The 72,089-nt window shown below is 38.7% G+C and overlaps 2 pseudogenes; both read right to left on the minus strand.

The window, feature by feature from the left end:
• Positions 1 to 18,993: 18,993 nt before the first annotated feature.
• LOC148553990 (small nucleolar RNA R71) lies at positions 18,994 to 19,095 on the minus strand (annotated as a pseudogene).
• A 6,095-nt stretch (positions 19,096 to 25,190) lies between these two features.
• On the minus strand, positions 25,191 to 56,524 carry LOC148553991 (uncharacterized; annotated as a pseudogene).
• Positions 56,525 to 72,089: the final 15,565 nt, after the last annotated feature.

Raw genomic sequence — 72,089 nt, forward strand, 5'->3', positions numbered from 1 at the left:
AATTATTTTCATTAATGATAATTAATCCTTCATTCCATTGTTTATTCTACCACGCACTGATTTAAGCTTGAGAAAGCACAAAAATCATGCCCGGCCTAGATAGTCAGCAAGATGAAGCGACAAGCTCCAAATTAGTGTACGAAGTTATATAAGAAGATTGTGGCCTATCCTCATTAAGCTACTCAAAAGAAAGTTAGTAAAAGAGATAAGCCTAAAACTAATCGCAGATATAACTTGATAAAATCGACTACCAAAAGTCGGTACTTAACTAATAGAATTTCCTGACTAGGGAAACACATAGTCTCAACCCCGTAAAAGAATGATCCAACAAAGTCTCTGACCTCCACCAACTGACACCTCCAAAACAAGTTATTCGACCTCATAAAACAACTTGACCAAATCGGATTCAAAAGAGAGTCACCAGTAACTTGTCAAAATTTTCACTAAGTTACAAAGCTACGAAAACTCAAAAGTAGCTGCAATAAACAAATTCAAAGAAAAATATTGAGAAGATATTTGTCAATTCGCATAAAAGCTGCCACAAATTAAATGGTGGAAAAAGGTTTTAAAAAGCCCAAGTCATAAAGCAAAATATTCAACTACAGCTATTACAAAATAAATTGTTTAAAGACCCACAAATTGGGCCAGAAAACACCAAATAGTTCATAAAAATAAACAAAAAAATCATTAATCACCAGTGATCAGGTCGGCAACACCTTCATCTTGAGTCACGGGGAGTGTCTCGGCAGGAAATGTCTCGACAGGAGGATTTTTAGAAGAGGGAAGATCTCCATCCATTCGAGTCAGGAAGCTTTGAAAGGTTTCTTCAGTTCGGACACCCGATGTCCTTGGATTTCCAGAAGGGTTGTCATCATCCATGGGGGATAGACAATCTTCCCATCTACCACAACCTTATCAAGGTCGATAGGAGAGAAATTCACTTCGGGAGCCAGAACCAAGAACTGAGTCTTTAGGTTGTCGGTAATCTCATCCATACCTCGGGCAACCAACTCTTCTATATTTTCATACTCCTCCTTCAATCTGGCGACCTCATCCTTCAAATCTAGCTTCTCCCTGAAGACTCGAGTATAACTTTCCATAGCCTTCTTCTTCTTCAGACACTCTGCCATGACACATGCGGCTTTAGCTTGCTTTGCCCTTTCCCAAAACTTTGAAAGATCGAAAATGAAAGTCTCCTTTTTCTTCCATTCCTGCTTGGCCTCCCATAAAGATGCCACCTTAGCCTTCAGGTCAATCAAAGTTCGCTGGGTGGCACCAAGGGGAGCCTCCTCGAGCTATTTTAGTAAAGCATAACAAACCCCAGCTGTCATAATCCCACCTCGGGACAACACTTGGAGATAATTTTTTTATGAAAACATTATCCATACTTATAAAGCTGTGGGAGAGGATGTGTTTTTCACAAAAGGCCACAACATCAAAATCTTGGTCATATATACTGCCAGAATCAGAAGTCTTACACTTTTTTTTAACTCGGCTAGGGAAAAGGGGGCATGGGAAAAATAGTTTGAATTTTGGATCCAACAGGGGGAGTAAAAGGAGGAGGTGAAGGATCAGAAAGAACCCTAGCTGAAGGACTCGAGTCCGACTTAGAGGAAGAGGAGAGATCACCCGACTTACTGGCCTCTTTTAATTAGATAGCTCGGGCGGCAGCATTTTTCTTGGCTTGACGTAAACCCTTCAAAGCGTCCGAACCACTATTCATCCTTGCCACAAGACCAAACATAACATCTAGGTTATACAAGCATAATAAATACCAATAAGATGATATCTACAAACTACAAAGAAGTACTACCAAGCTCGGTACGGATATAGCTCGGCTTTCCTAGTACAAATTTCTTGGTGTCAAGGTTAGGAGCTCAACCCCAACACTCTTGGAATAGGACTACTATGTAACGACCCAATTTCTGGTACGTCATGATCATACTAGAAACGGAGCACTACCAACTTGTCTTCCTAATTATTATCTATTATTTATTATATGATCCTGATTCGTTGTTAAAAGCGTAGTTATTTTGCGAGGTACTTTTTTTTGAAAACGTTTGGATTAATAAACAGAATTATTCATAATTAATTCACAAATAATAACAGATAAAACAGTTATAAACAACCACACTTAAATACATTTTCAAGCAGTTATCAACATTCAGTTGTCAAACCTTTATCAGAGTATAGACTTTTAGTTAAAACACCCCTGGATATAGCTAGATAATAACTATATACATATATATACATACAACATCCTGGGCCCTGACCTGTTCAAGAAGTCCCTAAGCTGGCGCCCAGGCTAGCCTAAACTCTATACTCACCTAGTCCTTCTAAACTATTAAAAAGAGGAAAGGTACGTTCTAGGTCTTCAAAACTCGAGTCGGATGAAACATCATCAAAAGGTGGAACATCATCTACTACTCCTTTGCACGATCAGACATTGCCATATAACATCTCTCTGGTACCTCATCAAGTAGCCACATAACAAGAGTCTCGTACACAGGATTTAAATTAAAGTTCACGTACAAACGGGGTGCAGACGTTGGCTGGTCTCACAGTATATACATATAAATAGAAAACGAGATTCACCTTAGACTCAGAAGACTACCTAGAGTGGAATCCTTTTTGTGAATGTTCGTCAGCAAACTATGGAAGGGTACTCGTGCTTCCATCTGAAGGGGGAAGGGAGAAAGAAGAGGTAAGAACTGGGGAGTTCTTAGTAGGGCCGGGGTTATTAGTTACGTTCATTAATTCTGTGTTGTTTAGCAAACAAATAGAAGAATACAGAAAGCAGTAAATAGAAGATACAGATAAATAGAGAAGATAGAGAAAACAGATAGCAGAACACAAATAGAAGAATACAAGAAATAACACAAACACAGAGAATAGAATACAAACAAGGAAAGCATACATTCATACAACAATCATAACAGAGGAAATGAACAACCAAGTATGATGCATGTCTCGGCCTAGTGCAGGTAATGAGCTCATTTGTTAGTTACATGCTGGCTCCCGACGTTACCGGGAGTCCTTTGACCAGGTAAGGCTTCCCTGTTGGCAATGCCCCTCGCAAGTGTCCTTTGACTTGTGAGACAAACCACTGCAAGAGTCCTTCGACTTGCATGGTGGAGCTAGTTAACTTATATCTGCCCAACACACTCGCTGAAAGATTCCTTTGACTTACAGGAGCACACACACACACACTCACTGTAAGAGTCCTTTGACTTACAGGAGTATATGCTAGTTGTGTTTTCTCGATACTTCTGTAAGAGTCCTCTGACTTACAGAATACCATTATAGCTAAGTATCTCAGGGAAGCGCTCTCAGTAGTCGTACCACCATCTATCTGACTGCCTCTCTGCAGCAGATTCTTACATAATCATTCTCATTATCATCATTCATTATCATTCTCATTATTCATCATCACTTTCACATTCTTATGCAGTACCTCTTTCTTTCTCTGTTCAATCATACTATATAAACTTTACTGCTTTTAATTTTACAACATCTTAACTCAAACCATTTCTCTTTATTAGATTACTCTTTTCTCTTTATCTTTTTACTCTGATCTGATTGCTCTTTTCTCTTGATCTCTTTACTCTACTCTGGTTACTCTGTTCTCTGTATCTCTTTATTCTACTCTGATTACTCTTTTCTCTGTATATCTTTACTCTGCTCTGGTTACTCTTTTCTCTGCTTAACGTATGTATTGAAAGCTTATGTAAATTTTGGTATGAATAGTTAGCCTGTCCCAAGTATAGGTTCATTAAGTCTATATTGAAACAGTTTAACTTTTCATATTATACCTAACCCTAGGCGCAACTCAAGAACTAACTATGTTGCTCCTAGTTCGTTCATTAATCTCTATCTGTTTTCTGTCATTAAAACTTTACAGACCATTTCTTCAATTTTTATCTCTTCTTTAACTTTTTATCTTTACTTTGTCTTTGCCTCACTAATATGTTGTTACCACTCGCTAAGTGTTTTATGAAGGTAATTATAAAATTCTGCGCTTAAAGTTGTCTTTCTAAAACTTTTACGAAAAACTGTCTTTTCTGTATTATTTTATTATTTTTATTAAAATATTATTATTTAATATTTTATTATTATTTCTTATTTTGTTATTAAATTTTTGAAAATTACCCCTTTTTAATTTTTAACCTTTAGAATTCACTTTTTACCACCCGTAACTTTTAATATTTCTACTTTAACCACCCTAACATTTGGAAATTACAAAATAATCCCCAAACATCAAAATAATTACTTCCTTGCCCTTTTTAAGATCTAAAGCATGTTCTTCATTGTTCTTCACCACACTCAAAGTGTTCTTCGTGTTCTTCATAAATTCTTCAGATTCTTTCTTTGTTTTCACCCGTTTTTCAATCTTTTCAGTAACCGATTTTTACCAAAATTCATAATAAATTAGCAGCCACTAAAACCCCATCTTTTCCACTTGATTTCAAAACTAAATCAACCCCAATTTAAGTCCTAGGGTTCGTTTTTCCAGCTGCACTCAAGAACATGTTTCATAGCTTGAATATCATCAAATTTCATCAAAATTTTAACAAAATTTCAACAAGAATAACTCATATAAATAATCAATTTCAAGCATAACCAAATAATATCATAATCACACATATCAAACACAATTAATCAAGATTAATTTTACCAAATCCTACCTTGATTTGCTGCTCCAAATCTGGTCACTCTTTGAAGTGTTCTTAAAGCACTTTTTCCTCCTAAAACACATCGAGAACAACTTTAAATCCATAAAACCTCAACTAACCAAACCTTAATCAACATGTTAGGAAGGGATTCCTCACCTTATACGTGCTGGGAATTGAAGATCTTTGCCCCACAAGTCAAGCTAAGCAAGAACATCAAGAAAATACATGTTCATGCATGTTTCCTTGAAAACCAAATTCAAAGGGGAAAAGAACAGTCATCTCACCTTATTTCCATCCTTGATAAGTTACATGGTTATGTAGAGGAAGAAGAGAGGATCATTTTGGTGAAATCAGAGTTTTGATTTGAGTTTTAGTTTAGAAGAAAACAAGCTTTGAAGATTTATGAACCAAGAACTTTCTCTCCTTTTTCTCTTTATAATTTTCGTCCACAATGAGAAAATGAGGCAGCCTTGGAGGTCTTGAGGGTGAGGGGAGAGCTGTGATTGGTTGGCTTGGGAGGTGGTTAAAATAATACTAAAATATCTCAGGTGTATAACTACTAAAACTAGATGTATTAGAACATACACTTAACAACACTTCTAGAGATTAATATCTCAGCTACTAGTATAAATGATACTAGTAACATGATTAAAATAAGAATAAAAGATATATGATGAGGTATTAGCTTTGCTAAAGTCATCAGAAAGTGTTGGTGTTAAGCTGCACCAGTAAACTGTGAACCCGGTTAAACCGATCTCCTATTTTTAACTAAAACAAATCAAGTAATATTATAATATTATTCAAGCATCTCTAATATTAATATAATAATAATAATAATATCATATTACTATTCTCTTCTCTCATGAATCTAGTCCGGTTCGTCAAACAGAGACTATTTACGAAAACTAGAATTAAAACTCCTAACCGATACGGTTCAAAAATTAGGTTCTTCGTGATTGCATTATCGAGCTTGCCTTAGAAGAGGTTCTAGCTTAAGGATGATATAATGACAATAAGGATTGAGATGATTGATGATACAGTAGAGCTGTTCCCTTCACTAATCTTCTGGAGAAATCCGTGCCTTCAGAAAAGATCTCGCGTACTCGAAAAACGGGGTTGTGACATACTACATACCCCTCTACCTTGTCTAAATCTTCAAGATTATATTTAATAATAGTGGGAAACTCCTCCCAGTACAGACTAAAAATAGAATCATCTTTTTCATCAAGAAAGAAAGGTCAGGCATCCTCCACAGATCGGATTTTGAAACAATCATTTTTGAAATCATAGAAAGAATCATCAAAAATGGAGAAAACTTTTCTTCCCTGAACAACTCAAAAAGAAATCTAACCTTGTTTTTTGGAACTAAAAGGCTTGGTAAGTTGGAAAAGATAAAAGAAGACTTTGGAGGATAATAGAAGATCAAGCTCTCGACTTATTAATTGTTAAATTTTCATAAAACCCCAAGAATTGGAGTGGAGTTAGGAAGGCACAACTTTACAGAGACGAAGAATTTCAGATTCAAAATCAGAAAAATGAACACACACTCCCAGCTTAGTAAAAAAGGCACTCATATACATACATGAAATGACGTTCCAACTTGTTAAGTCGGAAAAAACACACTCTTTCCTCAGGATTAGCAACCACAATCTCATATTTATCCTCATTCCCCCGATCTTTAAATATCCTGTGTTGTCTATGGAAATTTTTTACGTATTTGTTATCGATTACAGGGATAGCGGAAAGAACAGTAACATCTACTCAGTCTAAGTCGGATGAAACCTTAGAAGACATGTTGAGTATTACTGAGCGAGACATAGAAAGCTATACCTACAAAATAGGAAAAGAAAAATTATCACTACAAGTCAGACTAGGCAATACATACATTCAACCAAGTCCGCAAGAGGTCGGGTCATCTTCAACAAAAGAACTTCATAGTTCCAAAACCCTCTTGCGAATACAGCAATCAAACTACATTACTAGAGCTTGAAATGTCACTGTTTTCAGAAGCAAAAATGGCACCATTTGGAGGCACAAAGCAAAACCCTGCATTTAATACATAAATTCATAGCAGAGGAATAAATGTCAAAGAAAGAAAAGAATGCAGAAGATACATTTTCAAAGGAACATTGATAACTACCACTAAGAAACTATTTTTTCACACAAACATCAATAACAACAACATCAGAAGCACATTATCCAGCAAGAAATATGGGTACAGAAACAAAATAAGAAAGGCGAGACCAACCTTGATGGAGAAACAAATGAAGGAATGCACATGATAGCACAACACGAACATTTCGGAAGCCTTCGAAGCAAACACGAGTGAAAATTCGAAGTAGAAATCCAAGATAGAGAAAAACTTGAAAAGAAAATGGGAATGGGGTTACGGTGAAATCAAAGCCTTGAGAAAGAATAAAGAAAGAAGTTTCAGAAGGAGAAGTAAAAAGAAGAAAGAAAAAAGGGGTTGAGTATTTATAAGACACTAAAGGCAGAATAGTAAATTTGTCTACCCCCATTTATGACGTGCATGGTTACCAAAGTAACCATAAGACACGTGTGGAGGATTATGAAAAGATACAATGTTTCAAATTTGCGAACACGTTAAGTACCTGACCTAACCCCTCGAAAGGCGATTTTCATACGTGATAACTGACACCGCAATAAGATAGCCTGACTTTGTAATGCTTGAGTCCGATCTAATGGAGTTCGGTCTCAAGCAGGGCACTGTTCATACCCGGGCCCACTACTTAGCTAGGCCCAAAATAAGAAAAGTCCAACCAACAGACATTAGCTGGATCGATACCTTCCCGACCTCATAGAGGTCGGGCGCGACAATTTTATACAATCCCTACTTGCTCGAATTAGTAATTAAGTCCAACTATCTCTCTTACTCATCTAGAAAGGAGACCTCAACAACTTCCCTAACAAAAGGGAGCGGTTATCTACCATCAAAAGTGGAACTACTTTAAAAGGAGATTATCGACTCTACATCTACAATTATAACTACCTTGACACCCTCAGGTATACTGCGAACCCAATCTACTAAAAACCTACTTAAACCCTTGCTAACTTAAGTATCGGAGTTCCTTGTAGGTACCACTCCTACCTCCTCACGAGTAATTCAGACAGCGGCACCTCAATGCCAATGGATGTCAGACACTGCCCCAAAAGGAGTCTGGACCTTGTGGTCAGACCAAAAGCAACCCTGTTTTAGGTAATCTCCGCAACAAGTATTACTGATTATTAGTTAAAATATCTCAATTATTTTAATGCTAATGAATGAATCAAATAAATTAGTTGATATAAATAATTAGTACATTTGATTTGGTTTAATGAATAAACAAAAATAAATTAAGAAATACCTTCTTCTTATAAATTAATCAAATCAATTAACAGATATAATTAATTATGATTGATATAATATATTATAGTTAATTAATTGGTATAAATTATAAGATATTTAGATATCTCTACAAATTAATTAATTAATATTATTAATTAGCTATTATTAATTTGATTAAATGAATTAGAAGAAATAAATCGAAAAACACTCTTAGAAGTATTACGTCAATTCTATTATTAAGTACATGATGCCAAGGAATCTTAGGCTAGTTTCACAAGCCTTTTTCATCTGTTTTCATTAGGTTTCATTCACTTTCTTGAGCAATAAGTAAGTAATTGGATGAGAATTTCATGCATGTCTTGATTCAATCAAACATGGTTAAATTGATGCATTTTCATGAGATTTATGCTAGATTTGCTTGATGAAATGAATGATGCAAAAATCTTGTGATTATAGCAAGACTTTGATGCACTTGTTTGGTTGATGATAGGTGGAAAGTGGCAGAGGAATGGCAAGGAAGAGGCAAGGAAAGAAACGTTGGTGGCCAAAGTTGGCTCACCAATTTTGCTAGGCAACGTTCTAAACGCTGGTAGACAAAGTTGGCTTACCAACGTTGCTGGCAATGTTCTTACAAAAAGGGGTGCAACGTTGGAGGGAACGTTGGCTCACCAACGTTACCTCCAACGTCTTCGATGAGACTCAAAGTTGGAGCTGAGAAAATTGCCTTGTGTGCGTACGCACGGCATTGTGTGCGTACTCACAAGAAGAAAAAGTTCAAGTGTGCGCACGCACAAGGCAGTGTGCGTACGCATAAGTGTGTAACGTTGGAGGTAACGTTGGTGAACCAACGTTGGGTCCAACGCTTGCGATAAAATTTCAAATCGGGAGTTGAAAAATTTGCTGTGACGCGTACGCATCGATGACGTGTACACGTGAATGTGAATTTTAACCAATCTCGAGAACGCGTGGATGAACGAACGTTGGTGCACCAACGTTAAGTCAAACGTTAGTGGCAACGCTCAATCCTTTTTCAAAAGAACGTTTGACTCAACGTTTTCCTGTAAACATTGATCACCAACGTTGATGCCAGCTTTATTACAATTGGGCACCTATGCAGAGTATGAACGTTAGTTTGCCAACGTCCCTTCTCAACATCATTAAGAGCCACTTTAATTGCTTCAACAAAGGCTAAATCCCAGTCCAAAGACTTGAAGACTGAAGGAAAAAAGTGTATAAATAGCAGAGAGTTTAAGTTAGAAAGGAGATTGGGAACCTGGGGATCCAGGATTGTAAACACTCTCTGTAAATTCAGTTTACTTTTGCAATGCACTTTTTAATTTCAATTTCCATTCCTAGAACTATGAACAACTAAACCCATCTTCATTGGGTTAGGGAGCTCTGTTGTAATTCAATGGATCAATAATAGATTTTATTTTTCTTCCTCTTTCTTCTCTCTTGATTTTGCTTGAAAGCTTTCGATCTCCATCCAATTGAACAATTGTCTCGAAAGAGAAATTGTTCATACTTGGATTTTCTCGGAACCTTGAAAGAGGAATGAGGAAATCATGCTAGAAATGCTTTTTCATGTTGGATTGGGTTGGGGGTTGGATGGATCTAGTGACATGTAATCCTACTAATACTTTGATCTAGAAAAACATGTGGTATAATCAGTGATCGTACTCCATCTCTTCCCATGAGCAATTAGATCAAGACATTAGGCAATTGTTCAAGCTTAGAGAGATTGGATTGCCAAGACATTGGGATCCAATCACCTAAGATTGCCAAGAAGATTAATGAATGCATTGATTGAGGAAGAGTTGAGAATGAACTTGATCCGGAGAATACAACATCTCCTAAGCCCAATGAACCTCCCCATTATGATCTCTCACATTCTTTAATTTCTGCTGTTTACATATATGCTCAACCATCCCCATTCCTATTTAAGTTTCTGCAATTTTTTCTCCTTACATTCTGTAATTTATTTTCAGTTATTTACATTTCTTGCTATTTACGTTTTCCTCCGTTTAAATTTTCTGCAATTCTCAATTCAATTTTACTTAGTTCAACAAGAACACTCCTTTAATTAAAGTTGCTCAACCAATCAATCCCTGTGGGATTCGACCTCACTCTATTGTAAGTTTTTACTTGATGACAATTCGGTATACTTGCCGAGGGAAATTTGTAGCGATACAGATTTTTGTGCATCAAGTTTATGGCGTCGTTGCCGGAGATTGATTTTGCATTGACAATGATTAAATTAGAGGATAACTAGATTGAACACTTTTCTTTTCTTTTGATCAGTTTTAATTTCAGTTGTTTACTGCCATTCTCTGCAATTTAAGTTGTTTTTCTTTGTTCATTTACTTTCTAGCACACTAATCCAATAACTGTTTGATCAGTTGCACTAACCACTCTAACCATAACTCTCAACAAAAGTTACTTCTCCACTTGCTGTTTGCTTTTTTTTTTGCTGAGTGTATGACAGGTAGAAGAGGAGGAACCTCAATTTCTTTTGATAGTGAACCTGAGAGGATCTTCTTTAGACTAAAGAGGGAAGCAAGAGGTAAAGGCATCATTAGTGAAGAAGAGTTGGAAGAAGATCTAGATGTTACTATGGAGGAAGAAGTTCATAATCATGCTAGAGAAGGTGCTGGTAACCATGTTGGGCAGGAGAGAAGAGTTCTAGGCTCTTACATCAACCCAAATCCTGGGAATTATGGGAGTAGCATTCTAAAACAAACCATTCATGCTAATAACTTTGAGTTAAAGCTACAGCTCATCACCCTTGTTCAAAATAATTTCTCATTTGGAGGAAGTGCCCAAGAAGACTGATAAACCCCATTTTTAGGGTTTATCTTGTGTTGAATTTAGAGGGTTTTGTCAATTTTTCTCCCATTTATTCACTAAAATAGCATGGTTTTGTAAATTCTCCTTTAATTGTGCTTAAGAGTGAAAACATACTTTTTAGGTCTTAAAATAGATAGATTTAATTCACCTTGATTCCATTAGATGCCTTGATATGTTTGTTAAGTGATTTCAGGTTTAGGAGGCAAAGATTGGATTGAGAGAATGAAGAAAAAGCATGTAGAAATGGAGAACTCATTAAGAAATGAAGGAATCGCAAAGCTGTCAATCCTGACCTCTTTACACTTAATCGATCATAACTTGACCTACAGAGGTCCAACTGAGGCGGTTCAAGTTGCGTTAGAAAGCTAACATCTGGAGCTTCAAAATGATATAAAATTTGCCATAGTTTCCTGGCGTTTAGAGATGCATACGTGTGATGTATGCATACGCGTGGGAAGCTACACGTGACTCATCACTAAAGGCAACTCATGGCCAGCGATTTCTGAAGCTATTTGGGCCCAATCAAACTTATTTCTGATGCTATTTAACTCAAGGATTAAAGAGGGATGAACCAATTAGTGAGTTAGTTAGTTTTAGTTTAGTTTTCAAGAGGCTTTAGTTAGTTTCTAGAGAGAGAAGCTCTCTCTTCTCTCTAGAATTAGGATTAGGTTTAGATCTAGATCTACTTCCTCTTCTCTTGCTTAATTTCCTTTTTCATCTTTAATTGTTCCCTTGTAGTTGTAGCATTCTACTTCTCTTCTAGTTTCTTTGTATTGTTAGTTGTAGTTTATATATTCTTTTGTAGATCTACATTTCTTCTTCAATGCAATTGGTAAGTTCTTTGTTGTTTCATAATTGTTTTGCCTCTCTATTGTTAATCTCTTGCTTTTGTAGTTGTAGATTCCTTTAATTCTTACAATTAATAATGTTTGCCTTTATTGCCTTCTATGTGTTTGTTAAAATGTTTCTTCTAGTTATGAGGTAGATTTTGTTCCTCTTGGCTTTGGTTGAGTAATTGGTGACTCTTGAGTTATCTAATTTCTTTGTTGATTGATAATTGGAAGTTGCTAATTGACTTGAATGTCACTAAAATTAGTCTTTCATCTAGATTTGGCTAGGACTTATGATATCAAGTTAATTCCTCCACTTGACTTTCCTTCATAGTTAGAGGTTAACTAAGTGGGAGCAATACACAATTCTCATCTCAATTGATGATGATAACTAGGATAGGACTTCTAGTTCTCATACTTTGCCAAGAGCTTTCTTAGTTGTTAGTTTATTTCCTTTGCAATTTATATTTCTTGTTCATTATCTCAAAAACCCCAAACATACTTCATAACCAATAACAAGAATACTTTATTACAATTCCTAGGGAGAACGACTTGAGGTTTGAATACTTCGGTTATTTTATAGGGGTTTGTGACTTGTGACAACCAAATTTTTGTATGAAAGGATTATTGTTGGTTTAGAAACTATACTTGCAACGAGATTTCATTTGATAAATTCTACACCGGCATAAAATCGCTCATCAAAATGGCACCATTACCGAGAAATTGTAATTGTGTGCCTTGTTATTGGTTATTGTATATATGTGAATATTGTGATTATGTTTGTCTTTTGCCCGGTTGTTAGTTCTGATTAGCTTTAGGACTTAGTTAGTTTTATTTTTACTTCCACTATGAATTCTCACCCTTTTTGGCTATGAGTTTTGTTCTCATTGTGTTGTAGGAAATGTGAACTTCAATGACCACATGTATCAAGGATGGAACCAACAAAGATGGGAGAAGCCTCAAGGAATTGATCACTCCTATTGGCAACAACCTCCGGATACTTATAGGTATAATCACCATCCTAATGCATGTCAATTTAATGGCTATGGTGAATCTTTTTGTGCCAATCAATTACCACCATCATATGCCTATCAATCATATCCTCAACATGAACCTCAACCATACTCTAAAGCCTCTCTCTACCAAACACCTTCATATGACCCGTATCCATCATATGACCAATCACCCATACCATATCCTTGTGACCATTATGAGCAAGAACCTTTAGAACCGCCACAATCCCATCATGATTACCACTAAGAACCACCTCAATACATACCATCTCCATACCCTCACCAAGAAGAACCACCTTCCTACTATGAACCCTTTCTCCAAAGTGATGAACCCTCTTATCCACCCCAAGCCCCAATAGATGATTCTCTCACTTTGCTACTTTAAGGACAAGTGGAACTGCAAAGGAACACCCTAGAGTTTGTGACTAACTTGACCAAGGTAGTGCATATCTTAGCCTACCAATGCTTGAATACTCAAGAAAATTCCGTAGCTGCATGTGAAGGTTCCAAAGAAGTGCAAAGCATAAAGGAGAGATTGGAAAGTCCGGTGGAGAAGGAGGAGTTGTGTTTTGTATTGGAATAATTAGAGGAACCTACGATTATTGAAGAAAAGGAAGACGTGGTTGAAGATTTCGGAAATGCGGAACCACCATGGGAGTCTCAACAACCTCTGGCACATATCCAAATTGAAGAATATGAAGAGGTTGATCAAGAGATGGATTCAATCATCAATGACTTTTTATCAAAAATTGAATCACCTCCCATTAGACAAGAAATTGAAGTTATTGAAGACAACTCCAAGCCAAGTAATATTGGTGTCCTTGTTGACAACTCTTCCATTGAATGTGAAGCTAATATTAGAGTGGACTTCACACAACCTCCAAAGCTTGATTTGATTGATGATGGGGAGGATTTGGAAGAAGTTGACAAGCAAGAGGAAGTTGAAGGAAGTTGTCAAAAGATGGAAATCATCAAGGAGGAGCCAAAGGAAGTGGAGCCTACAATGTCAAGACCATTGGATATCTTCCTTGCTAAGTCACCATCCGAATTACAAATTGAGTGGGTAATAATTTTATCCTTTAATTTCCTTTGCCCATATCAATATGCATTGTTAGAAACGGATGGTCAACTTAGAACAATTTATGGGTTAGAAAGTAGAAAAGAATTGGATGTTGGTTGGCAACAAGAATCAAGGTACATAGTGGGTAGAAACTCAAACTTTGGGATTCAAAGGTGGAGTGGAACTTAAGTCAATGGAATTAGGATGATGAGTAGGAGTTACAAAGAGAATTCAATAAGTTTATCACCCTATTGGAAGCATGAAGATCAAGAAGAAAGGGGGTTGACAAACAAAGTATGGGACCCCAGAATATACATAGACAATCATCAACTTTGGGGCCTTGTCACTTGCTTACGCTTCCTTGAAGGCCTTCTACGCCTAATTTGGGATCCCGGAGGCTATTGGAAGTGCAAACATTTGTGGGGATTCAAGAAAGAATTCAAGCATAAACCACCATAGCAAGGACCCCATCAATTGTCCAACTTAAGGACAATAAATAAAAGTGCTAGGTTGGAGACACCCCACCATGGTAAACTCTTTCCATTCTCTTGTAGATATAATCAGTGAATGAATTGAGTTGCCATTTTTAGGTAGTTTCATTCTTTTCATACTTTTGCATATCTTGATTTGATTTCTAGGTTGCTTATTAGATTTATGTTTTGATTAGAATGGTTGTTTTTGAATTGCCTTGAGGTGCAAGTTTTGTTTATTTTGTCTTTGAAAATGTTTCAAAAAACTTAAAGATTTTTGTTAAATTTGAATTTTGGTTGCTTTATAATGTTTATAGGTTAGGAGAGTGTTAAATTCTGTTTTTATGCTTCTAAAAAAATTCTTAAAAAAAAATTTCAATCCACGCTTAAGCACGCATGACACTTACGCGTGGATTGCACTTTCGCAACTCCTGGTACAAAAACCTGAGAGTTGTGCGAGATTTATGCTGGAATTGAGCTGGGAGCACAATCTCAATCCACGCATAAGCACGCATGACTCTTACGCGTGGATTGTCCCTGCTGCATCCATGCATAAGCACGCATGACGCTTATGCGTGGATTCGCACCCTGTTTTTCTCCTTTCTCCTTCTTTCTTCTTTTCTTCTTCTTTCTTTCTACCTTTCCTCTTCTTCCTCTCTTGAAAAAAAATTTAAATAAAATAAAAAATAAATAAATAATAATAAATAAATAAAATACTAAAAAAAAAAATTCTTTTCTCCCATTCCCTTTTATTGCATTTGCTTATTTTCATTCATTGCATTTTAATTTTGTTTTTATAACTTGTTCTTATTTTATTTTCTAAGTTTCTCATTTTAATAATGGTGTTGAATTCTCTTACTCAATTGTTTAGAATTTCTTGCATTGTTTTGCTGCTTCGTGTCTTGTCTAGCATTAATGGTCATTTTTGTTCCACACACAAGATTAGTGGTTTAGTCCTTCCTAATTCATTATTCTTTGCTTTTGAACTTTATTATCATTGAGTTAGGATCGGACCAAATACTTTCATGCTTATCACTAATCTTGTTCATGTCAATTCTTGTTTGAACTTGATGCTCAATATGCTCCTCATGCTTTGATTTTACTCTTGCATCAAGTATTAGTTGATATGCTCTTTGCCTATATTACTTTCTCACTTACATGCGTAGCTACCATGTAGATGAGAACCCTAATCTTATTTGGCATTAGCCCCCGCCTATGTTCTATTTGCTTTGATATCTTTGTTATAGGCTTAATTTTCTTTCTTTTTTTTCTCTCCTTTCAGGATGGCCACCAAAAAGGGAGGAAGGAAAAAGGAAAAGTTTCTAAATGGGGCAACAAACAAGTCATTCACACAACCTTTTGAAGAAAGCTCATCAGTTGTTTTAACCCGTCCACCTTGCTCTTCTTTGCATGCACCGAGGACGGTGTAATCTTCAAGTGTGGGGAGGTTCGGTCGATGACCGATCTCCACTGGTAACAATTTCTTTTTTCAACACCAATGTTAGTTAGTGTTTGCATTGCATGATAGGTTGCATGTTAGTTAGAATTTGTACATATTTTTACCACTTCTTTCTTATTAGGACTACATGGTTAGGGTGATGATTTCTTTTCCAAGAAACTGTTTTAGGGCAGCCTACCAATTTGAAAAATTTTTGTGTTAAACTTGCTTGAGGAATGTATTTTGGAACATGGTTTTTGAGCTAAGAACACAAGCTTGTGAGTTTTGAGCCTAATTGTGTGCTTACATTATATAACCACTTATTTTCCTTCATGTGTGCATTATTCTCTTTCTATGAGTGTGATCTTTGATTTGTTTGATTCTTTATGTCTATTATTTTGTGTATTCATGCATTTATATGATTGAGGCCATCATTTCATGTAGCTCACTTACCCAAATAGACTTACCTTTTATCCTCCATTGTTAGCCAACTTTGAGCCTACGATTAACCCATTTGTTCATAATTTTAGCACATTACAAGCCTTAAAGCGAAAAATAATAAATGTCCTTTACTTAGATCTTTGATTAGCTTAGGCTAGTGAGTGTGAGTATCATTCAAGTGTGGAAAAACTTGGGACATTGGTTGGGATAAAAGGGTGTTTTGTATTTCTATCAGGAATTTAGGAAATTGGGTACATGCTCATGTGTTAATTAAATGTAAAACCATATGCATTGATACTTTTGTATATACTTTATTGCAAAAAAGAAAAAAAATGAGAAAATAAAAAGAAAGAAAAAAATATATGTAGATATCAAAAGAAAAAGGAAAAAAATAGAAAAAAAAGAAAAAAAAAAGTAATAAAAAGGGGACAAAATACCCCAAGTGAAGCTCAATAATAATCAATGCATATGTGTTGTGATCAAGGAAAAAAATACATGAGTATGTGAAAAAGTGAAGAACGGGTAGTTAGGTTTGTTTAGAACTGTATAGGTTGCTATATACGTTAGGTGGGAAGTTTAAGGTAATCAAAGATTCAAATTTCAAGTCCACTTGACAAAATATGCATCCTTACCTTGACCCTAGCCCCATTACAACCTATGAAAAGTCCTCATGATAGTTGTATGCATGCATGAAATAAATGTTGATTGTTAGATGAAAAACAAATCTTAGAAAGCATGATTAGGGGAGAATTGAGTGAATTGACCCTACACACCAAGCAATTATAGTGCAAACACTTCCGGTGAGGGTTTGATGCTCAATTCCTTGTTCCCGGCTTTCATGAGCTTTCTTCTTGCAAGTCTACTTGAACTTCATTTTGATATTTGAATTGGTAGGATTCATGAATCGTTATATGATCTTGGCCCTACTTGTGTATGTATGTATTGGAGATTGATTTACTTTTAACTAAGTAGGTAGAATCATTTTGCATTTAGTAACATTCATTTAGATAGGATGCATATAGTTTCTTTGCATTGAATAAATGTTCATACCCCTTTTCTTGTCCTTCTCGGTTCAGCATGAGGACATGCTATTGTTTAAGTATGGGGAGGTTGATAAACCCCATTTTTAGAGTTTATCTTGTGTTGAATTTAGAGGGTTTTGTCAACTTTTCTCCTATTTATTCACTAAAATAGCATGGTTTTGTAAATTCTCCTTTAATTGTGCTTAAGAGTGAAAACATGCTTTTTAGGTCTTAAAATAGCTAGATTTAATTCACCTTGATTCCATTAGATGTCTTGATATATTTGTTAAGTGATTTCAGGTTTAGGAGGCAAAGATTGGATTGAGGGAATGAAGAAAAAGCATGTAGAAATGGAGAACTCATGAAGAAATGAATGAATCACAAAGCTGTCAATCCTGACCTCTTTGCACTTAATCGATCATAACATGAGCTATAGAAGTCCAAATGAGGCAGTTTCAGTTGCGTTGGAAAGCTAACATCTGGGGCTTCAAAATAATATTAAATTTGCCATAGTTTCCTAGCGTTTAAGGATGCGTACGTGTGATGTACGCGTACGCGTGGGAAGCTGCACGTGACTCACTAAAGGCAACTCGTGGCCAGCGATTTCTGAAGCATTTTGGGCCCAATCCAACTCATTTCTGATGCTATTTAACTCAAGGATTGAAGAGGGATGAACCAATTAGTGAGTTAGTTAGTTTTAGTTTAGTTTTCAAGAGGCTTTAGTTAGTTTCTAGAGAGAGAAGCTCTCTCTTCTCTCTAGAATTAGGATTAGGTTTAGATCTAGATTTACTTCCTCTTCTCTTGCTTAATTTCCTTTTTCATCTTTAATTGTTCCCTTGAATTTGTAGCATTCTACTTCTCTTGTAGTTTCTTTGTATTTTTATTTGTAGTTTATATATTCTTTTGTAGATCTACATTTCTTCTTCAATGCAATTGGTAAGTTCTTTGTTGTTTCATAATTGTTTTGCCTCTCTATTGTTAATCTCTTACTTTTGTAGTTTTAGATTCCTTTAATTCTTGCAATTAATAATGTTTGCCTTTATTGCCTTCTATGTGTTTGTTAAAATGTTTCTTCTAGTTATGCGGTATATTTTGTTCCTCTTGGCTTTGGTTGAGTAATTGGTAACTCTTGAGTTATCTAATTCCTTTGTTGATTGATAATTTGAAGTTGCTATTTGACTTGAATGTCACTAAAATTAGTCTTTCACCTAGATTTGGCTAGGACTTGTGATATCAAGCTAATTCCTCTACTTGACTTTCCTTCGTAGTTAGAGGTTAACTAAGTGGGAGCAATACACAATTCTCTTCTCAATTGATGATGATAACTAGGATATGACTTCTAGTTCTCATACCTTGCCAAGAGCTTTCTTAGTTGTTAGTTTATTTCCTTTGCAATTTATATTTCTTGTTCATTATCTTAAAAACCCCAAACATACTTCATAACCAATAACAAGAACACTTTAGTGCAATTCCTAGGGAGAACGACCCGAAGTTTGAATACTTCGGTTATTTTATAGGGGTTTGTTACTTTTGACAACCAAATTTTTGTATGAAATGATTATTGTTGGTTTAGAAACTATACTTGCAACGAGATTTCATTTGATAAATTCTACACCGGCATAAAATCACTCATCAAAGACCCCAACCAACATCTAACCACATTCTTGAGAATATGTGATACTGTGAAGTCCAATGGTGTTCATCCTAACACTTATAGATTGCTTTTGTTTCCCTTTTCTCTTAGGGATAAAGCTTCAAAGTGGCTAGAATCCTTTCCAAAGGAGAGTTTGAGAACTTGAGAAGATGTGGTGAAGAAGTTCTTGGCAAGATTTTACCCTCCCCAAAGAGTTAACAGATTGAGGAATGAGGTACAAACATTTAGACAACAAGATCGTGAAACTTTCTATGATGCATGTGAGAGATACAAGGAATTGACAAGAAAGTGCCCTTCAGATATGTTCAATGAATGGGTACAGCTGCACATTTTCTATGAAGGATTGTCACAAGAATCAAAGAAGGCCTTAGATCACTTCAGGAGGATCTCTCAACAAGAAAAAGACAATTAAAGAGGCCATCGATGTCATAGAAACTGTAGCCAATAATGAATACTTCTATGCCTCTTATAGAAGCACCAATAGAGGGGTGATAGATCTGAATCACATGGATGCATTGCTAGCTCAAAATAAGCTAATCACTAAGCAATTGACAGACCTCACCAAGCAGATGGAGAGGAATCAAGTTGCAACAGTCAATACTCAACCACCAGCTCAAGACGAGTTCAATGCAGAGGAAGGAGGTGATTGGGAGCAAGTCAATTATGTTGGAAACTCATCAAGACAAACCTATGATCCACACTCCAAAACCTATAACCCTGGTTGGAAGAACCACCCAAATTTTGGGTGAGAAAACCAGCAAACCCAGAACCAAGATCATAGACCTTACAACTCCACCTACCAATAAACTAACCAAAGACCATACCAAGCCCCACACAACAACTCTTTTCAGCCTCCATATCAAGCCTAAAATAGCCATTCTCAGCCTCCCAATTCCAACATACCACCACCATCTGAGGATAGACTATCCCGGATTGAGGCCATACTTGGAGAACTTTGTAAAGAGTCTAAAGACATGCAAGATTTGAAGGAGGAGGTGAGATCCAATATGCAAAACCAAAATGTTGCCATCAAGAAACTTGAAGTACAGATTGGATACCTGTCCAAGCAAGTCCCTAGCCATAATCCCTGTAGTGCCACAAAGACAAACTCAAGGGAGGAATGCAAGGCTATCACACTCAAGAGTGGAAAGGAACTGAAAGAGACCTCAAAGGAAACCCAAGGGAGGGAAGTAGATGAAAGCCTAAGTGACAAGGAAGAAGCACGAATAGCTGCTTCCAATTTACCAGAAGAAAAAGAAGTCTTGAGGCCATATGTTCCAAAAGCTCCTTACCCTCAGCGATTAAAGAAGAATGAAAAGGACAACCAGTTCTCCAGATTCTTGAAAGTTTTTAAGAGACTCCAAATCAATATCCCTTTTGCTGAATCATTAGAACAAATGCCAATCTATACCAAGTTTTTGAAGGAGTTAATGACCAAGAAGAGGAGCTGGAGAAATGATGAAACTGTGGTGTTAACCGAGGAGTGTAGTGCTATTATTCAACATAAGCTACCCCAAAAACTGAAGGACCCTGGGAGCTTCCAAATCCCATGTATCATAGGAGAAATCACAGTGGAAAAAGCTTTATGTGACTTGGGAGCTAGCATAAATCTGATGTCCTTAGCAATGATGAAGAGAATGAAGATTGAGGAAGCCAAACCAACAAGAATGGCACTTCAATTAGCAGACCGATCATTTAAATTTCCTCATGGAGTAGTGGAAGATTTGCTGGTGAAGGTGGGAGACTTCATCTTCCTAGCAGACTTTGTGGTGTTGGATGTGAAAGAAGAAACAAGGCTTCAATCATTCAGGGAAGACCATTCCTAGCAACAGTTGGAGCTATCATCGATGTCCAAAAAGGAAAACTGGTTCTTAGATTACATGATGAGAAAATGGTATTCAATGTGTTCAAAGCCATGAGTTACCCACAGGAATCACTGGGAGAATGCATGAGGTTGGATGCAGTGGAGGCTTTGGTACAAGAAACTCTTGAAAAAGAAGAACTTGAGGAAGTGCCTGATGAAGAACCTCTATCAACCAATGAAGCTGCATCAATCCAACCAACTGAAGTACCCATTCCAAGCACATCAGAGGAAAAGAGGGAAGGGAATGAAGCCCCAAAACTTGAACTGAAAGCACTTCCCCCCACCCTCAAGTATGCATACATGAAAAGTGATGAAAGTTACCTAGTGATCATTAATTCTGCTCTCAGTCAAGAACAAGAGAAGGAGCTAATCAAGGTGCTGCAAATGCACCAAAATGCCATTGGATGGACCCTTGCTGATTTAAAAGGGATAAGCCCCTCCATGTGTATGCATAAGATTCTGTTGGAAGATGATTCCAAGCCCTCCATTCAACCCCAAAGAAGGTTGAATCTGGTCATGAAAGAAGTGGTACAAAAGGAGGTCATGAAGCTATGGCAGGCAGGGGTAATTTACCCCATTTCAGATAGCCCATGGGTGAACCATGTCCAAGTGGTCCCCAAGAAAGGAGGCATCACTGTGATGCCTAATAAAAGGAATGAATTCATCCCTACAAGAACCGTCACGGGATGAAGAATGTGTATTGATTACAGAAAGCTCAATGAGGCCACAAGAAAGGACCATTTTCCACTACCCTTCATGAACCAGATGCTGGAGAGGCTTGCAGGTCATGCATACTACTGCTTCCTGGATAGTTACTCAGGCTATAACCAGATTGTAGTTGACCCAAAAGACCAGGAGAAAACATCTTTCACTTGCCCATATGGGGTCTTTGCTTATAGACGCATGCCCTTTGGATTGTGCAATGCACCTGCCACTTTCCAAAGATGCATGTTGTCCATCTTCTCAAACATGATTGAAAAATTTATTGAAATCTTTATGGATGAATTTTCAGTGTTTGGTGATTCCTTCCCAAACTGCTTGTATCACCTTGCCTTGTTGCTAAAGAGATGCCAAGATACTAACCTAGTCTTAAACTGGGAGAAATGCCATTTTATGGTAACAGAAGGGATAGTCCTTGGCCACAAAATCTCTAATAAAGGCATAGAGGTGGAAGTAATTGAGAAATTACCTCCACCTAGTAATGTCAAAGCAATTAGGAGTTTCTTGGGACATGCTGGATTCTACAGAAGGTTTATTAAAGAATTTTCAAAAATTGCCAAACCTTTGAATAACTTACTTGTCTCTGAAGCACCTTTTGTGTTTGATCAAGAATGCCTGCTTGCTTTTGAAAATCTAAAAAGAAAACTTTCCTCAACACCTATCATTGCCCCACCTAACTGGGATCTACCTTTCGAGCTGATGTGTGATGCATCATATTTTGCTATTGGGGCAGTGTTAGTACAAAGAAAAGACAATTTGGTGCATGTTATATACTATGCCAGCAAGATCCTCAATGAGACCCAAAGGAATTACACCACCACTAAAAAGGAATTACTAGCAATAGTATTTGCATTTGATAAATTTAGATCATATCTCATTAGCTCTAAAGTGATTATTTTTACTGATCATGTAGCACTGAAGTATCTACTTGCCAAACAAGAGTCGAAACCAAGATTGATAACGTGGATACTACTGCTTCAGGAGTTCAATATTGAGATTAAAGATCGGAAGGGAGTAGAGAACAAGGTAGCAGATCATTTGTCAAGAATCCCTTGTGAAGAAGGCAACACACATGATCTGTGTGTGAATGAATATTTTCCTGTTGAACAATTGATGTTGGTTCAAAAGGCACCCTGGTTTGCGGACATTGCAAATTTTAAGGCCATTGGGAGTTCCCTTTGGAGATCAACAAACATCAGAAGAGAAAGCTCATCAATGATGCCAGGTATTTCATCTGGGATGAACCATACCTCTTCAAGAAATGTTCAGATGGAATACTTAGAAGATGCATCTCAGAGGAAGAAGGACAGGAAGTCTTATGAAATTGTCATGGTTCTTGCTATGGAGGACACTTTAGAGGAGAAAGGACTACAGCCAAAGTGTTACAGTGTGGATTCTTTTGGCTCACTATCTTCAAGGATGCAAAAGAACTAGTGAAGAGTTGTAATGAATGCCAGAGAGCTGGAAACTTGCCCAAAAGAAATGAGATGCCATAACACTTCATCCTAGAGCTTGAACTATTTGACGTATGGGGGATTGATTTCATGGGACCATTCCCAACCTCATACTCAAACAAGTATATTTTGGTAGCAGTAGACTATGTATCCAAGTGGGTGGAGGCCATTGCAACTCCAACAAACGATAACAAAGTAGTGATGAACTTTCTCAGGAAGAATATCTTCAGCCGGTTTGGAGTTCTTAGAGCTCTAATCAGTGATGGAGGAAGCCATTTTTGTAATAGACCACTAGAGACTCTCCTCTTGAGATAAGGAGTTAAGCATAAGGTTGCCACACCTTATCACTCCCAAACAAGTGGGCAGACAGAGATATCCAACAGAGAACTGAAAAGAATTCTTGAAAAAACTGTGGGAACTTCAAGAAAAGACTGGTCGAAGAAGTTGGATGATGCTCTTTGGGCATATAGGACAGCTTTCAAGACACCCATTGGACTGTCTCCGTTCCAATTGGCGTATGGAAAGGCTTGTTATCTATAAGTGGAGCTGGAACACAAAGCATTCTGGGTTCTCAAGCTACTGAACTTTGACAACAATGCTGCTGGTGAAAGAAGGATCCTACAACTACAAGAATTGGAAGAATTCAGGTCCCAAGCCTATGAAAGTGCCAAAATTTATAAGGAAAGGGTAAAGAAAAAGCATGACCTCAATTTGGCACCAAGAAACTTTGAAGAGGGACAGAGAGTCCTCCTCTACAACTCCAAGCTAAAGCTTTTCCTGGAAAGCTAAAGTCAAGGTGGTCAGGACCCTTTCTTATCACCAAGGTCTCACCTTATGGACACATAGAAATTATGGAAGAAATTTCACAGGAAACCTTTACTGTGAATGGACAAAGGCTCAAATACTATCTGGGCAATATGGGTGAAAGCCCCAAGATGAAGTACAAGCTCAACTGATAAGATAACTGTCAAGCTAGTGACATTAAAAGAGCGCTTGTTGGGAGGCAACCCAACCAGAGGTAATTTCCTTTTCTTGAGTTATTTCAATAAAAGAGTTAAATAGATTTCTCTGTATTGCAAGGAGCTAAGTTTGGTGTTGCCACCAAAATAATTCAAGGGTGAATATGGGATGCTAAGTTTGGTGTTCCACCAAAGATTTCATTAAGAACACATTGCAACCCTCAACATGATTAGTCACTAGCTCCAAACAATCAGAGAGACTGCTTAACAACTGCTTAATTTCTAGATTCATAGTTTATTTTCTTAATAAAAGCACTTGAAGTTTCTATATTTACTCAATTTGCTGCATAAGGCAAGGAACTAAGTTTGGTGTTCACATACCAATCTATGTTCAGAAGCCTACAAGCATACATGCATGCCAACAATCTCTCAAGTGCTTGGGGAGCAAGCAACTTTCAATATCATTGCAGGAAGTCATTCAGCTTCTGGGAAGGACTGTGCATCACCATCAAGGAGAATGCAATAGTTAAGGAGGATGACGCAAAATTAAGCAAGAAGATACCAAGAGGTTGTGTTGTTACTTAACTGTTTCTACTTTGAAGAGTTTTAATTGGAAGTTAAATGTGTCGTGTTGATTAGCTTACCTTCATTTGAATTCTGTTGTTTGCATCTTTAATTTTTATATAAGTGTTCTAACCTAAGTGCCTATTTCAATTTCATCCTGCTTGAATGTATGTCTTGTTCCCTTTGCCTTTCGATTGAATAAAAGAAAATGTTTGACACAGAAGGAGTAATTGTTCAAGTTGGTAGGAAATATAATAAGGTTAAATGGTGGTACATGTTTGATTGTTTAGCTAGTTCACTAATAAGGATGAAAGGTAGAATGTCCCTTTTAAGCATGAATATTAGTTGCTGTGTGTGAAGCCTTAGTGAATAATTATCCTTGGAAGAAAGAAATAACAAGAAAGAAAAGAAGAAAAGCCAACGTTGGTGGCAAAGTTGGGCCACCAACGGCCAGCACCAACGTTGGCAACAAAAAGAAAAGAAACAAGTAAATAAGCTAGTCACCAATAACTTGAACCTTAAGACACATGCCTGTGATGTTTCTGTACTAGGATCTGCTTGGATGATTAGGTTCTAAGGAGTGTTTTAACACTTGGTAACTTGGGTTAACTAATCCGAGATTATCAACCAAAAGTCCACTATCAATAGCACCCTAGTTACAAGGCATTTAGTGACCCAAAGAGGTGCTGGGCATCAATGTCTTTAGGATGAATTGTGAGCCAAGTGCCTATGGTTTGCATGTGTAGAGGAGAGGCTTGAGTTAGTAAGTCTGAAGGGTGCTTCATCACCCAACACCTTGAGCCAACTGGGTCGGGAGTGTTGACTGAAAACTTATCTAAAAGGCTGCCTCAACATAGAACACTGAGCTGCAAATAAGGAATAAGTTTCTAAGCAAAAGAAAAGCAAAAAAAAAAAAAAAAAATCAAACACCAAGGATCAATGAATAACAAGGCTCCATAACAGCACCTTAGTTAGCACTTAGAATGACATCTCACACTTGGAAACTAATAAAAGTTGAGCTGCAAATATATCCTGCATAAAACCCCATGAACCAAGATCTATTGCTTCCCAATAAGGACTTATATTCCTCTCTGTTTTCAATTATTCATCTTATGTTTTACTGCTTGCTTGGGAACAAGTAAGATTTAAGTTTGGTGTTGTGATGCCAAGGCATCTTAGGCTAGTTTCACAAGCCTTTTTCATCTGTTTTCATTAGGTTTCATGCACTTTCTTAAGCAATAAGTAAGTAATTGGATGAGAATTTCATGCATGTCTTGATTCAATCAAACATGGTTAAATTGATGCATTTTCATGAGATTTATGCTAGATTTGCTTGATGATAGGTGGAAAGAACCAGAGGAACGGCAAGGAAGAGGCAAGGGAAGCAACGTTGCCTCAAACGTTAAGGAAGAGGGTCATGCAACGTTGGTGGCCAAAGTTGGCTCACCAACATTGCTAGGCAACGTTCTAAATGGGTATAAAGTGCAATGTTGGTGGCCAAAGTTGGCTCGCCAACGTTGCTGGCAACGTTCTTACAAAAAGGGGTGCAACGTTGGAGGGAACGTTGGCTCACCAAGATTACCTCCAACATCTTCGATGAGACTCAAAGTTGGAGTTGAGAAAATTGCATTGTGTGCGTACGCACGGCATTGTGTGCATACGCACAAGAAGAAAAAGTTCAAGTGTGCGCATGCACAAGGCAGTGTGCATACGCACAAGTGTGCAACGTTGGAGGTAACGTTGGTGAACCAATGTTGGGTCCAACGCCTGCGATAAAAATTTCAAATCTGGAGTTCAAAAATTTGCTGTGACGCGTACGCGTCGATGATGCGTAGGCGTGAACGTGAATTTTAACCAATCACGCGAACGCGTGAGCAACGCATAAGCGCAAAATGCTGTTTTGACACGTACACGTGGGCGACGTGCACGCGTGGATGAACGAACGTTGGTGCACCAACATTGAGTCAAATGTTAGTGGCAACGCTCAATCCTTTTTCAAAAGAATGTTTGACTCAACGTTTTCTTGTAAACGTTGATCACCAATGTTGATGCCAGCTTTATTACAATTGGGCACCCATGCAGAGTATGAACGTTAGTTTGCCAACGTCCCTTCTTAACGTCATTGAGAGCCACTTTAACTGCTTCAACAAAGGTTAAAGCCCAGTCCAAAGACTTGAAGACTGAAGGAAGAAAGTGTATAAATAGCAGAGAGTTTGAGTTAGAAAGGAGATTGGAAACCTAGGGATCTAGGATTGTAAACACTCTCTGTAAATTTAGTTTACTTTTGCAATACACTTTTCAATTTCAATTTCCATTCCCAGAGCTTTGAACAACTAAACCCCTCTTCATTGGGTTAGGGAGCTCTGTTGTAATTCAATGGATCAATAATAGTTTTTATTTTTCTTTCTCTTTCTTTTTTCTTGATTTTGCTTGAAAGCTTTCAATCTCCATCCAATTGAACAATTGTCTCGAAAGAGAAATTGTTCATACTTGGATTTTCTCGGAACCTTGAAAGAGGAATGAGGAAATCATGCTAGAAATGCTTTCTCATGTTGGACTGGGTTGGGGGTTGGATGGATATATTGACATGTAATCCTACCAATACTTTGATCTAGAAAAAGATGTGGTCTAATCAGTGATCGTACTTCATCTCTTCCCATGAGCAATTAAATCAAGACATTGGGTAATTGTTCAAGCTTAGAAAGACTGGATTGCTAAGACATTGGGATCCAATCACCTAAGATTGCCAAGAATATCGATGAATGCATTGATTGAGGAAGTGATGAGAATGAACTTGATCCGGAGAATGCAATATCTCCTAAGCCCAATGAACCTCCCCATTCTGATCTCTCCCATTCTTTAATTTTTGATGTTTACATTTATGCTCAATCATCCCCATTCCCATTTAAGTTTCTGCAATTTAATTTCTGCTCCTTACATTCTGCAATTTATTTTCAGTTATTTACATTCCTTGCTATTTACGTTTTCCGCCATTTAAATTTTTTGCAATTCTCAATTCAATTTTGCTTAGTTCAACTAGAACACTCTTCTAATTAAAGTTGCTCAACCAATCAATCCCTGTGGGATTTGACCTCACTCTATTCTGAGTTTTTACTTGACAACAATTCGGTATACTTGTCGAGGGAAATTTTTAGCGATACAGATTTTCGTGCATCAGTACAGAAATTCAATTGTAATATAATATAATAGATATTCAAATTTTCATTCCCTTCCAGTATGAAATAAGTAGGGACGAAAAAAAACTCGCATCCACATATATCCACGGAAATTACCCACGAGGGAGAGCTAATAGGGATCCACAAAATCTCCATGGGTCAGGGACCCGAACCCGCAAATAAATGGAGACGGGGCGGGGATTGAGATACCCATCCCACGGGGATTTATAACATTCCCACAAAAAATTACTTAAATATCTTTATGTAAGTGTATGTTTAATAGTTTTTTTAATGATGTGTATAATATTTAAATCTGCAATAACTAATTATTCAAGTTTGTGTCCATTACCAAGGTTTTGAAAACCGAACCAGTCATCAAACCGTTCTAGTTACTAGTTCACTAATTTACTAGTCTAATTGGTTCAACCGTAGTTCAACCAGAAAAACTGTTTATAATAAAATAATGAATAAAATATAAATAAGCATACTAAAATATAACTATAGTTTAATATAAATCTTAAAATATCACTCAAATTTAAAATACTATATCAATATAAGGCTTATGATCTTATCTTAATACAAATTCAAAAGTCAAATAACAAAAAACTGATATCCAAAGACTAACAAGTTTTAACAAAGTTTCAGCATAATTTTAACAAAGATTAATAGTGAGCAATATCAATGAGCATAATTTCAACATAATTTTCAGCATACTTTGAAAGAGAAAATAAAGACTGCTAATACTAAGTAATATAGAACAACAAGAATAAGTGATAATGAAAACAAGAACTAGTAGCGGGAAAAAGAAAAGGAAATCCTGATGAACTAATGGAGTATTTTTGTTTAAGTAAGAAACGTTTTACAAAATAAAAAGAATCACAAAGGTCTAACAAACTAATCCCTATTTATACATATACCCTTGTTAACTATTCTTGAGGTATTAAGACAACATTCCAGACTTTTTAGTTTGAGTTGCTGCTAACCATTATTAGTTAAAGTAGTTTTACTACGCTCAATAACTTTCAACATAATTTTAACAAAGATTAACAATGAGCAGAAACAATAAGCATAATTTTCAACATAATTTCAACATAATTTTAACGAAGACTAATAAGATTTTTCAAAGATTAACAATGAGCATAATTTCAGCTAAATTATTTTTAGCACAACACAAAACAAAGGCAACAAAACAGCGTACAATACTGCACAGTAGTAATGAACATAGCTAATCATTCAATAATTCAATCTGCACAGCACTAACAGCAGTAGAATCCTAAATTGAAGAACAAAGAACCAAGAACGAAAAATTCAAACAAAAACAAATAAACCAATCTAAGTAGCACTAGCAGAATTATAAACCTTTGTTCTAACTTCTGAGCAAAGGGACAAAAGTGCACCAGAGACAGAGGCCAGGCGACGAGCATGACAGTGGTGGGTTAGAAGAAGCAGCGACTGACAAAAGAAAAGCAGACTCCAAGACACCGAGCTCAAGGAATTATGATTGTGTTAATTTTTTCAATTTTTTTGAAGCTTAATATCCATGGATATCCACCGGTATCTGCCTTCCTCGCGAAAAAAATAAATGGGAACCTGTGTTGAAGATAGACAGAAATGAGGGACGTTTTACTAAATAGGGACAGGGATGGAAAAGGGGTCCCCGCCCCATAGAGCCCTATTGCCACTGTAGAAATAAGTAATAATTTATTAACACTTTTTGTTTAAAAATAATTATTTATCTCAAAAAGTTGCACAAATTATTTTTTATATTGCTTTCGTTATGGTGATTTGCAGGTCAGTGAGCCGAGGAGGTGATGAACCAATGGATGGTGAGCCAATGTTTCTCGCTGTAAGCGAGAATCTGACACTAGCAACTTGATAAATCACAATTTTATGGTTTATCTTGTGTTGAATTTGGTGGATTTTATCAACTTTTCTCACATTTATTCAATGAAATAGCATGGTTTTGTGAATTTCACCTAAATTTTGCTTAAAAGTAAAAACATACTTTTTAGGCCCTAAAATTGCTAAATTTTATTACTTTAATTCTATTCGATATCTTGATGTATTTGTTAAGTGCTTTCAAGTTTAGAAGGCAAAGATTGGATTGAAGAAATGAAGAAAAAGCATGTAAAAAAGTGGAGAATTCATGAAGAAATAAAGTTTTGGAAGTCTTCCCAGTCACACATACGGGTGACCCACGCGTACGCATGACCAGAGGTTTGTCAAGCGACTTGTACGCGTAACCCATGTATACACGTGACACTTGTCACGTGACTTCATTAAAGAAACACGTTGGGGGCAATTTCTGAGCTCATTGAGGCCCAGATCAACTCATTTCTGATGCTGTTGAACCGAAGAATTGAAGGGGGATGAAGGAAGTAGTCATAGTTTAGGTTTTTACCATGTTTTAGATTAGAATTCTAGAGAGAGAAGCTCTCTCTTCTCTCTAGAATTAGGGTAGATTTAGGTTAGATTTCTCTTAGGTTAAGATTTTAATTGTTGCTTTGATTTAGTTCCCTTGCAATTTATTGTTCTTACATCTTTGTTCTTTTATTTTTATTTGCTATTTCCTTTATTTTGTTACTTTTATGTTCATGACTCTTGTTGGATTTCCATTTTCTATTAATGCAATTTGATGTTTCTTTGTTTATTAATGCTTAATTAAGTTGTTATTATTGTTTTCTTGCATTGGGTAGTTTAGATTTTATTATTTCTTGCTAATTTACTATGCTTTCCTTTTATGCCTTCCAAGTGTTTGATAAAATGCTTGGTTGGATTTTAGAGTTGAATTTTGTATTCTTGACTTGGGTTGAGTAATTGGAGACTCTTGAGTTATCAAATTCTTTTGTTGATTGGTGATTGAGAATTTCTAGTTAGCTTAAATTCCACTAAAGTTAATCTTTGATTAGGACTTGTGAACTAGAGTTAACTTTGCTCACTTGACTTTCTTTCAATTGTTAGAGGATAACTAAGTGAGAGAAAAAGACAACTACCATCACAATTGAGGATGATAATGAGGATAGGAATTCCAATTCTCACCTCTTGCCAAGACCTTTCTTAGTTGATAGCTTATTTTCTTATTATTTACGTTTCTTGCTCATCATTCCAAAATCCAAAAAATACCTCATAACTAATAATATGCACACTTCCCTGCAATTTCTTAAGAGACTACCCGAAGTTTAAATACTCTCAGTTTTTATTAGGTTTGACTTAAGTGACAAACAAATTTAACTTTGATTGTAGGTTAATTGTTGGTTTGGAACTATACTATCAACGGAAGTATTTTGTGAAATTTCCTAACCGATTTTGGCACCGTTATCGGAGAATTGCAAATGTGTGCCTTGTTATTGGTTATTGTATATATGTTAATATTGTGAATAGCTTGATTTTTGGATTGATTGTTAGTTTTGCTAGTTTTAGGACTTTGTTTGCTTATTTCTTATTAGTGTTCATTTTTATTTTCTATTCCTACTATGAATTCTCACCATTTTAGCTATGAGTTTGGTTCTAACTATGTTGTAGGAAATGGAAATTACAATAAGAGCATGCATCAAGGATGAAAAAATCAAAGGTGGAGGAGTCTCAAGAATATGACCAATCTTCATGGAAACAACATCCTCCAATGTACTATGAGCATGAGCCATTCTATGATGCATACCAATTTAATGGTTATGGTGGACCTCCTTGTGGTTATCAACCACAACCACCATATACCTATGAACCCCCTCTTCAATATAGCCCTCAACCACCATACTCACAAGTCTCATACCATCAAACACCTCCATATGATCCTAACCCATATCCATTATACCAACAACCATATGAGCCATATGAACCATACATAGAACCACAACAATTCCAACATAATTACCCCCAAGAACCACCTCCATATACACAATCTCCATGCCTTTACCAAGATGAATCACTTTTCTATTATGAACCATTTCTCCCAAATAATGAACCCTCATATCCACTTCAAACACTCATGAATGACACTCTCATTTCATATATCTAAGAGCTAAGAGAATGTCGCACCATTGTTTAAGAGAGACTTGAAGCTCTAAGGAGGCAAGATGAATCCATGGCTACCTTGACCAAGGTAGCAAGCAACTTAATCTCACAACTCTTAGACACTTAAAGCACTCCCATGGTCACATGTGAAGAATCAAATGAAGAGTGGAGCATGAAAAAGAGGTTAGAAACTCCGGTGAAAAATGAGGAATGAGACTTTGTATTGGAACAATTAGAGGAAGCTGTAATTGTTGAAGAGGAAGAAGTGGCTGAAGACTTAGGAGATATTGAAAGTCCATGGGAACCAAAAGTTATAGATCCCCTTTCTGAGAAGCTCGAAATTGATGTTGAGGAGGCTAGTGTACTGGTGCACGAATTGTGAATCACACTTTTCACAACTCGTACCACTAACCAGCAAGTGCACTGGGTCATCCAAGTAATACCTTACGTGAGTAAGGGTCGAATCCCATGGAGATTGTTGGTTTGAAGCAATTTATGGTTATTTTGCAATTCTTAGTCAGGAAGTCAATTATATTTATCAGTTGAATTGCGAATGAACAAGAGAGCATGGGTTAAAAGTTACTTGTTATGCAGTAATGGAGAATATGTTGGAGTTTTGGAGATGCTTTGTCTTCTGAATCTCTGCTTTTCTTTTTTCTCTGATTCATGCACGCACGTCCTTCTATGGCAAGCTGTGTGTTGGGGCATCACCGTTGTCAATGGTTACATCCCCTCCTCTTGTGAAAATGGTCCAAATGCTCTGTCACAGCACGGCTAATCATCTGAGGTTCCCGATCATGCTGGAATAGGATTCACCCTCCTTTTGCGTCTGTCACTACGCCCAGCACTCACGAGTTTGAAGCTCGTCATAGTCATTCAATCCCTGAATCCTACTCAGAATACCACAGACAAGGTTTAAACTTTCCGGATTCTCATGAATGCCGCCATCAATCTAGCTTATACCATGGAGATTCTGATTAAGGAATCTAAAAGATATTCATTCAATTTGATGTAGAACGGAGGTGATTGTCAGACACACGTTCATGGATTGAGGAAGGTGATGAGTGTCACTGATCATCACCTTCTCCATAGTTAGGCGTGAATGGATATCTTAGATAGGAACACGCATGTTTGAATGGAAAACAGAAATACTTGCATTAATTCATCGAGACACAGCAGAGCTCCTCACCCCCAACAATGGGGTTTAGAGACTCATGCCGTCAAAGAGTACAAAGTTTTGATCTAAATGTCATGAGATACAAAATAAGTCTCTAAAAGTTGTTTAAATACTAAACTAGTAGCCTAGGTTTACAGAAAAATGAGTAAACTATAGCAGATAGTATAGAGATCCACTTCTGGGGCCCACTTGGTGTGTGCTGGGGCTGAGACTTAAGCAATTCACGTGCATAAGGCCATTTTGGGCGTTCAATGCCAGGTTTGGATCCATTTCTGGCGTTGAACTCCAAATTTTAATCCTTTTCTGGCGCTGGACGCCAGAATTGGGCAGAGAACTGGCGTTGAATGCCAATTTACGTCATCTATCCTTGAGCAAAGTATGGATTATTATATATTTCTGGAAAGCCCTGGATGTCTACTTTCCAACGCAATTGAAAGCACGCCATTTCGAGTTCTGTAGCTCCAGAAAATTCACTTTGAGTGAAGGGAGGTCAGAATCCAACAACATCAGCAGTCCTTTTTCAGCCTGAATCAGATTTTTGCTCAGCTCCCTCAATTTCAGCCAGAAAAATACCTGAAATTACAGAAAAACATACAACTCATAGTAAAGTCCAGAAATATGAATTTTTCCTAAAAACTAATGAAAATAAACTAAAAACTAACTAAAACATACTAAAAACTATATGAAATTAACCCCAAAAAGCGTATAAAATATCCGCTCATCACAACACCAAACTTAAACTGTTGCTTGTCCTCAAGCAACTAGACAAATAAAATAGAAGACTAATAGTTTGAGAAGCAATAATATCTCAGAGTTTTTGAGTGAAGCTCAGATTCTAATTAGATGAGCGGGACTAGTAGCTTTTTGCTTCCGAACATTTTTGGCATCTCACTTTATCCATTGAAGCTCAGAGTGATTGGCATCTATAAGAACTTAGAATTTAGATAGTGTTATTGATTCTCCTATTTTAGTATGATGATTCTTGAACACAGCTATTTCATGAGTCTTGGCCGTGGCCCTAAGCACTTTGTTTTCCAGTATTACCACCGGATACATAAATGCCACAGACACATAATTGGGTGAACCCTTTGGATTGTGACTCAGCTTTGCTAAAGTCCCCAATTAGAGGTGTCCAGAGTTCTTAAGCACACTCTTCTTTCTGCTTTGGACCTTGACTTTAACCGCTCAGTCTCAAGTTTTCACTTGACACCTTCACGCCACAAGCACATGGTTAGGGACAGCTTGATTTAGCCGCTTAGGCCAGGATTTTATTCCCTTAGGCCCTCCTATCCACTGATGCTCAAAGCCTTGGGATCCTTTTTTATTACCCTTGCCTTTTGATTTTAAGGGCTATTGGCTTTTTCTGCTTTTCTCTTTTTTTTTTTGCTGCTTTTTCTTGCTTCAAGAATCATTTTTATGATTTTTCAGATTATCAATAACATGTCTCATGTTCACCATTCTTTCAAGAGCCAACATATTTAACAGTCTTAAACAACAAATTCAAAAGACATATGCACGGTTCAAGCATTCATTCAGAAGACAGAAAGTATTGCCACCACATGTAACTAATTAGAATTTCCCTTATTAAAACTCGAAATTTTATTGCCTCTTATTCAAAAGATCTACTATTTTATTCATGTTTGCTGATGATGAGAAAAATAAACTATGGCTTAATTGGAGATAAAATCAAAATAGATACTAATTACTACTATATGACTCCTAAGGTGAACTTCTATAACGACACTATCACAGAGTTAAAGCAGAAATTGGAATTTAACAACCTTAGTTCTGGGAAACGGGTGTTCCTCTGATCTTTGGGGTGCTTGGTCCTTCAAGAGATAACTTCTGGCGCTTCAAGTCCCTCAAGTCACGCCCTTGCTCCTCTTGTTCTTTAAACATATAGGTGAGAATTTGACTGTGCTCCTTCTGTTCTTTCATTATTTGTTCCATAGCTTCCCGTATCTTGGTAACAGACGTCTCAAGATACTCCCAGTATTCAGATTGAGGGATTTCTGGGAGAGATTACTGTGTTTTCTTCTTGGTAGGATCATCCTGCGCTTGTTATTTTTCCATTGATACTTTGGTGATTGGTTTCTCAACTGAGATATACTCAGTTATTCCCATCCTTACCCCAGCGTCCTTGCAGAGCAGAGAAATCACGTTTGGATAAGCCAACCTGGCTTCTTTAGAATTTTTGTTAGCAATTTTGTAGAGTTCAGCTGAGATAGCTTTAAGATCTCTCTGATCTTGTCAAGATTGGTATGAACAATCTTTCCTCTGACCATGGTCCGATATTTATAGAAAACAGTTCCAAATAGTTTTTGCTTGTCAGTCTGCCACATATTAGCATAGAACTCCTGGATCATATTCCTTCCCACTTTCGTTTCAGGATTAGCTAGGACTTCCCAGTTCCTGATTTGAATTTGCTCCTGGATCTCCAGATATTCATCTTCTTTCAGATCGAATCTAACTTCCGGGATCACTGATCTCAGACCCATTATTTTATTATAATGGTCTGAATGTTCTTTAGATAAGAACTTCCCTTGATTCCAAAGTGGTTTTGGAACGCTCTCTTTCTTGCCTCTTGGAGTGGGTTGTTTTCCTTTAGGAGCCATGATATTAGTGATCACGGATAAACACACCAAACTTAGAGGTTTGCTTGTCCTTAAGCAAAAGAAAAGAAAGGAGAGGGAAAGAAGGAGAGCTAGGTGCAATTGTTGATGGGAGGGGAGGGAGGCCGAACTCAAATTTAAAGGGAGGGAGGGTGGGTTTTCGAAAAAAGAGATAAAGATATGATAAAAAGATTGATTTGGAAAAGATAAGATAGAAGATATGATAAGAGAGGATATAGTTTAAAATTAAAAAGATATGAAAGATTTTTGAAAAAGATAAATCTAGATTTTGAAAAAGATAATGTGGAGATTTGAAAAAGATATTAGTTGGAAAAAATTAGATTTGTTTTGAAAATAGGATTTGAAAAGAGTTGGATTGAATTTGCAAAGAGACTTGGTGCTTATGGATTAAGATACATTTGATATTTTTAAAGTAGGATTTTTAGAAATTAGGGATTTTAGAAATCAGGGTTCTTAACATGTTTATGCAAGAAATCATGAATTGAAGTATGAAAATCAAGATTAGAATGAAAAAATATGAAGAAAGATGAGTTTGCCTCCTCCCTGCCATCCTGGCGTTTGAACGCCCAAACACTGCCTGTTTTGGGCGTTCAACGCTCAAATGCTGATCTCCTGGCCCAGTTGTTGCCCTTTTCTGGCGTTGAACGCCAGATTGCTACCCTTACTGGCGTTCAGCACCCACTGGCTGCCCCTTTTGGGCGCTGAACGCCCAAAATAGGCTCTTACTGGCGTTTTCTTGCCAGTGAGCTCTTTTTCTCTGTTTTGTGTGCAGATTCCTTCTGTAACCCTGTGAACTTATGCAATTGATTCTTTACCTTGTCATCAATGAACTCTATATAAACAAATAAAAATAAAAATAGAAATAGGGAAAAATTCTTAGAGGATTGATGCCCCATGGCTGGGTTGCCTCCCAGCAAGCGCTTCTTTATTGTCTTTAGCTGGACCTTGCTGAGCTTTTAGTCTAGCTTCAGCCTTGAGCACTCTTGCTCAATGCTGCCTTCAAGATAGTGTTTGATTCTCTGTCCATTGACAATGAACCTCTTATTAGAATCGATATCTTGAAGCTCCACATAACCATATGGTGATACACTTGTAATCACGTATGGTCCCCTCCACCGGGATTTCAATTTCCCGGGGAATAGCCTGAGTCTAGAGTTGAACAGCAGAACCTTCTGTCCTGGCTCAAAGATTCTAGATGACAGCTTTCTGTCATGCCACTTTTTTTATTTCTCTTTATAAAGCTTAGCATTTTCGAAAGCTGTGAATTTGAATTCCTCTAGCTCATTTAGCTGGAGCAATTTTTTTTCTCCTACTAATTTGGCATCAAAGTTTAGGAATCTGGTTGCCCAGTAGGCTTTATGTTCCAGTTCCACGGGCAGGTGACATGCCTTACCATACATAAGTTGGTATGGAGAGGTCCCTATAGGGGTCTTGAATGCTGTTCTGTAAGCCCACAGAGCATCATCGAAGCTCCATGCCCAATCCTTTCTACGGGTACTTACTGTCCATTCTAGGATTCTCTTTAATTCTCTGTTAGAGACTTCAGCTTGCCCATTAGTTTGTGGATGATATGGAGTAGCCACCTTATGGCGAATTCCATACCGAACCATGGCAGAGTAAAGCTGTTTATTGCAGAAGTGAGTGCCCCATCACTGATGAGTACTTTAGGGACACCAAACCTGCTAAAGATATGTTTCTAGAGGAACTTCAGCACTATTTTAGTATCATTGGTGGGTGTGGCAATGGCCTCAACCCATTTTGATACATAGTCAACTGCCACCAGAATATAAGTTTTTGAGTATGATGGTGGGAAAGGTCCCATAAAGTCAATTCCCCATACGTCAAACAACTCAATTTCCAAGATTCCTTGTTGAGGCATGGCGTAACCATGGGGCAGATTACCAGCTCTTTGGCAACTGTCACAGTTACGTACAAACTCTTGGGAATCTTTATAGAGTGTGGGCCAATAGAAGCCACATTGGAGGACCTTGGTGGCTGTTCGCTCACCTCCGAAATGGCCTCCATATTGAGATCCGTGGCAATGCCACAGGATCCTCTGTGCTTCTTCTCTAGGCACACACCTACGAATTATTCCGTCTGCACATCTCTTAAAGAGATAAGGTTCATCCCACAAGTAGTACTTTGCATCAGTAATTAATTTTTTCTTTTGTATCCTGTTGTACTCCTTGGGTATGAACCTTGAAGCTTTATAGTTTGCAATATCGGCAAACCATGGTGTTTCCTGAATGGCAAATAAATGCTCATCCGGAAAAGTCTCAGAGATCTCAAGAGAGGGGAGGGGTGTCCCTTCTACTGGCTCTATCCGGGACAGATGATCAGCCACTTGGTTTTCTGTCCCTTTTCTGTCTCTTATTTCTATATCAAACTCTTGCAGAAACAACACCCATCTGATGAGCCTGGGTTTTGAATCCTGCTTTGTGAGTAGATATTTAAGGGTAGCATGATCAGTATACACAATCACTTTTGATCCTACTAAGTATGATCTGAACTTGTCAATGGCGTAAACCACTGCAAGTAATTCTTTTTCTGTGGTTGTGTAATTTTTCTGGGCATCATTTAGAATGCGACTAGCGTAATAAATAACGTGCTGAAGCTTGTCATGCCTCTGTCCCAACACTGCACCAATGGTGTGATCACTGGCATCACACATTAGCTCAAATGGTAATGTCCAGTCTGGTGCAGAAATAACTGGTGCTGTGACCAGCTTAGATTTCAGTGTTTCAAACGCCTGCAGGCACTCTGTGTCAAACACAAATGGCGTATCAGCAGCTAGCAGATTGCTTAGAGGTTTTGCGATTTTTGAAAAATCCTTTATAAACCTCCTATAGAATCCTGCATGCCCCAAAAAGCTTCTGATTGCCTTAACATTGGCAGGTGGTGGTAATTTTTCAATTACCTCTATTTTTGCTTGATCCACCTCTATTCCCTTGTTTGAGATTTTATGCCCAAGAACAATCCCTTCAGTCACCATGAAGTGACATTTTTCCCAGTTTAAAACTAGGTTGGTCTCTTGGCATCTTTTTAGAACAAGTTTCAGGTGATCAAGACAGGAGCTGAATGAGTCTCCATATACTGAGAAGTCATCCATGAAGACTTCCAGAAATTTTTCCACCATATCAGAGAAAATAGAGAGCATGCATCTCTGGAAGGTTGCAGGCGCATTACACAGCCCAAATGGCATCCTTCTATAAGCAAACACTCCAGATGGACATGTGAATGTTGTTTTCTCTTGATCCTGAGGATCTACTGCAATCTGGTTATAGCCTGAGTAGCCATCTAAAAAGCAGTAATAATCATGACCTGCTAGTCTTTCTAGCATCTGGTCTATGAATGGTAAAGGAAAATGATCCTTTCTGGTGGCTGTATTGAGCCTTCTGTAGTCAATACACATGCGCCACCCTGTAACTGTTCTTGTGGGAACCAGTTCATTTTTTTCATTATGAATCACTGTCATGCCTCCCTTTTTTGGGACGACTTGGACAGGGCTCACCCAGGGGCTATCAGAAATAGGATAAATAATCCCAGCCTCTAGTAATTTGGTGACCTCTTTCTGCACCACTTCCTTCATGGCTGGATTTAGCCGTCTCTGTGGTTGAACCACTGGTTTAGCATTATCCTCCAATAAGATTTTGTGCATGCATCTAGCTGGGCTTATGCCCTTAAGGTCACCTATGGACCACCCAAGAGCTGTCTTGTGTGTCCTTAGCACTTGAATAAGTGCTTCCTCTTCCTGTGAATTTAAAGCAGAGCTTATGATCACTGGAAAAGTGTCACCTTCTCCCAGAAATGCATATTTCAAGGATGGTGGTAATGGCTTGAGCTCGGGTTTAGGAGGTTTTTCCTCTTCCAGAAGAGATTTCAGAGGCTCTTTCATGTCCTCTGAATCCTCCAAATCAGGCTGAACATCTTTAAAGATGTCTTCCAACTCTGATTCGAGACTCTCAGCCATGTTGATCTCTTCTACCAAGGAGTCAATAAGATCAACTTTCATGCAGTCTGTTGATGTGTCTGGATGCTGCATGGCTTTGACAGCGTTCAACTTAAACTCATCATCATTGACTCTCAGGGTTATTTCCCCCTGTTGGACGTCAATGAGGGATCGTCCAGTCGCTAGGAAGGGTCTTCCTAGAATGAGAGTAGCACTCTTGTGCTCCTCCATTTCTAGCACAACGAAGTCAGTGGGAAAGGCGAATGGCCCAACCCTGACAATCATGTCTTCAATCACGCCTGATGGGTATTTAGTGGAGCCATCAGCAAGTTGGAGACATATCCGGGTTGGTTTAACTTCTTCAGTTAAACCAAGCTTTCTGATAGTGGATGCAGGTATTAGGTTGATGCTTGCCCCAAGATCGCATAAAGCTGTCTTGGTGCAATTACCTTCTAATATGCATGGTATCAGAAAACTCCCAGGGTCTTTAAGCTTTTCAGGAAAGCTCTTTAGAATGACTGCACTGCATTCTTCAGTGAGGAGAACTCTTTCTATTTCTCTCCAATCCTTTTTATGACTCAAGATCTCTTTCATGAACTTGGCATAAGAAGGTATTTGCTCAAGTGCTTCTGCAAATGGAATCTTTATTTCAAGAGTCCTGAGGTAATCTGCAAAGCGAGCAAATTGCTTATCCTGCTCCTCTTTCTGGAGTTTTTGAGGATAAGGTATCTTTGCTTTATATTCCTCAACCTTAGTTGCTGTAGGTTTATTGCCTACAGAAGTGGTTGAAGAGGCCTTCTTAGAGGGGTTGTTATCAGCATTTGTGTGTGTCTGATCCCTTACTGGCAATTGAATGCCAGGGTTAAAAGCTGGAGTGAAATTGGACGCCAGCTCCTTGTCTGTTCCTGGCGTCTGAACGCCAGAATTGTGCCCATTTTGGGCGTTCAGCGCCAAATCTTGCCCATTTTGGGCGTTCAACGCCAGATCCTTGCCTATTTCTGGCGTTGAACGCCAGTCCTGCCTTGTTTCTGGCATTGAACGCCAGTCCTGAGCATGGTCTGGGCGTTCAGCGCCAGCCTTCCACCAAATTTCTGGCGTTTTGGTTCCAAAATTACTTTTCCCTGGGCTCTTACTGTCCTCAGGTGAATGTTGGGTGGTTTGCTCATTTCTTAGCTTTTTGCTTCCTTGAGGTGGGGTATTTAATGTTTTCCCACTTCTTAATTGAACTGCTTGGCATTCTTCTATTATTTGCCTTGACAGCTGCTGCTTTGTTTGCTTAAACTGTTCTTCCATATGTATATTAGACATCCTTGTCTCTTGTAGTCTATCTTTGAATTCGGCTAACTGCTTTGTTAGAAAGTCCAGTTGCTGATTAAATTCAGCAGCTTGTTTTACAGGATTGAGTTCAGCAGTTGCTGTTTTAACCTCTTCTTTCATGGAAGGGTCACTGCTTAGGTACAGATGCTGATTCTTGGCAACTGTATCAATGAGCTCTTGAGCCTCTTCAATTGTCTTTCTCATGTGGATAGATCCACCAGCTGAGTAATCTAGAGACATCTGAGCTCCTTCAGCAAGCCCATAATAGAAGATGTCTAACTGAACCCACTCTGAAAATATTTCAGAAGGGCATTTTCGTAGCATCTCTCTGTATCTCTCCCAGGCATCATAAAGAGATTCACTATCTCCTTGTTTAAAGCCTTGGATGTCCAGCCTTAGCTGTGTCATTCGTTTTGGGGGAAAGTATTGATTCAGGAATTTTTCTGTCAGCTGTTTCCATGTCCTTATGCTGGCCTTAGGTTGGTTATTCAACCACCTCTTAGCTTGATCTTTTACAGCAAATGGAAACAGTAATAGTCTGTAGACATCCTGATCTATTTCTTTATCATGTACTGTGTCAGCAATCTGTAGAAACTGTGCCAGAAACTCTGTAGGTTCTTCCTGTGAAAGACCGGAATACTGGCAACTTTGCTGCACCATGATAATGAGTTGAGGATTCAACTCAAAGCTACTGACTCCAATGGAGGGTATGCAGATGCTACTCCCATATGAAGTAGTAGAGGGGTTAGAATATGACCCCAGAGTCCTCCTGGACTGTTCATTTCTGCTTAGGTCCATGATGGAGAAAGGGAGATGATGTAAAATAGAGAAAATATTTTTATTTATTTATTTATTTATTTATTTATTTTTGAAAATAAGATAAAGATAAATAAAAATGGTGAAGATTTTCGAAAAATTGAGGAGAGAGGAAGTGGTTAGGAAATATTATTTTGAAAAAGATATGATTTGAAAAAGATTTTAAATTTTGAAAAAAAAATCTGAATTTTAGAAATAAATTTCGAAAATTTGTTTTAGAAATAGAGAGAAAAGATATTTTTGAATTTAGTGAGGAAAGAGAAAAACAATAAAATAGCACAAGATTTAAAATTTTTAGATCTAATGCTCCTAGTTTTCGAAAATTTTGGAGGGAAAACACCAAGGAACACCAAACTTAAAAATTTTAAGATCAAGACACAAGGAAAACTCAAGAACACTTCGAAGACTCACAAGAACACAAGAACATGAAGGAAGAACACCAAACTTAAAATTTTTAGAAAACCAAACTAAAATTTTTGAAAAACACAGAAAAATCAACAAGAAAACACCAAACTTAAAGTTTGGCACAGGATTTAATAGAAAAATTTTTTTTGAAAAAGATTTTAAAAAAGAAAATAAGGATTCTAAAATTTTAACACGACAATAATAAGAGACTCTAAACTAAAAAGGGAAATTTTTCCTAATCTAAGCAACAAAATAAACCGTTAGTTGTCCAAACACGAACAATCCCCGGCAACGGCGCCAAAAACTTGGTGCGCAGAAATTGTGATTACACTTTGATTATGTAAAATTCATTGCTCTTTCTTTCCCCGGCAGCGGCGCCAAAAACTTGGTGTACGAATTGTGAATCACACTTTTCACAACTCGTACCACTAACCAGCAAGTGTACTGGGTCGTCCAAGTAATACCTTACGTGAGTAAGGGTCGAATCCCACGGAGATTGTTGGTTTGAAGCAATCTATGGTTATTTTGCAATTCTTAGTCAGGAAGTCAATTATATTTATCAATTGAATTGCGAATGAACAAGAGAGCATGGGTTAAAAGTTACTTGTTATGCAGTAATGGAGAATATGTTGGAGTTTTGGAGATGCTTTGTCTTCTGAATCTCTGCTTTCCTCTGTTCTCTGATTCATGCACGCACGTCCTTCTATGGCAAGCTGTGTGTTGGGGCATCACCGTTGTCAATGGTTACATCCCCTCCTCTTGTGAAAATGGTCCAAATGCTCTGTCACAGCACGGCTAATCATCTGAGGTTCCCGATCATGCTGGAATAGGATTCACCCTCCTTTTGCGTCTGTCACTATGCCCAGCACTCACGAGTTTGAAGCTCGTCACAGTCATTCAATCCCTGAATCCTACTCGGAATACCACAGACAAGGTTTAGACTTTCCGGATTCTCATGAATACCGCCATCAATCTAGCTTATACCACGGAGATTCTGATTAAGGAATCTAAGAGATATTCATTCAATCTGATGTAGAACGGAGGTGATTGTCAGACACACATTCATGGATTGAGGAAGGTGATGAGTGTCACTGATCATCACCTTCTCCATAGTTAGGCGCGAATGGATATCTTAGATAGGAACACGCATGTTTGAATGGAAAACAGAAATACTTGCATTAATTCATCGAGACACAGCAGAGCTCCTCACCCCCAACAATGGGGTTTAGAGACTCATGCCGTCAAAGAGTACAAAGTTTTGATCTAAATGTCATGAGGTACAAAATAAGTCCCTAAAAGTTGTTTAAATACTAAACTAGTAGCCTAGGTTTACAGAAAAATGAGTAAACTATAGCAGATGGTATAGAGATCCACTTCTGGGGCCCACTTGGTGTGTGCTGGGGCTGAGACTTAAGCAATTCACGTGCATAAGGCCATTTTGGGCGTTCAACGCCAGGTTTGGATCCATTTCTGGTGTTGAACTCCAACTTTTAATCCTTTTCTGGCGCTGGACGCCAGAATTGGGCAGAGAACTGGCGTTGAACGCCAGTTTACGTCATCTATCCTTGAGCAAAGTATGGACTATTATATATTGCTGGAAAGCCCTGGATGTCTACTTTCCAACGCAATTGGAAGCACGTAATTTCGAGTTCTTTAGCTCCAGAAAATTCACTTTGAGTGCAGGGAGGTCAGAATCCAACAGCATCAGCAGTCCTTTTTCAGCCTGAATCAGATTTTTGCTCAGCTCCCTCAATTTCAGCCAGAAAAATACCTAAAATTACAGAAAAACACACAACTCATAGTAAAATCCATAAATATGAATTTTTCCTAAAAACTAATGAAAATAAACTAAAAACTAACTAAAACATACTAAAAACTATATGAAATTAACCCCAAAAAGCGTATAAAATATCCGCTCATCATGTACCACCTCCAAAGAATATCATTGTTGAAGAGTTTGGAGAGGTTGATCAAGAAATGGATTCAATTATTGATGATTTTTTATCTACACTAACTAATCACCTCAATGATTTTGTTGAATCCTCTCCTATTGGACATGAAATAGAGGTCATATAAGAATGTGCACAACCTCCCATACCCTTGGTAAGAGATTGAATTGGATGAAAGTAGCCAAAAGGTGGAGGTAAATCAAGAAGAGAACAAAGGAGTGGAACTTGCAAGACCATTGGAAACACCTCTCTCCAAGCCATCACCATCTATTCTTTCATTCAAGTAGGTAAATCTCTTATCCCTAAGCTTTCTTATTCTGCTTGAATATGGTTGGCTTGAGACGGATGGTCAACTTAGAGCTCTTTGTGGCTTTAAGAGCATAAGGGAGATGGTTAGTGGTTGGAATTGACATTCAAGTTTTATTATGGTTGAGAGATCAAAGTTGAAATTCAAAGGTTGGTGTAGTGCTGATGAGCGGATATTTTATACACTTTTTGGCATTATTTTCATATAGTTTTCATTATGTTTTGTTTAAGTTTTATTAAGTTTTTATAGGTTTTAGTGAAAAATTCACATTTTTGGACTCTACTTTGAGTTTGTGTGTTTTATGGTGATTTCAGGTATTTTCTAGCTAAAATTGAGGAGTTGGAGCAAAAGTCTGTTTCAGAGACAGAGAAAGCACTGTAGATGCTGTCAAGATCTGACCTCTGTGCACTCGAAGGAGATTTTCTGGAGCTACAGAGGTCCAAATGAAACGATCTCAACGGCTATGAAAAGCTAACATCTAGGGCTTTCCAAAAATATATAATAATCTATACTTTGTTTTGGAAATGAAGATCCAAAACTGGCGTTCAACGCCAGCCACCAGTCCTATTCCTAGCGTCCAGCGCCCACTGGGGAGAAACTGGAGTTTAACGCCCAAAAGGGGGTCCCTAGCCAGCGTTCAACGCCCCTAAGGGACATTAGAACGTGGGAAACACTTAAGCTTATCCCAAACACTCACCAAGTGGGCTCCAGAAGTGGATTTTTGCACTATCAACTTAGTATATCTTATTTCTGTAATCCCTAGTCATTAGATTAGTATATATAGGAGAAGATCCACCATGTTTAGGATCTTCTTCCTCCCCCATTATTTTTGAACACTATTATGTACAGTATGAGTTACTAACCTCCTAAGGTTAAGGTTAGGAGCTCTGCTGATTTTCATGGATTAATAAAAGTACTACTATTCTATTCAATTCGTGTGTGACTCTATTCTAAGATGTATCTTCGTTCTTCAACCTTATGAATGGGATGATCCGTGACACTCATCTTCATTCTACATGGGTTCAGTGTGAGTCTGTAACAGGAGATCACTGAACCACCAGCTTGATTATACATCTCTTAGACGACTAATCCATGACTTCGTTGGGAACTTCTCGAGACACCAATTCAGCCGAGGTATAGGGAGATTAGGGTCTTTGTGGTAGAGGCTAGAACCAAAGGCGCAGCATTCTCTGATCTGGAAGGTTCGACATTGTCTGTGGCATTTTGAGTAGGATCATCAAGGGGATGAACTGCAGGAGCTTCACCCTCATTTAGATTGGGCGCACACTGATAAACCCCGATTTTGTGGTTTATCTTGTGCTTAATTTGGGGAATTTTATCACCTTTTCTCACATTTATTCCATAAAATAGCATGGTTTTGTAATTCTCCCTTGAATTGTGCTTAAATGTGAAAACATGCTTTTCAGGCCCTAAAATTGGTAATTTTAATTCACTTTAATTCCATTCGATGCCTTGATATATTTGTTGAGTGATTTCAGGTTCATAGGGCAAGTATTAGATGGAAGAAGTGAGGAGAAAAGCATGCAAAGTGGGAGAACTCATGAAGAAATGAAGGAACCGTAAAGCTGTTAAGTCCGACCTCTTTGCACTCAATCGACCATAGCTTGAGCTACAGAGGTCCAAATGAGGCGGTTTCAGTTGCGTTGGAAAGATAACATCCGGGGCTTCGAAATGATATAAACTTTGCTATATGTTGCTTCGCGTTAAGGGGCGCGCACGCGCCATGTACGCGTGCGCGCCGATTGAGCACGTGGCCCACTAATGTGAAATCGCCCCCCAGCGATTTCTGAAGCACTTTGGGCCCATCCCAACTCATTTCTAATGCTATTTCATGCAGAATTCAAGCTTGGGCAAAGGAGGAGCAATTGTTTGTAGCATTAGCATCATGTAGGTTAGTTTCTAGAGAGAGAAGCTCACTCTCCTCTCTAGAATTAGGTTAGGTTAATTTCCATCTTAGATCTAGATTTAATTACATGTTTTCATATTGTTTCTTCTACAATTTCTTGTTCTTACTACTTGATTCTCTTAGTTCTCATGTTAATTTTACTTTTATGCTTCTTTTATATTCATGGATGCACTTGTTGGGTTTGGATTTTTCTTTAATGAGATTTGATGTTTGATGTTCTTTTGATGTTGATTTGAGTTGTGATTTACTTTTCTTGCAATTGATAGTTGGTAGATTTATATTTCTTGCAATTTTAATATGCTTTCCTTATACACCCACCAAGTGTTTGACAAAATGCTTGGTTGGATCTTAGAGTAGAATTTTGAGCATTCTTGGCTTGGAAAGAGTAATTGGACAATCTTGAGTCATGAAAACCCAACTCATGTTGGTGATCTAGAGTTGTTAGCTAATATTGTTTCCATTGACGCTAATCTTTTGCTAATTAAATTAGTGAGTTGATTAGGACTTTTGGATTGAGATTAGCTAGTCTTATTAGACTTTCTCTGAGTATGAGGATAACATGATACCTTCCTCACTCGTCGGAGATGACGTAATGAGATAAATTCTTTTTCATTATTGTGATATGATTGATTAATCTTGTTTGACTTTCTCCCTATTTGTTGGAGTTGACTAAATAAGATGAATTAATCATTGCATGACTAGGATAGAAAGCCTATGATCTCAATCCTTGCTATGAATGTCTCTCTTTTTATTACTTACTTTCTCTTATTTACTTGTCTTCTTTAAATACTTGCATGATTTACTTTTCTTGTCATTTATTTTCCGCCCCTTATAAACAAAATCAAAACCCCCTTGTCCCCTCATAGCCAATAATCATACACTTCATTGCAATTCCTCGTGAGACGACCCGGAGTCTAAATACTCCGGTTAATTCTTATTTGGGGATTGTTCTTTGTGACAGCCTAAAATTTAATTTGATGCGAGAGTTGTTTGTTGATTTAGAGCTATGCTTACAACGAAAATTCTTCTTTCTATAAGAGAAATTCTAGACCGACAACGATTTTTACTCGTCAAATTAATGGCGCCGTTGCCGGGGAGTTGCAATGGTGTTATATTATTGGTTATTGTATATATGTGAATATTATGAATAGCTTGATTTTTGGATTGCTTGTTAGTTTTTGCTAGTTTTAGGACTTTGTTTCATTATTTCTTGATAGCTTTTATTTCTTATTTTCACTTTTCACTATGAATTCTCACTTTGGCTATGAGTGTGATTACAACTATGTTGTAGGAAATGGGAACTTCAATGAGGATGTGTATCAAGGATGGGACAATCAATGGTGGGAGGAGCCATATGCATATGATCAATCCTCAAGGCAACAACCTCCACCAATGCACTATGAAGAGGAGCCATTCTATGGTGCATGTCAATCCAATGGCTATGGTGAATCCTCTTGTGACTTTCAAGAACCACCACCATATGCCTATGAGCTATATCCCCAACATAACCATCAACCATATTCACACGCCACCTTTCACCAACCATCTTCATATGACCCTAATCCATACCCACCATACCAACAATCATATGAGCCATATGAACCACACATAGAGCCACCACCACTCCAACATCAACATTTTCAAGAGCCACCCCCTCCATACTATTACCAAGTAGAACCACCTCCAACGCATGCAAATTTTCAACCACAAGATGAATTCTACTTTTCGCCACAACCACCTTCCGACTATAATACCTTCCCCTCAAACAATGAACCCTCTCTTCCACCATCACCCCCTGATGAAGCCTCTATGCTAGAATTAAGGGATCTTGAATCTCATATCTTAAGGCAACACGAGGAGGATGAAAAGAATTTTGAGAAGTTAAGAGCAAAAATGGCCATCATGGTAGAAGCCATTGGCAACATAGTCTCATCTCGCCTAAGCCTATGCGATCAAGGCACTTCCATTGTGGAATGTGGAGAAGCAACAAAGGAGCTTAGTGAGGGAGTGAACTTGAAGCTCCAAGGTGAAGAAGAGGAGTTAAAGCAAGAAATGCAACAAGAGGAGGAGGTAGAGATTATTGAACAAGAGGAGGAAGTGGTTGAAGACTTAGGAGATGCAGAACCACCTTGGGAGTCTAGGATTGAAGAAAACCCCTCCAAGATGATTGAATTTGATGCTAAGGAGGAATGTGCACAACCTCCAAGGCATATCTCATATGAAGCCTTGGGTGCGGTAGAACAAGAATTAAGTTCCCTTAGTGAGGAAGATCAAGCACCAAGTCTTAGTTGTGAAGAATCCTTTGAACATGAAGAACCTTCCCCCATTGGATTTGAAAGCAATGTGAAGGTAAATCTCTCTCGTCCTCCCATTTATGATTTGAGTAAAGGAAAAGGTTTAGATAAAATTGTTGAACAAAGGATTGAAATTAAGAGATCTTGTGGAGAGGTGGAAGTCTTTAGAAAAAGGAGGATGGGAATTGAATATGCTTTAGCAAGACCCTTGGAATCACCTTTGCCTAGGTTGCCATCTACACCTTCATTTTAGTGGATGAAACTCATTTCTATTATCTTTATTATCCCACTTGAATATGGCTTGCTTGAAACGGATGGTCAACTTAGGATGCTTTGTGGGATGAAGCGTAAAAGAAAGATGTTTCGTGGTTGGCGTTGCAAATCAAGGCTCATTATGGTTGAAGCTTCAAGGAGTAAAGGTTGGACTAGTGCTTAATTGGATGGGTCTAGGAGGATAGTTTGGTACTTCTATGAGAATTCATCTCTCTTGCCACCCGGAGGAAACCACCATGATCAACTCAAGGACGGGTGTGAAAATAAAGTGTGGGATCCCGGATCGCACAAGGAAGATCAACTTTGGGAGCCTATGGTTTGTGAAGAACTCCATCAAAGCTTGGAGTTATTAACTTTGAATGATGAAGCACAATAGAAGTCCAAGCATTGGTGGATGTTCAAGGATGGATTCAAGCACAAGCCACCTTGATGAAGAGCTCCCCATAAGTCCAACTTAAGGACAATAAACAAAAGTGCTAGGTGGGAGACACCCCACCATGGTAACATCTTTCCCTTTTTCTCTTTGTAAATATTGGTAATTTAGATTTAATTTCATGTTTTGTTTGATTAGTTGCATTTAATTGGGAGTCTAGTAGGTCAAATAAGGTTTTGTGATATTTCGGTAGTTGTTTGGAGGTTGGGAATGCTTGGTTTGGTGCAAAGACATAGAAAAAAAATTTTGAAAAATAGAGCACCAACCCGCGCGTGTGCGCACCTGGCGCGTACGCGTGCCTCAAGCATTTTCGACCATCCACGCGGACGCGCCATGTACGCGTACGCGTGGATTGAATTTTTCTACCCCTCCATACATTCACCCGAGAGTTGTGCCGGAAGTGTGCCAACTTTGTGCCAAAGGCACACGAACGTGTACCTTGTGCGTCCGCACTGACTCTCTGCTTCGCCATGCATGCGTACGTGCACTGCACACATACGCGTCACTTCCATTTCATCAATCCACGCTTACGCGCACATGACGCGCACGCGTGGATTGCCCTGTTTCACTCACCTTCTTTTCTTCTCCTCTTTCCATTTCTTTCTTTCTTCTCTCTTCTCTTCTTTCCACCCTTCAATCATCATCCAACACTACCAAATATCATGTAACACCATTTCTTTTAGTTAGTTAGTTAGTTTAATTTTTGTTTTCCGTTATAAGTGTTGGATTACTAATCTTGTTTACCATTTACTGCTGCTTATTACTAATAGGATGTTAGTTTAACATCATTGTCGTTGTTGTCATTGTTGGATTCCTTTGTTGAGGTTGCAATTTATTACTTGGTCTTGAATTTTCATGTTGAACATTTTTGAATACCAAGTACATGTTACATTGCCTACATGCATCTTAACTCTTTGAATTGCATGTTTTGGCCACCATGCATTCACCATCCATTATTAGGCAATTGTATATTATCATTGCATTTTTTTTAGGTAATGCTTGTTTATGGTTTACCCTTATTCACGTCACTTATTTCATGCATTGAGATTGTAGAATTGTGAAATTGGATCGAAAGCTTACCTAGTGACATATTTTTGAGCTTTGTAAAGCTTTGTGGATCATGCTTGCTATGTGATTGATTTTCACTTCTATCTTCTTTTTCCTAAGTTCCATAGCATCCATGTGTTTCACCTCTATGTCACTTAGGTGTTGCAACAACTTCAATATGTGTCATTGATTGTTGTGTGAGTTTCATATACCATTTTGTTTACTAAGTCTACCTACACATCAATCAATGTCCATGCATTATCCAATTTCACAATTGCTTGATTAATTGCTTGAATGCTTTCATGCCTCTTCACAACTTGTGTGGTTGACTTAACCTACAAGTCTTTTAAAGTATCTCAAGCACACTAGAATGAGTGAAATATATGTTTTATTTTGTATAATTGTGACATGATTTTTAAATACTAGAGTGTGAGTTCTAAACTGCATGCAAGTTAGGATCCACACACTTATTTCTCATTATTGTCACACCAATTCACTCACTCAATTCTAGGGATTTACCTCATTCTAACAATCCATGCTTCCTTGCTTGTGCATTTACTTGTCTTATTATCTCCTGTTTTCTATGTTCAGGATGAGTCATCATAAGCAAAAACAAAAGCGGGAGAAGAACACGCAGCATCGGTTGACCTACCAACTGAAGGTAGCAACTAGAAAAATCGCCGAATCCCCTTGTTCATCTTTGGATGCATCGAGGACGGTTACATCATATATGACCACTTATTTTCATTCTTGTGTGCATTATTCTCTTCCTATGATTGTAATCTTTGATTTGTTTAATTCTATATGTCCATTATTTTGTGTATACATGCATTTATATGATTGAGGCCATCGTTCAAATAGCTCACTTACCCAAATAAGCCTACCTTTTATCTTCCATTGATAACCAATTTGAGCCTATGCTTAACCCATTTGTTCTTAATTGTAGCACATTACAAGCCTAAGTGAAAAATAATAAATATCCCTTAATTTGGATCTTTGATTAGCTTAGGCTAGTGAGAGTGTTTATCATTTGATTTTGGGAGAGTTGGGAACATTAGGTAGAGATAAAAGTGTGTTTTGTATTTGTGTTGAGAATCTTGGGAATTGGGTACATACTCATGTATTAATCATGTGTAAACCATATGCATTGATGTTCTTGTATATATATTTTATTTTGAAAAGAAAAAAATATTTAATGAAAAAAAATTAAAAAAATAATAATAAAAAAAGAGAAAAAAAATAAATAATAGAAATAGGAAAAAAAAAGAAAGATAAAGAATTGCAATAAAAAGGGGACAAAATGCCCCAAAGCAAGGTTCAATAAAAGTCAATGCATATGGGTGGTGATAAAAAAAAAAGAATGCATGAGTGTGTGAAAAAGTGAAGAATGGGTAGTTAGGTTTGTTTAAAATTGTATAGGTTGTCATAGGTTAGGTGGGAAGTTTAAGTTAATCAAAGATTCAAATTTCAAGCTCACTTGACCATATGACCCTAGCCCCATTACAACCTATGGGAAAGTCCTCATGATATTTGTATGCATGCATGAAATAATTGTTGATTGTTAGATGAAAAACAAATCTTGGAAAGCATGATTAAGGGAGAATTGAGTGAATCAACCCCATACACTTGAGTGCCTAGAGCGGATACACATCCGGTGAGGGTTCGATCGCTCAATTACATGTTTCCACCCATGATCATCTCTTTTCTTGCAAGTTTGTAAAATCTTTTTAATAATTCAATTCAATTGTGGGTTGAGTGATTGCTATTGCCATAGCCCTTGTGTCTGTATATGTATTCTTGGGAATTGATTTATTTTGACTAAGTGGATGTATTCATGTAGATAGATTGTATATAGATAGGTTGCATGTAGTTAGTTTGCATTGAATAAATGTTGGTGTCCCTTTGCTTCTTTCTTGATTTTAGCATGAGGACATGCTTAGTTTAAGTGTGGGGAGATTTGATAAATTCCGATTTTGTGGTTTATCTTGTGCTTAATTTGGGGAATTTTATCACCTTTTCTCACATTTATTCAATAAAATAGCATGGTTTTGTAATTCTCCCTTGAATTGTACTTAAATGTGAAAACATGCTTTTTAAGCCCTAAAATTGGTAATTTTAATTCACTTTAATTCCATTCGATGCCTTGATGTATTTGTTGAGTGATTTCAGGTTCATAGGGTAAGTATTGGATGGAAGAAGTGAGGAGAAAAGCATGTAAAGTGGGAGAACTCATGAAGAAATGAAGGAACCGTAAAGCTGTTAAGTCTGACCTCTTCGCACTCAATCGATCATAACTTGAGCTACAGAGGTCCAAATGAGGCGGTTCCAGTTGCGTTGGAAAGCTAAAATCCGGGGCTTCGAAATGATATAAACTTTGCCATATGTTGCTTCGCGTTAAGGGGCACGCACGCGCCATGTACGCGTGCGCGCCGATTGAGCACGTGGCCCACTAATGTGAAATCGCCCCCAGCGATTTCTGAAGCACTTTGGGCCCAACCCAACTCATTTCTAATTCTATTTCCTGCAGAATTCAAGCTTGGGTAAAAGGGAAGCAATTTTTTGTAGCATTTTTCTAGAGAGAGAAGCTCCCTCTTCTCTCTAGAATTAGGTTAGGTTAATTTCCGTCTTAGATCTAGATTTAATTACATGTTTTCATATTGTTTCTTCTACAATTTCTTGTTCTTATTACTTGATTCTCTTAGTTCTCATGTTAATTTTACTTTTATGCTTCTTTTATATTCATGGATTCACTTGTTGGGTTTGGATTTTTCTTTAATGAGATTTGATGTTTGATGTTCTTTTGATGTTGATTTGAGTTGTGATTTACTTTTCTTGCAATTGATAGTTGGTAGATTTATATTTCTTGCAATTTTAATATGCTTTCCTTATACACCCACCAAGTATTTGACAAAATGCTTGGTTGGATCTTAGAGTAGAATTTTGAGCATTCTTGGCTTGGAAAGAGTAATTGGGCAATCTTGAGTCATGAAAACCCAACTCATGTTGGTGATCTAGAGTTGTTAGCTAATATTATTTCCATTGACGCTAATCTTTTGCTAATTAAATTAGTGAGTTGATTAGGACTTTTGGATTGAGATTAGCTAGTCTTATTAGACTTTCTCCGAGTATGAGGATAACATGATACCTTCCTCACTCGTCGGAGATGACGTAATGAGATAAATTCTTGTTCATTATTGTGATATGATTGATTAATCTTGTTTGACTTTCTCCCTATTTGTTGGAGTTGACTAAATAAGATGAATTAATCATTGCATGACTAGGATAGAAAGCCTATGATCTCAATCCTTGCTATGAATGTCTCTCTTTTTATTACTTACTTTCTCTTATTTACTTGTCTTCTTTAAATACTTGCATGATTTACTTTTCTTGTCATTTATTTTCCGCCCCTTATAAACAAAATCAAAACCCCCTTGTCCCCTCATAGCCAATAATCATACACTTCATTGCAATTCCTCGTGAGACGACCCGGAGTCTAAATACTCCGGTTAATTCTTATTTGGGGATTGTTCTTTGTGACAGCCTAAAATTTAATTTGATGCGAGAGTTGTTTGTTGTTTTGGAACTATGCTTACAACGAAAATTCTTCTTTCTATATGAGAAATTTTAGACCGACAACAATTTTTGCTCGTCACACACTAAACCCGGCGGTCGTTCTGAGGGAGGAAGATTGGCGGCCGTTAAACTGGCATTGATCACTTACAGCCTACCACGGAAGGAATCACTCACAGTTGGAGAAAGACAGTAAGAAAGGTTGATCCAGAAGAATGAGGCATCTCTGAAGCCTCAACTGTTCTCTTATCACTGGTTTTACTCAAATTAAGTAATTTCATCCATATTCCTATTTTATGCGTTTATCTCAACAAACTATCTTTTTTAATCACCTGACTAAGATCTACAAGGTGTCTATAGCTTGATTCAAAACAACAATCTCCGTGAAATTAACCCTGACTCACCTCAGGTATTACTTGGACAACCCAGTGCGCTTGCTGGTTCAGTTGTGCAAAGTTAATATCTGTGCACCAAATGCTAAATTAGAAAGATCTAGGAAGTCGTTTGGGTGCTTGAGTGAGAATTTGGATTGCTTGCCACCAAGTGGAATAATGATGATCAACTTGAAGACGGGTGTAGAAACAATATTTGGGATCCCGGCATACAAGAGGATCAATTTTGGGAGCTCATAGCTTGTGAAGAACTCCATCAAAGCTTGGTGCAATGGAATTGGAATCTTGGAGCTTAGTGGAAGTCCAAGCATTGGAAGGAGTTCAAGGAAGAGTACAAGCACAAGCCACCATGACAAAGAGCATCCCAATTGTCCAACTTAAGGACAATAAATAAAAGAGTCTAGAAATATTGAAGAGAGAACTTTTGCGTGGTCTAGAAATTCGCAGATAAATCCTCGTTGCAGGTATAGCTTCTAAACAAACAAATGTCCTTTCTTACAAACGTTTTGGTTGTCACAAGTAACAATTACAATTGGGAAGCTCTTTGTCATGGTGGTCTATTTGCCCAATAAAAGAATGGGGGCGCGATGGGGTTAGGGTTTCGCGTGACTGGGGGTTAGTGGATTTGAATCCACGCGAACGCGTGGGCACGCGTTTGCGTGACTAGGGTGAAATGGGGTTGACGCGGTCGCGTGGTTGACGCGATCGCGTGGAATGGGTAAAAGATGCATGACGCGGACGCGTGAGGCATGCGGCCGCGTCGCTGGAAATTGTGCTAGACGCACACTTCCAGCGTCGTTTCAGCGCAACTCTCTGTCTCCATTTAGGGTGCCATGCTATCCACGCGACGCAGACGCGTCGCTCACGCTTTCGCGTGGGATGAGTGTTTTGCAAGTGACGCGTCTGCATCAGGGATGCGAATGCGTGAGCCGTTTTGTGCTAAACGCACACCAGCCGCATGATTCCAGCCCAGATTTCTGAACATTGGATTTTTACGCCGATTTCCAGATCACGCGTTTGCGTGAGTGACACAGACGCGTGGGAGGTGTTTTTCGCGACTGACGTGAACGCATTAGCGACGCGGTCGCGTCGCGCTTTTTTTTATGCAATTATGCAATTATGCAATTATGCAGTTATGCAGTATGCAATGCTAATGAATAATATTCAGGTTCAATGAAAATAATATAATATAAAAACAAACAACATGAAATAAAATTGAAAAAAGAAAGGACCATACCATGGTGGGTTGTCTCCCACCTAGCACTTTTTAGTTCAAGTCCTTAAGTTGGACATTGGATGAGCTTCCTGATATGGTGGCTTATGCTTAAATTCATCCAGAAATCTCCACCAATGTTTGGAATGCCAACAGCCTCCGGGGTCCCAAACTAGGCATGTGAAGCTTTTGAGCAACTTCAAATAGATTCTCAGGCTCCTGGGGTGACGAATGTCAGAATAGATTCCAGGATCTCAAACTTTGCTTTTAAATCTACCGTTGTCTTGATCTATATTCTTCCATCCGGGCGGTTTAGGAATTGTATTCTCACCAAGATGACCAAACGTCTTCTGAGACCCATTCAATTGAACTTGATACCAATCCTTGCACTTCGAATCGAAGTGCGGAACCTTATTGAACCTTGTACACCAGCTTTGAGTACGAGCTATTTCCCTCTTACTCTTAAAGCTGCAGAGAGCTCTAAGCTGGCCATCTGTTTCAAGCAAACCATATTCAAGTGGAAAAGTAAAGATAAAGGTTAAGGATTGTACCCACTTGAAGCTTGTATTAGGTGGTAATGGCCTTGGGACAGGTGTTTCCAATGGTTCTGTAAGTTCTACTCCCTTGTATTCTTCTGTGAATTCCTCCACTTCTTTGCAAAATTTTTCAACTGCAACTGCGTCCTGATCAAAGTCTTCTATGTCTTCCTCGTCACTCAAGTCATACGTTGGAGGTTGAGAGAAATATACCTCGACATCATCTTCGTATTTACTTGGATAAGATTCTTCAGGCTCAAGGAGTTCAGTTGTGGATGCGAGTTCGTGATTAGGAGAGCTTGATTCATGATCATCACTGCCTATGGAATCAACTTCTCGGTCTGTTCTGTCCAATTTTTCACAAGGTATATGCTTTGGAGGTTGTGCACTGTCCTCTTTGGCATCAATTTCTAACTTCTCAGCAGAATCCTTTACAGCTCTCAATTCCCATGGAGGTTCAGCATCTTCTAAATCTTCAACCACTTCTTCCTCTACAGCTATCATGGCTTCCTCCACTTATTCCAATACAAAGCCATGCTCCTCATTGTCCACGGGAGTTTCTAGTGTTTCCTTCATGCTACGCTCTTCTTTTGATTCTCCACATGCAGCCATGGGAGTATTTTGAGTGCTCAGATGTCGGAAAGCTATTATATTGACTACCTCAGTTAAGGCAGTAGTGAGTTCCAATACGACCTTTTGCATCCTCACTTGCCCTTGAAGAAGAACACGAAGTTTGTCATTCATTGGAAGTTGGGGTGGGTGTGAGGGTTCATTGGTTGGGGAAGAGGGTTCAAAATAAGATTGTGGTGGTTCTTGGGAGTAATTTGATTGGAATTGTGGTTGGTAAGGATCATACGGTGGTGAATGGTTAAAAGGAGCTTGTGAGTGTGGTGGTTCAAAGCTACGTTGAGAGGATGGTCTATAAGCACAGGGTGGGGCTTGTTGGTAATTACAAGGGGGTCCACCATGTCTATTAGCTTGGTATGCATTGAGGTGCTCACAGCGTCGCTTGTTGCGACGTTCAGATCTCTCATATCGCCACCGGTTGCGGCGCTCCATCTGGTCTAGCTGCTGAAATAAGCGGTGCACGAGGTGGTAAACGGGCTCTGAGGCAGGTGGAGGTGCAGTGGTGGTAGCTGGGGCAACAGTAGAAGAAGAAGAGCCAGCTAAAGGTGTGGCTGTCTCATCAGTAGCGGTGAGGAATGGGGGTCTGTAACCCAAAGCCTGAAACTTCCTGCTGTGAGGGATAATCTTCTTGCAGTCTGCAGCAGGTGGCTTCTCATCAGCCAGCTCCCAAGGCACGTCGGCTCGACGGCCGAGCTGTGTAATCAGATAAGGGAAAGGAAGAGTGCCTCGTACATGGACCCTGGCCATGTAATACCAGATGAAACGTGGAAGATACAGGTCCTTACCCTCCATCACACACCAGATGAGGGTGATCATAGCAGCAGGCAGCTCCGTCTCATGAGTGCTCGACATAACAAAGTTGCTCAGGATCTGGTGCCAGAGCCGAGCCTCATCATTCAGATACATTAGCTTGATTCCCTTAGGCATTACTGTATTCTTTTCCATAACCCATGGAACAGTAGGATCAAGGGCTATCCTCTGCTTGACAGCATCCCAGTCGAACCTCAGAAAGCGCATGTCCTCTTCAGCCTTTTGGTAACCATCAGGCTTATCTGACTTAGGCTGAAGCTAGAGGATATCCTCAATGGCTTCCTCAGTGACCAGTATCTGTTTCCCTTTGAGGTGCACTGCATCCAGGGAAGTCTTGAAATAGTTGCAGTAAAACTCCTGGACCCAGGAAGCATTAACCTCTGTCAAGTTTCTCTCCAAGAAGAACCAGCCTCTCTGTTTTATCTGATCGAAGGTGTACTGCTGTAGTTCTTCTGGAATTTTCAGAGTTCTCTCCAGGTACAGGTTCCTGGAGGTGGCAAACACTGGATACTTCAGCTCACAGTATCTGTTTGCAAATTTTACCGGATCATTGGCAGTGAGGAGCTGGTCAGCCTTCTCCTGCGGGGTAAAGTGCTTTTCCCACCAGGAGTCATCATGCATAATGTCCAGGATAGACATAGAGGTTTCACCTCTTTTTCTTTTACCAGTGGTTGCCTTACCTTTTCCTTTTCGTTGAGGGTCAGACATCCTGAAAAGCAGAAATTCCAGGATATAAATGAAGAACAAAGCAGGAAAACAAGTAGGCAAAAAGAATAATATCAATATAAGCACATAGTGGCAAAAGAGCAGTAGAATAATGAAATGAGTGAAATAAATGTACTTTTTGGATTATTTCGGAGTTAAAAATCTGAGATGAGAAATCACAATCCAAAACATATTATAAGTAGAATAACTGTTAAGTAGGAGAAACAATAATCATGCCATGAGTTAAAAAGTTGAAGGAGTTAGTTAAAAAGCAAAGGGAGAAGTTAGAAAGTTAAAAGTGGGTGAAAGTGAAAAAGAGGTTAGAAAGTGGAAAGCAGGGAGTTAGGAGAAAGAAAGTTAAAGTAAGTGGCATGATAAATGTTTCCTAGGTAACAAGAAATTCACAAATTTAAAGAATAATCAACTCATATTCAAGCAAGGATAACAGGATGATGATGATTCATATAGATATAGAAATAGCAAAAATTGAAATCGAATCATCAAAAGTGCAATTTATGAACCAGGAAATTGAAAGGAAAAAGAATGCTGGCCCGTGCATTCATGAATTGGTTCAGTTGTAGCTAAGTAGTGCAAAATTGAAAATTGCCAAAACCAATTCCTGAATGTAAAAATGAAACAATTTGCAAAAATTTGGGCAGCATTCTGGCTAAAATTGGATGTTCCTGGGAAATAAACAGTGAGAAAAACAGTTCATATGAATTTAAATAAAGCTTCAAATAGACATAGATAACAAGAGCATGAAAGAGCAGTGCAACAGCAGCATGAAACAGTAGAGAATAGCATATGAACAGTATGAACACCACAGCCAGATCAAAAGTACAGAATAAGCAACAAGTACGGTGCAATTATCAGGCCTAAATCCACTAACCACATCCTAGATACCTAACCACCTAGAATCCACTACTAACATGCATCTCTAACTAGCCTAATTTTGAACATAAACTGAAAAGTATGCAACTAACTACAAATGAAAGAAAAGTGGCGTTCGGCGGAACCTGGTATGCGTATGAACTAAGGTAGGGAGCAGAGAGATGGCGGTTGTGAAGTGGCGGTGCTGGAAAGGGGCACGGCGGTGCTGGGGGGCAGTGGCGGCGCTTTGGCGGAGAAGGGCGGGTTGGAGGCTGGGGTTTGGGTTGGGTGAGGTGGAGAGGAAGGGAGAAGGGGGCAAGGGTTGTGGGTTGGAGGTGGCGCTGGTGGGGGGCGGTCGTGGCTGGCCGCGGTGGGGGGCAGTGGCGGAGGAGGGAGGGTTGAGGGAGAAAAAAAAGAAGAGAAGGAGAGAGGGGGTGGTTTTCGGCGATGGGGTGTGGTGGTGGGGGTGTTGCGGTGGTCAGTGGTGGTGGCTGGAGGTGTTGGTGGTTGGGTGGTGGAGGAGGGAGGGTTGCAGAGAAGAGAGGAAGAAGAAGGGGGGTATGGGGGACGCGATGGGGTTAGGGTTCGCGTCACTGGGGGTTAGTGGATTTTCAATCGAGGCGAACGCGTGGGGCACGCGATCGCGTGACTAGGGTGAAATGGGGTTGGCGCGGTCGCGTGGTTGACGCGATCGCATGGAATGGGTAAAAGATGAATGACGTGGTCATGTGAGGATCGCGACCGCGTCGCTAGAAATTGTGCTAAACGCACAATTCCAGCGTCGTTTCAGCACAACTCTCTGTCTCCATTTAGGGGGCCATAAGATCCACGCGACGCGGATGCGTCGCTCACGCTTTCGCGTGGGATGAGTGTTTTTGCAAGTGACGCGTTTGCATCACGGACGCGAACGCGTGGGCCGTTTTGTGCTAAACGCACACTAGCCGCACGATTCCAGCCCAGATTTCTCTACGTTGGATATTTTTACGCCGATTTCCAGATCACGCGTTCGCGTGAGTGACGCGGATGCGTGGGAGGTGTTTTTTGCGACTGACGCGAATGCTTTAGCAACGCGGTCGCGTCGCGCTTTTTTTTATGCAATTATGCAATTATGCAGTTATGCAGTATGCAATGCTAATGAATAATATTCAGGTTCAATGAAAATAATATAATATAAAAACAAACAACATGAAATAAAATTGAAAAAATAAACGACCATACCATGGTGGGTTGTCTCCCACCTAGCACTTTTAGTTAAAGTCCTTAAGTTGGACATTGGATGAGCTTCCTGTTATGGTGGCTTATGCTTATATTCATCCAGAAATCTCCACCAATGTTTGGAATGCCAACAGCCTCTGGGGTCCTAAACTAGGCATGTGAAGCTTTTGAGCAGCTTCAAATAGATTCTCATGCTCCCGGGGTGACGAATGTCAGAATAGATTCCAGGATCCCAAACTTTGCTTTTAAATCCGCCGTTGTCTTGATCTATATTCTTCCATCCGGGCGGTTTAGGAATTGTATTCTCACCAAGATGACCAAACGTCTTCCGAGACCCATTCAATTGAACTTGATACCAATCCTTGCACTTCGAATCGAAGCGCGGAACCTTATTGAACCTTGTACACCAGCTCTGAGTACGAGCCATTTCCCTCTTACTCTTAAAGTCGCAGAGAGCTCTAAGCTGGCCATCTGTTTCAAGCAAACCATATTCAAGTGGAAAAGTAAAGATAAAGGTTAAGAATTGTACCCACTTGAAGCTTGTATTAGGTGGTAATGGCCTTGGGACAGGTGTTTCCAGTGGTTCTGTAAGTTCTACTCCCTTGTATTCTTCTGTGAATTCCTCTACTTCTTTGCAAAATATTTCAACTGCAACTGCGTCCTGATCAAAGTCTTCTATGTTTTCCTCGTCACTCAAGTCATACGTTGGAGGTTGAGAGAAATCTACCTCGACATCATCTTCGTATTCACTTGGATAAGATTCTTCAGGATCAAGGAGTTCAGTTGCGGATGTGAGTTCGTGATTAGGAGAGCTTGATTCATGATCATCACTGCCTATGGAATCAACTTCTTCCTCTATAGCTATAATGGCTTCCTCCACTTGTTCCAATACAAAGCCATGCTCCTCATTGTCCACCAGAGTTTCTAGTGTTTCCTTCATGCTACGCTCTTCTTTTGATTCTCCACATGCAGCCATGGGAGTATTTTGAGTGCTCAGATGTCGGGAGGCTATTATATTTACAACCTCAGTTAAGGCAGTAGTGAGTTCCAGTACGCCCTTTTGCATCCTCGCTTGCCCTTGAAGAAGAACACGAAGTTTGTCTTTCATTGGAGGTTGGGGTGGGTATGAGGGTTCATTGGTTGGGAGAGAGGGTTCAAAATAAGAATGTGGTGGTTCTTGGCAGTAATTGGATCAGAATTGTGGTGGATAAGGGTCATATGGTGGTGAATGGTGAAAAGGAGCTTGTGAGTATGGTGGTTCAAAGCTACGTTGAGAGGATGGTCTATAAGTACAGGGTGGGGCTTGCTGGTAATTACAAGGAGGTCCACCATATCTATCAGCTTGGTATGCATTGTAGAGTGGTCCTCGCCCATGACATCTTGGAGGGTGTTGTTGCCTAAAGGGTTTATCAGGGCCTCTTGGCTCCATCCATCTTCGATTGCTTAGACCTTGATGCATATTCCTGTTATAGCTTCCACTCCTTTCAACAAATTTAGAACCAAACTCAAAGCGAGATGGGTGAGAATTCATAGTAGCTAATAGAAATAAAAGGGAAAAACAAAAACAAATAAACAAATAAAAGAAAAAATATTTACAATAACCAATAATAAGACACATGTTTGGAGTTCCCCGGCAACGGCGCCATTTTTGAAGAGAGAACTTTTGCATGGTCTAGAAATTCGCAGATAAATCCTCGTTGCAGGTCTAGCTTCTAAACCAACAAAAGTCCTTTCTTACAAATGTTTTAGTTGTCACAAGTAACAAACCCCTTTAAAATTGATAACCGAAATATTTAAACCTCAGGTCGTCTTCTCAAGGAACTACAGGGAGGTGTTCTTATTATTGGTTATGAGTTTCGTAAATTGGGGTTTTGAAAGTAAAGAACGAGTAATTTAAATGACAAGTAAATTAAATAAATAACTGTAAAATAAACTCTTGGCAAGGTATGAAAATTCGGAAGTCCTATCCTAGTTATCCTTATCAATGGTGATGAGAATTATATTTTGCTCCCACTAAGTCAACCTCTAACTATGAAGGTAAGTCAAGTGGATAAATCAATTTAATACCTAAAGTCCTAGTCAACTCCTAAGGAAAGACTAGAGTTATAGGAATTTAGATCAATCAGCAAAGATAACAATTATCAATCACGATGAGTTTGACAACTCAAGAGTTACCAATTAATCAATTTAAGCCAAGAATATAGAAAGCTAAATAAGAATTATAAATCTGGAAAACCTTAAATTATTAATTAAGAAAATCAATCTAAACATAGAGAGTTCATAAGCCAATTTGGCAACATAAATAATTAAATGAGCATTAAAGTATCTGAAAGTAAAAGAGAAATATAAAGTAAAAGAAATATTGAACCCGATAAAGAGTTGAAATCCTAAATTGAAATAATAAGAAATCCTAATTCCTTTAAGAGGAATCCTAATCCTAAAACCTAAGAGAGAGGAGAGAACCTCTCTCTAAAAACTACATCTAAATCATGAAAAGTGAATAATTGAGGGCCTTCTCTCTGATTGGATGCATTCCCCCACTTTATAACCTCTAATTTGTGCTTTCTGTACTTAGATCTGGGCCAAAAAGGGTTTCAAAAATCGCTGGGAGCATTTTCTCCAATTTCTGGTGCGTGGCGTCTGTCACGCATCTGCGTGGGTAACGCGGTCGCGTCATCTGGGAGTTTTCCTTGTCACGCGTTTGCTTCGGTCACGCGTACGCGTCATCTGCGTTCTGCTCAAGGCGCGCGTCCGCGTCAGTCACGCGTTCGCGTCGCTCCCTTTTCGTGCTAGGCACGCGGCCGCGTCACTGGAAATTGTCCTAGACGCACACTTCCAGCGTTGTTTCAGCACAACTCTCTGTCTCCATTTAGGGTGCCATGCTATCCACGCGACGCGGACGTGTCGCTCACGCTTTCACGTGGGATGAGTGTTTTGCAAGTGACGCGTCCGCGTCAGGGACGCGAACGCGTGAGTTGTTTTGTGCTAAACGCACACCAGCTGCACGATTCCAGTCCAGATTTCTAGACGTTGGATTTTTACGCCGATTTCCAGATCACGCGTTCACGTGAGTGACGCGGACGCGTGGGAGGTGTTTTTCGCGACTGACGCGAACGCATTAGCGACGCGGTCGCGTCGCGCCCTTTTTTTTTTATGCAATTATGCAATTATGCAATTATGCAGTTATGCAGTATGCAATGCTAATGAATAATATTCAGGTTCAATGAAAATAATATAATAAAAAAACAAATAACATAAAATAAAATTGTAAAAAGAAATGACCATACCATGGTGGGTTGTCTCCCACCTAGCACTTTTAGTTAAAGTCCTTAAGTTGGACATTGGATGAGCTTCCTGTTATGGTGGCTTATGCTTAAATTCATCCAGAAATCTCCACTAATGTTTGGAATGCCAACGGCCTCTGCGGGCCCAAACTAGGCATGTGAAGCTTTTAAGCAGCTCCAAATAGATTCTCAGGCTCCCGGGGTGACGAATGTCAGAATAGATTCCAGGATCCCAAACTTTGCTTTTAAATTCGCTTTTGTCTTGATCTATATTCATCCATCTGAGCAGTTCAGAGATTGTATTCTCACCAAGATGACCAAACGTCTTATGAGACCGATTCAATTGAACTTGACAGCAATCCTTGCACTTCGAATTGAAGCGTGAAACCTTATTGAATCTTGCACACCAGCTCTGAGCACGAGCTATTTCCCTCTTACTCTTAAAGCCGGAGAGAGCTCTAAGCTGGCCATCTGTTTCAAGCAAACCATATTCAAATGGAAAAGTAAAGATAAAGGTTAAGGATTGTACCGACTTGAAGCTTGTATTAGGTGGTAATGGCCTTGGGACAGGTGTTTCCAGTGGTTCTGTAAGTTCTACTCCCTTGTATTCTTCTGTGAATTCCTCCACTTCTTTGCAAAATTTTTCAACTGCAACTGCGTCTTGATCAAAGTCTTCTATGTCTTCCTCGTCACTCAAGTCATACGTTGGAGGTTGAGAGAAATCTACCTCGACATCATCTTCGTATTCAGTTGGATAGGATTCTTCAGGCTCAAGGAGTTCAGTTGCGGATGCGAGTTCGTGATTAGGAGAGCTTGATTCATGATCATCACTGCCTATGGAATCAACTTTTCGGTCTGTTCTGTCCAATTTTTCACAAGGTTTATGCTTTGGAGGTTGTGCACTGTCCTCTTTGGCATCAATTTCTAACTTTTCAGCAGAATCCTTTACAGCTCTCGATTCCCATGGAGGTTCAGCATCTCCTAAATCTTCAACCACTTCTTCCTCTACAGCTATCATGGCTTCCTCCACTTGTTCCAATACAAAGCCATGCTCCTCATTGTCCACGGGAGTTTCCAGTGTTTCCTTCATGCTACGCTCTTCTTTTGATTCTCCACATGCAGCCATGGGAGTATTTTGAGTGCTCAGATGTCGGGAAGCTATTATATTGACTACCTCAGTTAAGGCAGTAGTGAGTTCCAATATGACCTTTTGCATCCTCACTTGCCCTTGAAGAAGAACACGAAGTTTGTCATTCATTGGAGGTTGGGGTGGGTGTGAGGGATCATTGGTTGGGGAAGAGGGTTCAAAATAAGATTGTGGTTGTTCTTGGGAGTAATTTGATTGGAATTGTGGTGGGTAAGGATCATACGGTGGTGAATGGTGAAAAGGAGCTTGTGAGTGTGGTGGTTCAAAGCTACGTTGAGAGGATGGTCTATAAGCACAGGGTGGGGCTTGCTGGTAATTACAAGGGGGTCCACCATATCTATCAGTTTGGTATGCATTGTAGAGTGGTCCTCGCCCATGACATCTTGGAGGGTGTTGTTGCCTAAAGGGTTGATCAGGGCCTCTTGGCTCCATCCATCTTTGATTGCTTAGACCTTGATGCATATTCTTGTTATAGCTTCCACTCCTTTCAATAAATTTAGAACCAAACTCAAAGCGAGAGGGGTGAGAATTCATAGTAGCAAATAGAAATAAAAGAGAAAAACAAAAACAAATAAACAAGTAAAAGAAAAAATATTTATAATAAAAAATAATAAGGCACACGTTTGCAGTTCCCCGGCAACGGCGCCATTTTGAAGAGAGAACTTTTGCGTGGTGTAGAAATTCGCAGATAAATCCTCGTTGCAGGTCTAGCTTCTAAACCAACAAAAGTCCTTTCTTACAAACGTTTTGGTTGTCACAAGTAACAAATCCCATTATAAATTGATAACCGAAGTCTTTAAACCTCGGGTCGTCTTCTCAAGGAACTGCAGGGAGGTGTTCCTATTATTGGTGATGAGTTTTGTAAATTGGGGGTTTTGAAAGTAAGGAACGAGTAATTTAAATGACAAGTAAATTAAATAAATAACTGTAAAATAAACTCTTGGCAAGGTATGAAAATTCGGAAATCCTATCCTTGTTATCCTTATCAATGGTGATGAGAATTATATTTTGCTCCCACTAAGTCAACCTCTAACTATGAAGGTAAGTCAAGTGGATAAATCAATTTAACACCTAAAGTCCTTGTCAACTCCTAAAGAAAGACTAGAGTTATAGGAATTTAGATCAATCAGCAAAGATAACAATTATCAATCACGATGAGTTTGACAACTCAAGAGTTACCAATTAATCAATTTAAGCCAAGAATATAGAAAGCTAAATAAGAATTATAAATCTGGAATACCTCAAATTATTAATTAAGAAAATCAATCTAAACATAGAGAGTTCATAAGCCAATTTGGCAACATAAGTAATTAAATGAGAGCATTAAAGTATCTGAAAGTAAAAGAGAAATATAAAGTAAGAGAAATATTGAACCTGATGAAGAGTTGAAATCCTAAATTGAAATAATAAGAAATCCTAATTCCTTTAAGAGGAATCCTAATCCTAAAACCTAAGAGAGAGGAGAGAACCTTTCTCTAAAAACTACATCTAAATCATGAAAAGTGAATAGTTGAGGGCCTTCTCTCTGAATGGATGCATTCCCCCACTTTATAACCTCTAATCTGTGCTTTCTGTACTTGGATCTTGGCCAAAATGGTTTCAGAAATTGCTGGGAGCATTTTCTGCAGTTTCTGGTGCGTGGCGTCTGTCACGCATCCGCGTGGGTCACGCGGTCGCGTCATCTAGGAGTTTTCCTTGTCACGCGTTCGCTTCGGTCACGCGTACGCATCATCTGCGTTCTGCTCAAGGCGCGCGTCCGCGTCAGTCACGCGTTCGCGTCGCTCCCTTTTCGTGCTAGGCGCGCGGTCGCATCGTCCATGCGTTCGCGTCGCTGCCTGTTTTCCTCAAAAACTCCATTTTGTGCTTTCCTTCCGTTTTTGTATGTTTCCTTTCCATCCTTTAATCATTCTTGCCTTAGAAAATATGAAAATACTCAACACACAAATCACGGCATCGAATGGTAATAAAAGGTAATTAAAATAATTATTTTTAAAGCATAGGAAACATGTTTTTCACATATATCACATAATAAGGAAGGAAAAGTAAAACCATGCAATTTCACATGAATAAGTGGGTGAAGGGTTGAATAAATCACTTAAATTGAGCACAAAATATATCATGAAATATGGGTTTATCAACCAATTGTCCTTAAGTTATCCTTTCTGGGAGTTTTACTGCAACTATTTCAAGATTTCCCTGGATGCAGTGCACCTTAGAGGGAAACAGATACTAGTCACTGAGGAAGCCATTGAGGATATCCTCCAGCTTCAGCGTAAGTCAGATCAGCCTGACGGTTACCAAAAGGCTGAAGAAGACATGCGCTTTTGGTTCTGTAAGTTCTACTCCCTTGCAGACTTCTTCAAATGCATCCATGTCCTGATCAAAGCTTTCTATGTCTTCCTCGTCACTTAAGTCATAAACGGGAGGTTGAGAGAAATCTACCTCCGCATCATCTTCGTATTCACTTGGGGAAGATTCTTCGATCTCAAAGAATTCACTTGCTGATGCAAGTTCATTACTGGGAGAACTTGACTTGAGATTATCATCATCAAGGAAACTTGCTTCTTGGATTATTCCGTCTAGTTCTTCATAAAAGACTTGCTTTGGGAGTTGTGCACTATCCTCCTTAGCATCAATTGTAACGTCCTTGACAGAATTTTTCACAATTCTGGATTCCCATGGAAGTTCAGCGTCTCCTAAGTCTTCAACCAACTCTTCTTCTTTTACAATGACAGCTTCCTCTACTTGTTCCAGTACGAAGTCATGCCCTGTTCTGTCCACTGGAGTTTCTAGTATCTCCTTCATGCTACGCTCTTCTTTCGATTGTCCACATGGGGCTATGGAAGGTCCTTGAATGTTCGAACGTCTAGAAGATAATTGACTTATAGCTTGCTCCAGTTGATGAAGGGTTGTTTGAAGTTGAGCTACTGTTTCCTTGAGGCGAACCTCTGATTCTCGGGGTGATGGATTTGGATGTGGTACATGGGGAAGTGGTGGTGTTTGGGAGTAATTGGATTAGAATTGGCATAAATGAGGATCATATGATGGTGAATGGTGAAAAGGAGCTTGTGAGTGTAGTGGTTCGAAGTCATGTTGAGAAGATGGCCTATATGCACAGGGTGGAGCTTGTTGGTAACTACAAGGTTGTCCACCATGTCTATTGGCTTGGTATGTATTGTAGAATGGTCTTTGTCCATGATATCTTGGAGGGTGTTGTTCCCTAAAGGGTTGATCAGATCCTCTTGGCTCCATCCATCTTTGATTGCTCTGACCTTGATGCATGTTCCTATTATAACTTTCACTCTTTTCAACAATATTAGAACCAAACTCAAAGCGAGAGGGGTGAGAATTCATAGTAGCTAATAAAAATAAAAGAAGAGAATAAGAATAAATAAACAAGTAAAAGAGAAATATTTACAATAACCAATAATAAGGCACACGATTGCAGTTTCCTGGCAACAGCGCCATTTTGAAAGAACTGAAGATTGATGGTTTAGAAGTTATAGTAAACTCTCGTTGCAAGTATAGTTACTAAACCAGGAAATCAACCTTTCTTAAAAACGTTTTGGTTGTCACAAGTAACAAACTCCTTAATAAATTGATAACCGAAGTATTTAACCTCGGGTCGTCTTCTCAAGGAACTGCAGGGAAGTATGTTCTTATTATTGGTTATGAAGATTGTAAATCGGGGTTTTGAAGATGAGGAACAAGTAATTTAAATTGCAATTAAAATAAGTAAAAGACTGTAAAGTAAATAAATAACTGTAAAATAAACTTTTGGCAAGGTATGAGAAATTGGAAGTTCTATCCTAGTTATCCTTATCAATGATGATAAAAATTGAATCTTAATTCCACTTAGTTAGCCTTTACTTAAAGTAAAGAAAGGTCAAGTGACTAATTATGTTGATCTTCAAATCCTAGTTAATCCCTAAGGAAAGATTGAAATTATTGAAGTTCAATTCAATTAGCAAAGATAACAATTATCAATCATGTTGAGTTTGATAACTCCTGAGTTACTGATTTCTTAACCAAGATAAAAGGGGAAAAGTAAATCTACTGGAATAAAAATGTCTTCAGATTGGAAGCAACAGTAACATAAATAAAAGAGAGCAATAATAAACTGAAATACCTCAAATAACATTAATTCAAAGAGTAATCTGTAACATAGAAGAATTCATAAACTAAATTGAGAAGATAAATAAAAAGGAATGTTTAACCTGATAAAAAGAGATAATCCTGAAAGCAAAAGAAATCCTAATTCTAAATCCTAAAAGAGAGAGGAGAGAACCTCTCCCTTAAAACTACATCTAATTCATGAATACTAGCTAATTGGAGACTCTCCTCTGAATGGATGCATTCCCCCACTTCATAACCTCTGATCTGTGCCTTCTGGACTTGGATTTGGGCCAAAAAGGGCTACAGAAATCGCTGGGAGCATTTTCTGTAATTTCTGGTGTGTGACCTCCGTCAAGCGTCCGCGTGGGTCACGCGGTCGCGTCATTTGGAGTTTTCCTTATCACGCGGTCGCTTCAATCATGCGTCCGCGTTACTACCATTTCGCGCTGGCATACAGCCGCGTCGCTCATGCGATCGCGTCACTGCCTGTTTCTTCAAAGACTTCGTTTTATGCTTTTCTTCTAATTTTGTATGTTTCCTTTCCATCATTTAAGTCATTCCTCCCTTAGAAGATCTGAAACTACTCAACACACGAATCACGGCATCAAATGGAAGTAAAGGGTAATTAAAATAATTATTTTTAAAGCATAGGAAACATGTTTTTCACATACATCATATAATAAGGAAGGGAAAGTAAAACCATGCAATTTATATGAATAAGTGAGTGAAGGATTGAATAAATCACTTAAATTAGGCACAAAGTATATCATAAAATATGGGTTTATCAGCTTTCTGAGGTTTGACTGGGATGCTGTCAAGCAGAGGATAGCCCTTGATCCTACTGTTCCATGGTTCATGGGAAAGAATACAGCAATGCCTAAGGGAATCAAGCTGATGTATCTGAATGATGAGGCTCGGCTCTGGCACCAGATCCTGAGCAACTTTGTTATGCCGAGCACTCATGAGACGGAGCTGCCTGCTGCTATGATCACCCTCATCTGGTGCGTGATGGAGGGTAAGGACATGTATCTTCCACGTTTCATCAGGTATTACATGGCCAGGGTCCATATCCGAGGCACTCTTCCTTTTCCTTATTTGATTACACAGCTCGGCCGTCGAGCTGACGTGCCTTGGGAGCTGGCTGATGAAAAGCCACCTGCTGCAGACTGCAAGAAGATTATCCCTCACAGTAGGAAGTTTCAGGCTTTGGGTTACAGACCCCCATTCCTCACCGCTTTTGATGAGACAGCCACACCTTCAGCTGCCCCTTCTTCTTCTACTGCTGCCCCAGCTACCACCACTGCACCTCCACCTGCCTCAGAGCCCGTTTACCACCTCGTGCACCGCTTATTTCAGTAGCTGGACCAGAGGGAGCGCCGCAACCGACGACGATATGAGAGATCTGAGCGTCGCAACAAGCGACGCTATGAGAACCTCAAGTTGATGATCCGATCTGGCGGTGACATCCCCTCCGAGCCTGATACACCATCAGAGCCATCTGAGGAGGAGGCGGACGAGCATGAGGATGAGACACATGCACAGAGAGCGACTGAGCAGGCAGGACCAGAGCGGGCTGCACCACAGCGTGAGGAGCCACATCAGGTTCAGGCCGCAGACCCAGAGATCCCTCTCCATCAGCACCTCCACTGCAGCAGACAGATCCTCCTACCCTTATGCAGTCTGCAGACCCTTAGGTCACCACAGAGACACCAGCAGCCCATCCTTCCGGTGATGACACTTCTTCACACCCAGCTTGAGTGAGCATCGAGGACGATGCTTTATTTTAAGTGTGGGGAGGTAGCCATCCCTGACATATCTTTTTGGTGAACCACTACAGACTCTTTTTTATCTTATTTTGTTTATTTTTTCTGTATTTTTATTTTTATTTTTATTTTTATCAATACTTATACATTGTTCTTTTGCTATATTTCTACCCTATTTTCCGCATTTTTCACTTTAGTTCATATTTTAGCCATTTAGTTTAGTTTGCAATTCTAAACTTATTAGTTATAGAATATGTGGATTCATTAGTATAGTTTACCCTTTTAGCATATGATAGTTTGGTTTAAATTGAAAATAAAAAGGAAGTAAACTAGAGACTTTAGTAAATTAAAACAATCCACACACCTTGTATATATAGCATTACATGTTAGTTAGTTAACAACATTTCATCAAGGAACAACACTAAGATTTTAAGGGCCACCCTAAGATTTACATTGAGAATAATGGGAACTCTTAATTTTTACTTGCATGACATATATAACTGATATATGATTTTTGAGCTGGAGAACACACAGCCTGTGAGTTTTGAGCTTAATTGTATGGTTGCATTCAAACCATAAATTTCATTCCTGTGTGTTTTACCCTTCTTTTTCATTCTGATGTTCTTTACTTTGTTTTAATCTATATGTCCAATTATAGAATATAGATACATACCAAGAGATGATTGAGGCCATCATTTGAATTTTTCCTCAGTTATCTGATGAGCGGATATTTTATACGCTTTTTGGGGTTAATTTCATATAGTTTTGAGTATGTTCTAGTTAGTTTTTAGTCTATTTTCATTAGTTTTTAGAAAAAATTCATATTTCTGGACTTTACTATGAGTTGTGTGTTGTTCTGTAATTTCAGGTATTTTTCTGGCTGAAATTGAAGGAGCTGAGTAAAAATCTTATTCAGGCTGAAAAAGGACTGCTGATGCTGTTGGATTCTGACCTCCCTGCACTCAAAGTGGATTTTCTAGAGCTACAGAACTCAAAATGGCATGCTTCCAATTGCGTTGGAAAGTAGACATCCAGGGCTTTCCAGAAATATATAATAGTTCATACTTTGCACAAGGATAGACGACGTAAACTGGCGTTCAATGCGAGTTCTCTGCCCAATTCTGGCGTCCAGCGCCAGAAAAGGATCAAAAGCTGGAGTTGAACGCCCAAACTGGCATAAAAACTGGCGTTCAACTCCACAAATGGCCTCTGCACGTGAATTGCTTAAGTCTCAGCCTAGCACACACCAAGTGGGCCCCAGAAGTGGATCTCTGCATCATCCATCATAGTTTACTCATATTTTGTAACCCTAGTCTACTAGTTTAGTATAAAAACAACTTTTAGAGACTTATTTTGCATCTCATGACATTCTAGATCTAAACTTTGTATTCTCTGATGGCATGAGTCTCTAAACCCCATTGTTGGGGGTGAGGAGCTCTGCTGTGTCTCGCTGAATTAATGCAAGTATTTCTGTTTTCCATTCAAACATGCTTGTTCCTATCTAAGATGTTCATTCGCGCTTAACTGTGATGGAGGTGATGATCTGTGACACTCATCACCTTCCTCAAATCATGAACGTGTGCCTGACAACCACCTCCATTCTATATACGATTGAATGAGTATCTCTTAGATTCCTTAATCAGAATCTCCGTGGTATAAGCTAGAACTGATGGCGGCATTCATAAGAATCCGGAAAGTCTAAACCTTGTCTGTGGTATTCCGAGTAGGATTCAGGGATTGAATGACTGTGACGAGCTTCAAAACCCTGAGGG

The sequence above is a fragment of the Arachis ipaensis genome, chromosome B7 (genome assembly GCF_059453495.1).
Source record: "Arachis ipaensis isolate K30076 ecotype BB chromosome B7, ASM5945349v1, whole genome shotgun sequence".
NCBI classification, from domain to species: domain Eukaryota; kingdom Viridiplantae; phylum Streptophyta; class Magnoliopsida; order Fabales; family Fabaceae; genus Arachis; species Arachis ipaensis.